This window comes from Pistacia vera, unplaced genomic scaffold (genome assembly GCF_008641045.1).
Source record: "Pistacia vera cultivar Batoury unplaced genomic scaffold, PisVer_v2 Contig474, whole genome shotgun sequence".
In the NCBI taxonomy this organism is placed as follows: Eukaryota; Viridiplantae; Streptophyta; class Magnoliopsida; order Sapindales; family Anacardiaceae; genus Pistacia; species Pistacia vera.
The window spans coordinates 76,349-148,437 of record NW_022196306.1 but is presented as its reverse complement, the minus strand read 5'-3'; the positions used below and the strand labels follow the sequence as shown (position 1 = coordinate 148,437).

Sequence of the window (72,089 nt, the reverse complement as noted above, 5' to 3'; positions counted from 1 at the left end):
TTGTCCAGATGGATTGCTTTAATTGGGTAATCTGGAAAGTGTGCCTGTAATATAATAATTTATGTGAGCAATCTAGCAAAGGCAACATTACAGGTAGATAGTAGACAAACATATGACCATCATGCTGATGTGTCAATCAGTACCATAAAGTAATGGAACTGTCCACTTGATGGATGAAAAAGTCCACATATGTTCCCTTGAATTCTTTGTAAAAATGATGAGGATTCTACACCAACTTTAGTGATGGATGGCTTAAGCACCAATTTGTCTTGTGAGTAAGCAATACAAGTACTCTCATTAGGTGACAGAATCTTCAGGTTCTTTAATGAGTGCCCATATGAGTCTTCTATAATTCTACACATCATAGTAGACCTTGGATGATCAAAACGGTCGCGCAAAATTTTAAAAAGTTCTAGATCAGTGAACTTCTGGTTCATAACTGCATTGACTTCAATATTCTTCAAGAATGTGTAATATAACCCTGATGAGAAAGCAGGGAGTTTCTCCAGTACATGCTTCTGACATGAAATATTAGCAGTGATGCATAGAAACTCTCAATCCTTTTCACTTAAAGTTTCAATGTGGTATCCATTGAGTCGTATATCTTTGAAACTAAGCAAATTTCTTCTGGATTTGCTAGAATATAAAGCATCATGTATACTTAATTTAATTCTACTTGGTAACACGAGTATTGCTCTTCCGAAGCCCTCAATTATGTTTGAAATTGGTAATATGATATTTATTTTAGCCTCAGTAAGGGTCAAACCTGAGAAATATTTTCTATCCCAAAAGATAATGTGCGTTGTTACACTATCTACCATACAAATGTCTCCACCATTACTGGATATCGATGTCTCAGTTTCGAAGTTCATCTTCCAATAGAGATGCACCGTTACACTTGTTAAGCTCTTCGTGTTGATAACATGTTGTGGAATAATTAACTCAGATAAGGAAATAAACTAACGAATAAAAAATAGAATTAGGGGTGAGCGGTTCCGGGTACCCTCCATTTTCCGGGGGAACCGGAACTGGAACCGCACAGTGCAGGTTCCCAAAAAAAGGAACCGAAACCGAAACCGCACAGTGCAGATTCTTCAATTCAAGGAACCGGAACCTAAAATGCAGGTTCCGGTTCCTTTTCAGGGTACCCTGTAAAAAATAATTACCCCCCTATTAGTTTAAAAAATGACAAAAATACCTTAAAAGTTTACAAATACACCCCTAACAAATATACTATTTGGGTTTAGGGTTTAATTATAATGTAATATTATAATTAATTAAATTGTTAATCATTTAATTAAGTATTGTAATATTGGTTGTGATTAAAATGTTATAATTAATAAGGAATCATACCATAAATTATAATGTAATGTTATAATTAATAAAATCTAATCATTTAATTAAGTATTGTGTAAATTAGTAAATTACTAATATTTATAATAATGTCATAATCATAAGTAATAATTTAATTAGTAATGTTATATTATATATGATCATACTATAATAGATAATGTAATGTTATAGAATTAAGTAATCATACTATAAATCTATAATTTAATATTACAATTAATTAAATTTCAAATCATTTAATTAATATACTAATGTTTATAATGGAATGTTATAATTGATTAAGTAATCATATTATAACTATATAAGGTAATGTATAATTAATTAAATTTTTAATCTTTTAATTAAATAATGTAATAATATAGTAAATTACTAATGTTTAATGTAATGTTATAAATTCATAACTAATTATGTAATCATTTAACTATGTAATGCTATAATTAAGTAGTGGATCATAAAGTAATGTAATATAATAATGTTAATTAATTATAATTAATTTAACTATAATGTAATACTAATTATGTTTATAATGAATGTTTATAAGGTATGTTATAATTAATTAAATTTCTAATCATTTAATTAAGTATTGTGTTAATGTTTATGTAGTAAATTAGTAATTACTAATGTTTAAAACATAATATCATAATTCATAATCCATTAAGTAATTATTAATTATGTAATGTTATAATTAATTAGTGATCATAATATATAATGTTATAGTGAATAAGTAATCAGATTATGTTTAATGTTATATTATAATTAATTAAAATTTTAATCATTTAATAAGTATGTAATAATAATAATGTAGTAATACTAATGTTATAATGTGGTGTTTAAATTTATAACTAATTAAATAATAATTTAACTATGTAATATTATAATAATTAAGTGATCATAATATAATGTAATGTAATAATGTTATAATTTAATTAAGTAATTATTTAACTATAATGTAATATTTTTAATTAATTTATAATCATTTATTAAGTATCATTGTTTATAATGTAATGTTATAATAATGTTATAATAAGTCATAATCAATTAAATAATTATTTAATTATGTATGTTATAATTAATTATGTAATCAATAATCATACTATAATGAAATAGTGAAATGTTACAATGAATTAAGTAATTATACTATAAGTCTTTAAATAATATTATAATTAATTGTTTATAATAGAATATATAATTAATTAAGTAATCATTTAATTATAATGTAATGTTACAATTAATTACATAATCGTACTAAAAATTTATAATGTAATGTTGTAATTAATTAATTTCTAATCATTTAATAATTATGCTAATGTTTATGTAGTAAATTAGTAATTACTAATATTTATAATATAATGTCATAATCAATTAAGAATCATTTAATTATGTAATGTTATAATTAATTATATAATCATACATAATGTAATGTTATAGTGAATTAACTATTAAGTAATCATACTATAAATTTTAATAATATATAATATATTAAAATTTTAATCATTTAATCAAGTTTGTATTAATGTTTATAATAAAATATTATAATTGACTAGTAATATAATATAAATCTATAATATATGCTATAATTAATTAAATTTATAATATTTTAATTAAGTAATATACTAATGTTTAACTTATAAGTCAATAATTAAGTAGTAATCAATTAATGTATGCTATAATTAATATACTATAATTAATTAAGTAATGTTATAAAATTATAATAATTAAGTAATCATTTAACTATAATGTAATGTTATAATTGATTAAGTATAATATTAACTAGTAATTAAATTATATGTCTATCAATTTATCATATATAATTAATATACTAATTTATTATAGATAACTTAGAACTTGATAATTGAAGTAAATCACTAATATATATTGCTAAAGAAAAATATACTATTTTATTCAAAAATAATTCTTTTAATAATATTAAAAATGTAAAACACTTTTAATTGGATCATAATTCCAATTATTCACTTAATTAATCAAAACTTTAATATTAATGTATTATAATATACTAAAGCTTTTAATATGGTATAATTTATATGTAATAAGTATAATTGTATTCGTATATTTATTTAATTAGATTATCCTAAAAATTTAACTTTTTCTATTTTAATTTTTTTTATATGTAAAATAATAGAAACCCTATATTATTCACATTTCACAAATATTTCATTGTAGTCCAGATTCCAAAATAGGTTCCAAACAGGTTCCAAAACAGGTTTCAAACAGGTTCCAAAACAGGTTTCAAACAGGTTCCAAAACAGGTTCTAAACAGGTTTCAAACAAGTTCCCAAACAGGTTCCAAAAATCGGTTCTAAACAGATTCCAAAAATCGATTATAAACCGGGTACCCCCTACAGGTTCCAAACAGGCTACCTTTTTTATAGGTTTCTATTTCGGTTCCGGTTCCTCCACACACAAGAACCGGAACCAGAACCGCACAGTATCGGTTCCAAAAAATTGGAACCGGAACCTACCCGCATAGTACCGATTCCGGGTAGGTTCCGGTTCTGGTTCTGGTTCTACCCCCCGGTTTCGATTCTACCCGCTACTCGTGCTCACCCCTAAATAGAATGAATAAATCAAGAGAATTGAGAGTTGTGGGACTTAATTAGTATTACTTAAAACCTCTCAAATGTTTTGCTTTGGTTTCAATTGAAAAGGATGGGGGGTATTAATAGATAATACACTCCCCCATTTTTCACTGCCGCATAAAAGCGGTGGTTGACCACCAAAGGTTTACAACAGACCCCCATTTTTCAAAATGGAACATTTACACTATTGTAATTGATGAGCATTTGTGAAAAATAACACCATAGAGGTGAAATAGACAACACAATATAAAATACAAGTTTTTTTTTTTTTTTTTTTCAAATACTTATCAAATGTCCAAATTTAATATTTCAATTACGTGAGAATAGTAGACAGAATAAAGGTATTAAGGTATATTAATCGATAAATTTATTTGCAAAGTATGGAAGATTAAAATGACATATTTTACTCCCCTGAAAATAATTTATAATAATAAAATTATATTTTGATATGTATTTAATAAATATTACAACATATATTAAAAATAGTTTATATTAATTAAAATATTATTCAATTAGATATTTTAAAAACATTCAAATTAAAATAGGGCTGCCTGCTGCTAACCACTGGCAACTAGCCACCAGAATCTTACCATTGCCAACAAGGCACATCGGCTTCACAATTGATCGTCCAATGTGAGCCAATCTTGTCGATAACCGATGCAATATTCCATTACATTCTGTTAAGTTATTTGGCCGTAGACGACGACAAAATGTTTCACTACATTATGTAGCCAAATGGTTCTAGTGAATTTTGATATACCGATTCACATTGGTCTTTAAAGGAGTGGTTGTGACACCGATGTGCCTTGTCAACAATCATCGGATTTTGACAGTTGATGACTATATCTATCGATTCCAATAGCTCTCATAGGGTACCAATCCAATTTTATTAGTTAAAAAAATATTATATTTTTATTTAAATTTATGTAAGTTTATTTTGTAATTAGATAAATTCTTTAAGGGCTTACTTATGGTTTCAATATTGCAAAATCAACTTAAAAGATTAATCTAATTTTCAAAAGATAAATTTTCAAATTATTTTATAAATTTAATTATTTTATAATTGATTTCTAAAGATGTTTACCAAATACTTTTTATGTTGTATCTTCATACTTAATTCTTAAAATATAACAACTCCAACAAAATAAAAAATAAAAAATTTAAATATTTAAATATCCACGACGGATCTGGCTGAAAAAGGCTATATCGGTGCACTATCAGCTATGTCTAGCTAGTAGTGCGTCATTACGGCAGATTCCAGCTACCTTCCAGCGGTGGTGGTCGAAACCTAGCAAATGTGAGAAGGTGAGGGAGTTTTTGTCAATGTATAAACTTTTATTGTTGGGAGTGTTTAGTTAAATTAACAAACCTAAGGGGTAGGGGTGCATTTGTTTTAATATTTTCTACCCTATTTCTTATCCCATTTTCAGAGTAAGTGTTTGTTTTTTTATTCAGAAAACACAATCTTCAAAATTCGATTCTGACAATTGTGACCGTTGTCTGTCTATTTTGCAGTGCTTTCTTCTTCTTCTTTCTTCACTTTTTTTTGTCTTTCTTTTGTTTTGTATTCACTCCTTCACCATCGTCACAAACGATCTTCCTCTCAATTCCCAAATCTATCTCCAAACGATCTTCCACCTGAATAAAAAAACAAACCCAAGATTTTGCAACTCCCCTTCCCCAAGATCTCTGTCCCAAAAGTGGCCACATAAATTAAATATGTTCCACCCACTGCACATTGTTTGTCTTCCGCCACCACTTATCATCGGGAATCTCTCTTCCTCCTCCACGACCGTTGAATCTCTTGCAACACCCACACACTTCAGCCTTGGACCACCACCATCGCACGATCTCCAAGATCCACCACCATCGTCGGCCATCTTCCTCCAACCCCAGGCCACCGGCTTCCATCACCACTCATCACCGTCATACTGTCTTCCAAACACACCAGCATTCAAGATCTACCCATTGCCCAGACGTTTCAGGCTTTGAGGTCCACCGTCGCACGATCTTGAACAACCACCACCATCGTTGGCCACCCTCCTCCAACTCTGTCTCCATAGGCAAGTTTCTTTGCTGGATCTAGGCACCTACCTCTTTCACTTTCTTTTTACACCGGTTGGCACCTATCTCTTTCATTTTCTTTTTACACAGGTTGGCACCTAAAAATACATGCAACAGGATGATTTTTTAGCTTAAAAATTAAACATAAATGTACCTATCTTAAAGTGGGCAAAAACTGGTTAATTAGGTCCAATTCCACCAATTTGTTCCCAGAATTCATTAAAAATACAAACAACAAATTGATGTAAATCTTGAAAGGGACTAACAATTTGTACATTTTATATTCATGTGTTATATTTTAATTCTAATTCTTTATAAACTCCATGTTATAAAGTGGTAACTAGATGTGGACATGCTAGGGCTAGACAAGAATTCCACTTTCCAGCTTAGATTTGTAAAGCAAGAGTTTTACTTTATTTATTACTGTCTTAAGGTAGCTTAGAACAACCAAATCTTGGGATTGAGATTGGTTTATAGGTTAGGACAGCCGATTATGATATCAATGAAGTAGGTAGTTAAACAAAACTTGCTTGTGCCACCGTTCAGGTTCCTATCGTTGAAGCTTTGTTATATGAATCGGCTATATTTTATTAATTATTACTAGAGGTGGGCAAGGGACCGGTCCGTTGCGGGCCCAGGCCTGGGCCCGTTTGGGACTAGTCCCTTGGGACTGGTCCCAAATGGGACCAGTCACTCATGGACCTGGGACCGGTCCCAGACCCATGAGAAAAACCAGGACCCAGACCAGGCCCTAGGCCTGGTCGGGACTGGTGCCATGGGCCCAGGACTAGTCCTAGGACCAGTCCCATGGGCCTTGGATAATTTCATTTTCCCCTTTAATTTTTTTGTATTTTGGGGGCAAAACGAAATTTTATAGGGGGTTTTTAGTATTTTTTAGGGGTAAAATTTATAAAATTTATAAATTTTTTAGACCTGGAAGATTTTTTTTTAATAAATTTTGTAAAATTTCATTTTAGCCCTCGTAATTTATATTTATTTTAAAATTAACAGGGGGTTTTATGTAATTTGGCAGGGGACTACATTGAAAAAATACAAAAATTTTGGGCCCAGGCCTGGGACCGGTCCCAGGCTCGGGCCTTAGAGGAGGGCCCAGTGGAGGGCCTGGTCCCGTTTTGGGACCAGGCCTCCTAGGTCCGGTCCTAGGACCGGGTTTTAGAGCTGGGCTTTTGGGCCCGGTCCCAAATGCCCAGCTCTAATTATTACTACTAGTTGGTGTGTGGATATGAAATGGTGGAGCAACATCTTCTCATGAAGACCCACTTGTCTGGAAGAGCCCACCCATACTCTTGTATAGGTAATGAAAAAAGAAAAAAGAAAAAGAACAGTGTGTGGTGAGTGTTTTGTGGCGAGTTCATGGAGAAATTTTAGGAGTAAATTTTTTTGTGATTATTCCAAATATTTTTTTGGGATTTGTCTAACTTATATATTTGTTTTGCAGATTCGGCATCGTTATTTGATCGTAAGAACAAATTACGATCATATGAACAAATGTCAGTATAATTTGGCCCGCTGTTGCAGGATCGATTACTACTTTTAGTAGAAGAGGAAGTTTTGACGTTTTTCCAGACTTGAAATTCATCATACACCCTGTTGGTCAACATTGCCCGTATCTTCCCCTGCATTGACGGCTTCAAGTAGTGTTGGATCGAACGAGGTAACGATTTATCTGTGTTTAGTTTATGAGGTTTAAATGTGCGTATGTGTGTTGGTAATGTGTTTGCTGATTAGTATGGTGTCCCAATCTTGGTTGTCGTTCTCATTGTACTGTTATTAGATGAGTGATAATGTGAACTGGTCTGCTGAGATGACCCATAAATTTCTGATCCTGTTGTCTGAGCGGGCGAAAACTTCCCATGGTACTTCAATAAAAACAGCATATTACTAAGAAATGTTAGATGACTTATCATCATTGGCTGGGAAGAGACTCAACATGATGCAACTAACCTCTAAGTACTTTCGCCTGAGAAAAGTATATCAAGCATGGCAGAAATTGCTTCAACACACGGGCTTTGGTTGGGATCATGAGTCGCAAACTCCAACATGTCCCTTACAGGTTTGGCAAGAATATATCAAGGTAAATTTTAAAATTTTTAATTCATATTAATCAACGACACCGTATTTTTACGAATTTTTTTTGGGGACTGACAGATATTAAGATATGTTTATTTTTCATTACCATCAAAACCCACTAGCGTAACAATTCTTCCACAAGAGACTTCCTCACAAGGAGCTTTATGAAGTCATATTTGAGAAGCAAACTGCCACAGGGAGATATGCGTACACATCTACGTCTCAATCGGTGGAGAACTTCACTTCTTCCAATCAGGGATCGGTTGACATTGATGATAGTGACTTCGAACTTGATCCGGATAGAACGACAGGGGAAAAACGGCCAAACACATTTGGTCATGCAAGATCGAGAAATATGAGGAAGAGAAGCAGCCCAGGACAGACAATTGTGGATGTCATTGGTAGATTGACGGACGTGCTTATGGAGAGGAGGAGTATGAGATAGAGGGCTAGCAATCGCAGTAGAGATAAGGGGGACGAAGAGAACACCAGTGCTCCATCTGATCCGTTTTCCATGAGCCATTGTATTGACATCTTGACGGCCATGCAAGTACCCATAGAGTTTTACATACCGGTTGTCAAGTACTTATATCAAAATCCAGAGTGGCGGGAGGTATTCATAAAACTCCCGCCCAAGGAAAATGCTAATTGGATTTATAACGACTTTCGCAATTTGTAGATGATCCTGTATGTCCTAAGTGTTTGCCCACAGTTTTGTATGCGCCAATGGGCACTTATCCTTTTATGGCTAAACCAAACTTTTTTTCAGCACCTTGATTTGAAAATGTCCCCAAATGTCTGCTACTGTATGAACTTATTCATTGTGCTATTGTTTTATGTGAGATAACATGTTTCATATGAGTTTGGAATTGTAATTAGAATTAAAAATTGACTGTTATATTTTGCTAAGTACTAAACAACTGTTAAATGTCGATCAATGTTTTGCAAATATGCAGGTTTAAATGGCATCGTCTAGGCATATATGAAGAAGACGATGTACTGCAGATAACGAAGAAGAAACACTGGCAGATATAACCATTGCACTGTGCGTTGTTGCCGCATTAGAAACAAATGGGCGTCAACTACGACATACATCCATATTAACTAGTCATGATTACATGTTGGAAGTACTTAATGGCCATGATGACAGAATCTTTGATAAGTGTTGGATGGACAAAGACTGTTCTACATACTTATTTTAGATTTTGGCACAGCAAGGGAAATTGCGACCAATCAGGAGGATGAGTATTGAAGAACAAGTTATGATATTTTTGACAATCGTTGGTAAAAACGAGACAATCAAAACGATGATGGAGGATTTCCAACACTCGGGTGAGACAATATCTAGATATATTAGCGAAGTTTGCGAGGTGATATGTGAGTTGAAGACAGAGTTTATCAGGCCACCTGACTTCAGTGATGTTCCACTGGAAATATCAACCAACCGAAAATATTACCCTTTCTTTAAAATACTTCTTCATTATGTTTTATATTAGTGGATAATTAAGTTCATTGTGTTATTAATACTGATAGTCGGTTAATATTACTAAAATTCAATTTTGATGATAGGATTGTATTGAAGCCATTGATGGCACACATGTATATGCTTCGGTTCCACAGGAATTTGGCAATAGGTATTGAAATTGCAAAGGAACATTGTCACAGAATGTAATGGCTGTATGCGACTTTAGGATGATGTTCACTTATGTCGTCACTGGGTGGGAAGCATATGCGCATGATTCAAGAGTTTTAAATTCAATTCTTGATGATCCTAATTCTGGATTCTCACATCCTCCACTAGATATAAATATTTTCTTGACGTATTATAGCGTATTGGCTCCACTTTTGAGGCCTTGTAATTCAAATAGCATGTGTGATTTTATTACAAGAAAATATTATTTGGTTGATACAGGTTATCCAAATAGAGAGAGGTTCCTCGCCCCTCATAGGTGAGTGACTTACCCTATTTCTGATCACCGTCATAACCAAAGGGGCCACAAGAGTTGTTTAACTACAGACATGCATTACTCTACAATGTTGTCGAGAGCACCTTTGGTGTTTTAAAAAGAAGGTTTCGTATTCTCAATGGAATGAACAATTACCCATTGGACAAACAAGGGAAGTTGTTATGGCATGTTGTGTACTTCATAATTTTATCATAATGTACAATATGGAGGACCTTATCTTCCAACGGTATACTGAAAATACGGGTAATGAGCAAGTATATTTTGATGGCCAAAATGGGGCAGAAGATGGCGGAAATGGAGAGCGCAACAAGGTATTATAGACAACATAACGACTGTATGGGATAACATAACAACTTAATTGTGGGCAGCACATATGACCATGTCATAGTTGTTAATAGAGTATATGTGTACAAACGATTCTAAGGGTTGATAATTAGTAGCTTTGTCATATATGTATTAATGTGGTGTTTTTAAACAATTGGATTAGTACTTGAAATTAATATGGGATTTTTTTTTTTTTAATATTTAGTGGTTACGAAATTACCAATCAAATATTTAATATTATTAGAATGTAAATTGATAAGTTTTTAGGTTATAATAATAAATTATTTTAATAAAATACACCAAAATATTATATTAATAAATTATTTATAAAAAATATATCAAACAAATATTCAACAATTTATTCAATACAAATAACAAGGTAAAAATACTCTTCCAAACACATTTTATTCAAATCATATTTTCGTAATAATAACTTAACTTAACTCTCCAATACTATTTTAAAAATCCAATCCAAAATAACAAAACAAACTCCCTAAATATTTTGAGTTGAATAGAATAGTATTGCATTTTAAAGAGACTTTTGAATATTGAAACAAATGTGTATTTGGATAGAATTGAATAGGATAGTAGAATAAGATAGGGTAAAAATAGTGAAACAAAGGGGCTTTAGTTTTCTTTCTAAATAATCTTACGGACACCGAATTTTTGTATCAAATGACATGGCATCTAGTGAGACGTGACCACGTTAGAGACAAAACACGTCGTCCGTAAATGAACGACTGTCCAACAATTATTGACGTTCATCCATATTTGATGGATGGTCGCAAAAAAATCAATGGACTCCTGTCCATATTATATGAATGGGTGTCCATTTACTGTGGACGGACACCCATATAAGATGGACGCCTGTCCAAAAAATTTTAAAAACAAAACAATGGACGCCCGTCCATCTTATATGGATGGCCGTTCATATACATTGGGTAATTGATAGACGGGCGTCCATCTTATATTGAAGGCCGTCCATATACAATAAATGAAATTTCTATTAAGCAATGTATGTGCAATACCGATTAATAATTCCATTTTATTTGTCCTCTTGCTCAATTCAATACAATTTCTATTTTTATATTACACCATTACCATGGCTCAATGTTGATCTTGAAATACTCTTTATTGACGAGAGACCTGATCTTGAAATACTCTATATTGACTAGAGACCATATGAGAGACCAATAAAAATCTGTTATTATTATTATTATTATTATTGAAAATGGACGCTCCTTGGCATCTGTACGAGGCAAATAAAAATTTTATTTGCCAATGGACGATCGTCCATATTCAATGGACAACCGCTCATTTTAAATGGACACATGTCTATATCATATAGACGAGCGTCCATTATTATACTTTTAAAAATTTATGATCGAGCGTCCATTTGAGGTGGACGCCTATCCATATAATATGGACGAGAGTCTATTGTTATTTTCATTTGAGATTGATGGACGGAAGTCCATTTGAAATGAACGGTCGTCCAATAATCATGGACACTCGTTCATATTTGATGGACGACCGTTCATTCATGAAAGACGTGTGTTATCTCTGACGTGACTATGTCTGACTAGATGCTGTGTATGTCGGTATAAAAATTCGATGCAAATTATCGGTGTTCGTAACATTATTCTTTATAAATAATAAAGTAATTAGAATTAAAAAACTAAAAGGACAAAAAGAATTTTTTTTTGGGCCTTTCGAGTTTTGATTTTACGGAAGTTTTAAAACAGCCCACCACTGATTTAACAAAACCAACCCAATGTAGCCTCCGATCAATCGATCATCACTTCTCAGAATCAATGGTCAAGATGACACCATATTTCAAAACCCTATTTCTTCTGATCCTCCTCACCGCCACCGCACCACATCCCATCCACTCCGTCTCCATCTCCCAATACCGTTCCCTCCTCTCCATCTCCCACTCGCTCCTCACGCGCGTCGCGAACCTACGGGCCGAACGTGGCGACATATCTGGCGCGAACCGGGCCAAACTCATGGCTCAAAAGCTGGAGCCAGGGCTCGGGTTAGGCTTCCTGGGGTTCGCCTGGTCAGTGGGATGGGACTACGCGAAAAATTACGCGTGGAGGGAGTTGGATTACCGGGAGCTATACGGTGCCGCTTCAGATTTGAACGATCTGAGGAGCTTTTTAACTGAGTTGATGAGATTTGACTCGGACCTTGACAAGGCCACTTGGATTCGCCGAAATTACGGGGATGTCCTGGAGGTTTCGAAACGGTTGTTTGTTAGACTGCTGGGCGTGTTTCGTCAATCGGTAAGTTCCCTTTCACTTTTCTTTTGTTTTAAATATGAATTTTTATTTATTTTTATTATAATTAGAATAGTGTAAAGAAAGGTGGGTTTGTTTGTTAAATGCAGGGGGCATTAAGAGAAGTGGTGGAAACAGTGCAGAAGGAAGTGGTGGAAGGAGGTTTATTGAGGGACTGTTTGGTGGTAAGCAGTAATGACTTGAAGGGCCTACTTGTAATTTTTGAAAGTTTGGTTTCCCAGTATTTTTCTACTCACCATGATCATGAGTATGACCTGTAAGGCTGTAACTATATAATTAACATACAACACAACTGATTTTGTTATTTATCTGTTGATTTTGTTACAGAATTAATTTCTATATATATATATATATATATATATTAGGTATCCATTTACATTTACCAATTTACCCACGTTGGAAAATAGTTCAAATTAAAAACCAAGAATAAAGTCCATCTAAGTATTTTCTTTAAATAAACTGTTGTTTATAATCATTTTATTATAAGGAATGTTACTTCAATGAGTAATGTTATATTCACAATCTCTTCTCACAAACTTTCTTTCACAACATTGACGTGATAGTTCGTAATGAGTTTCACCTAATAAATTGCGGTTGATCAATTGCGAACTTTCATATCGAAATTGTAAGAGAAAGTTTATAAGAAGAGGTTATGGATATAACATTACTATATACAATATACCTAACCAAACAAAGCATATTCCAAAATAACTTACTAAAGATTTGGTTGGGTACCTGGAGTTATATGGGCCATTCTACCCATGAGATTTGATGATACAATCCTCGTAATAAATAAACGTGGTGGGTGATGATATATGAACGTATTTGGGCCATTCTACCCATGAGATTTGATGATACAATCCTCATAATAAATAACACGTGGTGGGTGATGATATATAAACATATATGGGTGAACGGAAAAGATATAGCCATCAAAAGTTATACACTGAATTCATGCATCGAATGACGTGACAAAATCTTAACCGTCGATTAATATTAAGTTAAAATTAATCAACGGTTAAGATTTTGGCATGTCATTCGGTGCATGAATTTGGTGCACTACTTCGATGACTGTAGCATTACTCTATGGGCGAACAATCTGTTCCCACCCAAACTAAGCCCTGACAACAAATTTCCACCTGAAAAATTTCAAAACAATAATTACCCACCAACTGTTAAGATCGGTTAGATAGTTTCTCACCCACTGTTAAAATCTATTTGTGAAATTTGTTAATTAACATTGATAGTCACTGTAAAGACGAAAATACTATTTACGCTTTGAATCTAGATCCAAGATCTCATTTGGTCGAAATTGCATCTGGTCAGGTGTGATTTGGTCGAAATTGCATCCCAATTGGGTGCAATTTTGTCGGAATCACACTGGGCCTCCCAGTTCCAAACTCGCCACTAAAACTACCACATACTGCCATCACCAGAGTCACAAATTTCAAACACTTTCAATCCAAATCAATAATACATTAAACAATTTAATCACACAACACAAAATACAAATCATTAAAGAATAAAAAATTGAGAATGAAAAAAATTGAAGAAGATGGAGATGGGATGAGAAGGGGGAGATGAAGAAGAACAAGAAGATGGGAGGAGGAGGAGGAGGACTAGCCAAATTGCATTCAATCGGGTGCGATTCGGTTGGAATCGCATCGATCGGGTATGATTTGGTCGGATGAGGAGATGAATAAGAAGAGATGGGAGGAGGAAGAGGAGATGATGAAGAAGATTGAGGAGTATTTTACGGTTTTTTTTGTTTATATATGAGAGATGAAATGACATCATTACCTTTTGATTATTTTTGAATTTACTGTCTTAATCTTCTTCAGTTCAAGTTAACGAGCATATATTAATAGTTGGTGGGTAATTGTTGTTTTCAAACTTTTTAGATAATAAATTATCTTACTTCGGGTGGAAAGATGTCGTTCGGCCGACATGTATCCATGAGTTGATGTTGAGCTAAGGGCCAGCTACCTTAATTTAATTGCCTGTCACACACACACCTATCAAATCTTCATTCCGTATTTACTCAATAAACATGCTTCTACTTAATGCTTTGCATTTCATCTTAATCTTATCCTTCCCCCGGTTGTAACAAATTTCATTTAACAATTTCCTTTTTCAGATTATATTGGATTATTCACGAAAAATCAATCTTATTAAATGACATAAGTGAGTACATCATTTAAATAGCCCAAATTACATGGCTGCATTCTTTTATCACCTACGCAAGGGTCAACTACAAGTTGGCAAAATGACTTCCAAACACATGCAGAGAGCAAAAATGTAATTTTTCTCCCAATTTATGTTGGGAAGATGAGAGGATATAAACTTGAACCTTAATTAAATGCATAAAGGTCGTCAATATATGCACACTCCATGTTAGCCTGGACTGTTGACTTCGAAACCAAACATTAAATTTCGCTACCAGCTCCCATTTAATGCTTGATAGAGATCACTGTGTGCCTACAGTTCTTTGCACAAATGCATTCACCGTCTAATCAATGAAAATTTCAGTTCCTCGACAGCGGGTCCATTGGTCCATGCTACATATTTCAACAAGTCTCTCTCAGTAGCTTTCTCTTTCAGGAGAGACAATGCTTCTTCATGATTTGCTGTAATGCATGCAATGCAAATTGCAAAATTTAGTATAGGCTCGTGGCATAAAGTTTGATATTTGCTGTAATGCATCAAAATTAAGTAAACGAAAATTGAATAAGAACTGGTGTGTTAGGACCACGAGTGTTATTGATGTTTATTTACTTGAGCAAATATATTTCTTTATAGACAAGAAAGAATTGCTCATTTCGAGATATATGTCAGAATGTTTGTGAGATGAACACATTAATGTTCAGAGTTGTAAATGAAAAAGCTATGTACCGACAAGGGTCTGACATTGAACAATTCAATTTGCCTGTATTGGGATCCATTCCACAATAAACTCAGACTAGATGATTGAATGCAGCTTAGCTTGATCTACTTTCAATTTTCACATTATCTCCGCGTGTAATTAATGTAGCTAGCTAACCTCTCAACTGTAAAAGTTATTATAACAATTGGTATTCATACTAGTGTTGACATCTTCTTTTGTTTCTCCTCTATATAAACAATGTAGGCAGCATTTGTATTAGTCACGCAGCCCACCGTTCCTCTTAAGCTCACTTCCACAATATCCCTTCCTCTTTTGATAATCCTTTTTTAGGGTTTTTAATTTGATGGCGAGGGAAATAGGAAAATGTTGGGTGGTGGTACTGGTATTGGTTTTGAGTTTGCTTTATGGGGCTAAAGCAGCACCACAGGTTCCTTGTTACTTTATTTTTGGCGACTCATTGGTGGATAATGGGAACAATAATCAACTAACTTCATTGGCTAGAGCTAATTATTTGCCTTATGGGATTGACTTCGCTGGTGGACCGACTGGAAGATTTAGCAATGGAAGAACTACTGTTGATGTCATTGGTAATTAAGCTTCGATATTTTAAATGGATGTCACATCAAAATTAATTATCACTAATCCTTATTTGGTTTCCTAATATGCAGCTCAACTTTTGGGGTTTGATTCTTACATTCCTCCATTCTCAACTGCAACGGGTCAAGACATACTCAAAGGAGTGAACTATGCCTCAGCAGCTGCAGGAATAAGAGAAGAAACCGGTCGACAACTGGTGATGATAAATTATATACGAACTTTGCTTTTGTCAATTGATAACATTCGTGCAATAGTTTCTTAGATTTGGATATTGTATTTCTTCCAGGGCGATCGCATTAGTTTCAGTGGACAAGTAAGGAATTACAGAAACACAGTCCAGCAAGTAGTGAACTTACTCGGAGATGAAAATAAAGCGGCCGATTATCTAAGTCGTTGCATTTACTCAATTGGGTTGGGAAGCAATGACTATCTCAATAACTATTTTCAACCTCTGTATTATTCAACCGGTCAACAGTACACACCAGAACAATATGCGGATGTTCTTATTCAACAGTACACTCAGCAACTTAGTGTCAGTACTATATATTTAATTTCCATATGTTCTTATATGTACATTATTTCTTGGATTTTGTTTTCTAACATCAACATTTGAATGTTGCAGGCCTTATACGACTATGGGGCAAGGAAGTTTGTGTTGATTGGAGTCGGGGCAGTTGGCTGCAGCCCCAGTGAGTTGGCTCAAAACAGTCAAGATGGTAGAACTTGTGTGGAGAGAATCAACTCTGCAAACCAAATTTTCAATAACAAGCTCAGATCTCTTGTTGATCAATTCAACAATCAACGATCTGATGCCAAGTTTATCTACATCAATGCGTATGGGATCTTTCAGGATATGATAAATAGGCCTGCTGCCTTTGGTAAGTGTTTTTGAATAAGCTCCATTTCATTAATGGTGCAATTATAATAAACTAACATGTTTATGTAATTGAAATTTGTTGATTACAGGTTTCAGGGTTACAAATACGGGGTGTTGTGGCGTTGGGAGAAACAATGGACAAATTACATGTCTACCGGCACAAACTCCATGCCCGAACAGGAGAGAATATGTGTTTTGGGATGCATTCCATCCAACTGATGCTGCAAATGAGATCATTGCAAGGAGATCATACAGTGCTCAGTCTGCATCGGATGCTTACCCAATGGATATCCGCCGCTTAGCTCAGCTCTGAAGATGGAGATTCGGAGTTGAAGTGGGCTCATTAAGATAAATTTTTTATATACCCTTTGTATTATTTTTCAGTGTATCATTGTTGTTGTCATAATTATGGTTGCCTATAAGGAATTGTGCAATTAATTGTGTAATCACAAAAAAACAGTTAAAATTCATGTTTTGGGGTTGATTTTGCAATATTATGTGTATTTGTTTTAAGATAAGAAATGAGAATTGTAAGAGACTTTGGCTTTTACCGTATCTTCCATTTTAGTGGCTACTTTGGAATTTGGAAATTGTGAAACGTTTAAGAGTGACCATCATTAAATTATTTTAATTAAGTTAAAAAGCCATTTCTGAACAAGAATAATTCACAAACATGAGGAATATTAAAACCAAAAATCGGATGGTTGAGGATAAAGAAAGATCAACATAGTCTCTCAAATTAGACTTTTTTTATGTGAAAAAGTAAGAGGATGATTTAACACGGGCCCTTGAGTTCCACTATCCCTAATAAGGGTGATCATTAAAAATTTTATCCAATCGGTAGTTTTACGACCCTTAATATGGATGATTATTAAAACTTCTACTTGACTGATAGTAGGATATCTGAGGATTAGTTGAGGAACATAATACTCTCTTCTTTGTCTCCAAACTAAACATATTTGTTCGGTAGTTTTACGACCCTTAATAAGGATGATTATTAAAACTTCTACTTGACTGATAGTTTCAGGATATTGAGGATTAGTTGAGGAACATTAATACTTCTCTTTCTTTGTCTCCAAACTAAACATATTTGTTATATCTCGTGGGTCATAATCTAATATTTATTTCTTATAGCACAGTCTTTTACATATACATTATAATTTTCTCTGTGGAGTTTTTATTAATGTATTAAATGTTTTTTTTTTGGCGAAGTCTTTATACAAAGAGTAGAGATTTGGACAATCTTTATCACATGATAGACCAGCATTCCAACTTCTACCAACTCTTTCGTACCATCTTACTGAAACAGTTGAAATAAGTTTGCAAAATATCTTCTTCTAACTTGAGTTAGATAATCAATGAAAAGAATTACAAAATTTTACTCTAATTTGTGTGGCCAAAAAAGAGTGTGAAGATGAAGTCAGTTCCAATTTCCAACATTATATATATATATATACTATATATATATATATATATATATATATATATATATATATATATATATATATATATATATATAATGACAAAGAGAAAATGTTGGTACCAAAGTCTTACATTGGTTAAAAGACAAGGGTTTTGATCGCTTATATAGCAAAGGACACTCTCACTATCAGAGGTGCCTTTTCTGACAAAATCTGCTGGTCCAAGGTCCAAAGTGAACAATACTTTTGATAACTACATACCATGTGTTGGATCCGAGCTAGAAGGAGCTCTTAGGACCCTTGGAGGGCTGTGTTGGTGCCAAAGTCTACATAGGTTAGAAGATCACCTAGAGACACATTTTCAGGATAAACCCGCATGGTCGCCAAGACCCAAAGCGGACAATACTTTTAATCTCGATAGTATTTGGTGAAATATGTAAGTCTTTTATGGCCGATATATGAAGTTAATTAAAATATATCAAGCCTCCGCGATTTTGTTTGGCCAAAATATGACCAACTCAAAGTCTTTCATAGACGAACCATGCTTTCTTGAAATTCTATTATTATGAAACATTAATTTGCTTCTACCAATTTTATACTAATGGCGAAAAAGCAGGCATGAATGTCCCCCCCTCTCTGTCTCTCTCTCTCTCTCTCTCTCTGTGACAAATTATAAATGAATTTTTCTTGAGAATTATAAAGAAATCACGTGGACAATATACTATGTCATTTGCATGATTCTTTGTAAAATTTGTCTGATAGCAATTTTAAAATTTGTCCTTCTAGAAAATTATTTATTTATCTAATCTTTTAATATTCTATCTATTATTACAAATAAATATAGAATCTTCTATATTTATATTGAGTGACTATCAATAAAGAATTATATTATACATACAATATTTTCATGCAACATGATATGATAAAAAATGATTGGTGAAAGTTTATTTTTAATTTAAAATCAATTAATCATCTTTTGTCACATCATATTGTATAAAAATATTGTATGTGTAGTATTATATTGATAATTTTATCTTTCAATGAATTTATTTAAAAAGATAAATAAAGTTTATCAAAATGTATATATTAACTTTTTGATCGCATAATTTGGGGATGATGATCCTCCAAATCCATAATTTAAGGAATCCATTATGATAAAATAATAAATAAATAAATTGGATTAAATTGAATAATGAATAAATATAAATAATAAATTGAATAATAGATGAAATTGAAGAGTTTGACAATTGGAGTAGAGAGAATGAGAATTGAGAGTTGTGAGGAAAATATTTAGGTGAAATTAGGCTTATTTATAGGTTAGGCATGGGGGGAAGTGCAAAAAAACAAAGTTCTTTTGCACTTCCCCCCTAGCAACAGTCAATTTAACCATTGCCCAAGGTCTTTTTCTTTTTTTTTTTAATATTATTTTCAAAATTAAATTTTAACCTCTAAATTTTTATATTTCTATATAGGGGTTTTTAGATGTTTCTTAGGGGGGTTTTGGTAATTGAGCAAGGTGTTTTTGAAATTAATCGGGCTCTGGCCCTGGAGGAGGGACCACCTGGGCCCAATCCCTCCTCCCTTGGGCTTGGTCTAGTCTTGGGACCGGTTTCAAAGGGCTTGGGCTTTTTGCCCAACTCTAAAGATGATCGATGGGAAAGAGTTGGGTGCTTGTATCAAGAGAAAAATTTCTCGAAGTAATAAATTTTCTACATTCAGTGTCACAGTCTTTCAAGCACATTGATTATTTTCTTGCTACACATCACTTGTATCGCGAGAGACCAATTTTTTAGTGGAGCTTATTTCATAAAATGTAATACATATTACAACTCTCATCTATACTTTCCAACGTTACATATAATTAACAAACTAATCGTTCATTAACTTGGCTTGTAGAGAACAAGTTAATAGATTAATTAATATAGTTTTGACTATTGATCAATGTATTTATATTGTAGTAATAGCTAACTTTGAAGAGAAACAAAAGGGAATTAGATCTCGAGTAAACCACATGTTCCCACCCAAAGATCAGCATATTCAAGATTCTAATAATTAAAGTAATATCGTTAGTGACGATAGAGATTTAACACAAGAGCAGAAGGTGATATTACCAAATTGCCCTCCCACCTTCTTCTTCTCTATCTCTAACCACCCAGCCATTGCCACCCAGCCCTTGAACCACTATGTTCCAAACCGTTACCACAGTTGGCCCACCCTACAAAGCAGCACCCATAGGCCTCCACACACCTCTCCAAAACAACACCCACCATGAAGCAAATCAACCCAACAAAACACATGCAAATAAACCCAAATCCACACCATCAACACATGCAAACACACATGAACACACATGAACCTGTCACAAACACAAACCCACAAATGACAATGAGTAGCGATTCCATAGTGAGCGTCAGTTGGCGATTTGATGGTGTAGACAGGTGGAGATGATAGGGGTTTTGGTAAGGGAGGTGAGGTGATGTTGAATGAAAGATAAAACACAAATCACAGCAAAAACAACACAACCAATAATTAAATCCAAACAATCAAGTTCAAATTAAGCCTAATTTCATCAATTTAGCAAATCCCAATTCATTCAAACCAAAAACTCTAGAGAATGAAGGTCGGTGAATGGCAACAAATGGTAAGAGAATGTTGACGGGAAGTGTGAGGGGTTTTAGAGAGGGAACGCCGATGAATTGATTGGTGGAGGCAAAGAAGCTTTTTAGTGACCAGTTTAGTTGGAAAAGCTTGTGGCATGCAACTCGAACCAATGCGATTACTAGCGAACGGTGGGGTAAACGGGAGTGGAATGAGAGGATTTTTGGTGGGGGGATAGTGGGGAGAAAAATGGTGGTGATAAAGAGGGTTGTCGACGACAGATTCTAGCCAATTTGAGGGTCGTCGAGGAGGTCACAGGTGGCGGTGCAAATCTGGTGCAATTGGGCCAAATTTTGGTCAAAGTGGAGCTGGGTTAGTTCCAACGGTGCTGGGGAAGTGATTCCTATCAGGTTTAGTGAATTTTTCAGCAAGGAAGCAACCTAAATGGCCAGGGATGATGTGAAGGTTGAAAAAGAGGGTAAAGGTGGAGAGAAATTTGAGATTTGGGAGTTATTTTGATGTTTTAATTTCAAATCATGTCAATGACCATTTTAGCCTTTAATTTTTAAAAGAAATGAAATGGTGTTAATTTAAGGGCGAGAATCTAAAATATCTGAAACCAGGGGTGGAAACTTGTCATTTCGCTAATCTTTGAGTGGGAACATGTCGTTTGCTCTTAGATATTTTGATAGTCAAATTAATTAGGACTTAGAAAATTAAATTCACCAATATGGCATCAACTATCACTCATCAGCCTGATAGCCTCTCCATATAAATTGCAAATAGCCCATGTGATAAGTAAATAAGTATATGCTTGACTTTCTGTGAGGTTAATTAATAGAAATGACTAATATTAAATATGCAAAATTTTGTACAAATTTGTATTAGGTAGACAGTGAAAAAGTGAATATCAAAAGTCTACTTAATTAATAGTTATGCCATAGAGAAATATTAGACTTACAAAGAGTCTTTGTACAAAGTGACGTGACAGCTGATGCGGCAATGCCACACTACCTACCATGTCACCACTTTTTCACATCAACATTAATAATTATTAATCATAATAATTAAAATTATTTATTTAATCCAAATAAAAAAAAAAGCCAAAATACATTACAAACGCCGTCCACTTTCTCCTCCACCCTCTTCTTCTAAAACCCATTTTCTCAAATCTATGTGCAGAACAACATTCAACAGTAGCTATGCACAATCACTGTGTGTGGTGACAATAAATAGGAATACATGGGTGTACATAAGAATACATAGTTATGTATAAGTATACTTAACTATGTATACATAAATATACATACATATGTTTACATAGGTATGTGTAAATACCATAAGTATACATAGATGAAAAATGTATAGGTATGTGTAGATATACATAAGTATAAATAAATAGGTATACATAGGTACACATAATGTTTAGATATACATATTTCATCTATGTATACCTAAGTAAATCTCTACATACCTATGTATATCTGTATACAGAGGTACACATTATATTTACTTTTATAATTAATATGTTTGTTTAGTTAACCCACAATAAAATCCTCAAATCTCTTTCATACAACTATTTGAACATATAACATTTTCAAGTACAATCTTTTTTTTTTTTTGTGTGTGTGTGTGTGTGTGTTTAAATTCACATCATAATAATTACAACAAAAGCTAAAATTATTCACTAACTTGAATTTTTTTAGTACAATTTTGTTGCAGAAACAAACATTAATTTTAAAAGTAGTAAATAGTTGCTTTATACAAAATCATATAATGAATTAAAACATGATTTATATAAGAGATTTAAAAACTCTTGATTGCATGTGTTCATACATTAAATTTACATGAGGAAGATCATGGAAAACTTTATAACAAAAACTAAACCACAATTCAGAAGAAAACAAAATATTCATGAAGTGTTATATGTAAAAGTAGTGTCAGACTTTATTAAGAATCTATCACCTCATTTTATCTATGTATAAAATACTTATACATACATATTTATAAGTATGTACATGTATACATATGTATACACTGAGGCGGATGCAGTACTAGTTGGCTCACCCTCAATTTTTTTTAAAAAACATTAATATGTACAATTTCTGGATTTTGGTCCACCCTAACAGAAATATTAATGGACAAAAATATTAATGTGCAATTAATTTTTATTTTGGTCCACCCTAACAGAAATTTCTGGATCCGCCCTTGGGTATACATACATATGTATACATAGGTATGTATAATATACCATAGGAATATCTAGGTATATATTGATGAAATATGTATAGCTATATATAGATATACATAGGTATGTATAATTATATACGGATATACATAGGTATAAATAGATATACATAGTTATGTACAGGGTACACTTAACTATGTATACTTGTGTATACATAGATAAAATATGTATAAGTATGTATAGGTATACATACATAGGTATGTATAACATACAATAAATATACCTAGATATACATAGATGAAATATGTATATGTATGTACAGATATACATAGGTATGTATAATTGTACATAGATATACATACATATGTTTACATAGGTATGTATAACATACCATATTTATCTCTAGGTATACATAGATGAACTGTGTACCTACAATTTTCCATCTATTTCAAAATTTATAGAGGGTTTTATGTAATTGTCCAAGGGGCTAAAAAAAAACCAAAAGGGTTTGGACCCGGGCCTTGGAGGAGGGACCGAGCCCTCCTCCTTAGGTCTGGTCCGGTTTTGGTACCAGGCCTGCTAGGACCGGTCCTAAGACCAAGTTTTTGGGCCGGGTTTTTGGACCCGGTCCCAAATGCCTAGCTCTATATATAGGTATACACATGTACCTATGTATATGTATGTATACATACATATATGTGTATCCCTGTATGCCTAATATGACAATATCTAGCCTCTCCACAAGCTGCTTATCTTCTCACAAATCTTCTTGTAGAGTCAAGTCTCCTTAATCTCTCAGAGGAGCCAATTATAGGTCTCCTTGATCGAAGTGGCGTGATGATAAATTAGAAAAGAAGACACCAAAGCCCATTAAATGAAAATGGTATACGCAACACAACGAGGGACGATAATGGGCACCAAAGAAACTGAAGAAAGAAACCCTGTTATAAAAGCAATACGCTTGAGAGTTATTGATAACATAAACTAAAATTATACATATATACATATATGCACAAATTGTACATATACACGCATATATANTTTATTTTGGCCCATCCTAACAGAAATTTCTGGATCTGCCCTTGGGTATACATACATATGTATACATAGGTATGTATAATATACCATAGGAATATCTAGGTATATATTGATGAAATATGTATAGCTATATATAGATATACATAGGTATGTATAATTATATATGGATATACATAGGTATAAATAGATATACATAGTTATGTATAGGGTACACTTAACTATGTATACTTGTGTATACATAGATAAAATATGTATAAGTATGTATAGGTATACATACATATGTATACATAGGTATGTATAACATACCATAAATATACCTAGATATACATAGATGAAATATGTATATGTATGTACAGATATACATAGGTATGTATAATTATACATAGATATACATAGGTATACATACATATGTTTACATAGGTATGTATAACATACCATATTTATCTCTAGGTATACATAGATGAACTGTGTATTTACAATTTTTCATCTATTTCAAAATTTATAGGGGGTTTTAGGTAATTGTCCAAGGGGCTAAAAAAAAACCAAAAGGGTTTGGACCCGGGCTTTGGAGGAGGGACCGAGCCCTCCTCCTTAGGCCTGGTCCGGTTTTGGTATCAGACCTGCTAGGACCGGTCCTAAGACCAAGTTTTTGGGTCGGGTTTTTAGACCCGGTCCCAAATGCCCAGCTCTATATATAGACATACAGGGATACACATATATGTATGTTATATATGTATATCCCTGTATGCCTAATATGACAATATCTAGCCTCTCCACAAGTTGCTTATCTTCTCACAAATCCTCTTGTAGAGCCAAGTCTCCTTAATCTCTCAGAGGAGCCAATTATAGGTCTCCTTGATCGAAGTGGTGTGATGATAAATTAGAAAAGAAGACACCAAAGCCCATTAAATGAAAATGGTATACGCAACACAACGAGGGACAATAATGGGCACCAAAGAAACTGAAGAAAGAAACCCTGTTATAAAAGCAATACGCTTGAGAGTTATTGATAACATAAACTAAAATTATACATATATACATATATGCACAAATTGTACATATACACGCATATATATATATATATATATATGACATAAATATAGGTATACACAGGTATACATAGATGAAACATGTATAGGTATGTATAGATATATATATATAGACACACACGCAACCAGATACATAAAGGAGGATAAGTAGCTTGTCACGAATCTTCTTGCAGAGCCAAGTCTCTTTAATCTCTCAGAAGAGCCAATTATAGGTCTCCTTAATCAAAGTGGCATGATTAGGGGTTTATACGAGCTGGGCTGAGTATCTAGACACTCAAGCTCGGTTTGTGATGAACAGTGTCGAGTTCAAGCTGAGCTCGTTCGAGCTTGAATACTTGGGCTCGAGCTCGAGCTCGCGAGTATGGATGGGTACGTGCTCGAGCTCGAGCTTCGAGTTTATTGTGAGAATGTGGCTGTTTTTCATTTTAAAAACTTGAAAATAAAAAAAGTTACAAAACTTGCAATTTGACCATTCGAGCGTGATGAGGCTTGCGAGCCTATCGAGCCGAGCTTCACCCTGATCGAACTCGGCTCGACCTCTTAAACAAGCCACTCGAGCTCGACTCAATTGACTTCAAGTCGAGTTCGAGCTTTTCACGAGCTGAGCTTGAGTAGCTCGCGAATTGCTCGACTCGCTTCTCATCTCTAGGCATGATGATAAACTAGAAAAGAAGACACCAAAGCCCTTAAAATGAAGACGGTATATGCAACATAACGAGGGACGATAATGGACACCAAAGAAACCAAAGAAAAAGACCTTGTTATGAAAACAATAACGCTCGAGAGTTGTTGATAACATGAACTAAAATTATACGTATATACATATTTTATGTATACATAAATTATACATATACACGCATATATACATATGTGATATAAATATATATTAATTTTTTGTATCATTGAAATAGTACCTCTTGTTCTATTTTTTTTTTTTTTTCACCATAATATATTTCAAGGGTTACACATATTAACAAAACATTGAGATGATATTGATATAGATGTATATTGACTTATCATATCGTTGATATGATATTGTTGGATTATACATTAATTTTAGACTATGCTGAATGACATTTTTCCACCCAAAGTTTAGCGAATATACATTTTCCCAACATCATTAAAATTTAGATGTTAGTTTTAATGGCAAATAGGCATTCTTGTCAGTTCGCATGATATATAATAGGTTTAATATTACTTTACACCCTTAAATTACAAACACATAATAATTACCTTCACCGACTTTCATTTAAACCCCATATCTTTAATTTCTATAATCACAATAGAGGTTTGACTTTTAAAGTATGTGTGTTTCTAAAAAAAATTAATATTTTATGTATTATTTTTGAAAATTGTAATAATATTTATCAATTAAATATTTATAGAACTACAAAAAGTATTTAATTAAAATTGTATATATTTTATGAAATTATATAAAAATATAATTTTTGAAAAAAAACTGAAAAAATTGTAAAAAAGAAGTAAAAAATCTGAAAATAAAAAAATTATGAAAATTTGAAAAAAAAATTAAAAAACTGAAAAAAAAAAAAATCAGTTGGCTAGAATAACGCCCAACGATTCCAACTAAATAGCACCTAGCGATTCCAGTTGAATTGCACCTAATTGGGTGCAATTCCCACATATTGACACTCGACCATGTGCGATTCGGTCGGAATCACACCCAACCTGGTTTGATTCGGCCTAAGTTGTACTTGGCCTAAATCGCATCCGTCTAGGTGTCATTCGACTAGTGCAATTCCACCCAATGGCTTTTTTTTTTCTTTTTTTTTTTTTTAGTTTTTGAAATTTTTTATTTATTTTAATAATTGACTTTATTTTTAAATTTATTAACCCTAAAATTAACATAAGCCAAACTGTGGTGAAAAATACATTAATAAAGTTTGGCTGAGAAAATGTTATTCAACCTCATTAAAATTATAAAGTCAAATAATAAATGGTATTATAGTCTTTTCTTAGCTTTACCCCTCGGATCACGTAATAGATTCCATTGACCAAGATTGATGATGGGTGGGAAAATGCTTTTTTTCAAATTTTTTTTTTTGGTAAATTTTTTTTTTTTCTTTTTCTTTTGGTTTTTGTTTTTTTTTTTTTTTATTTTTTTTTGTTTTCTTTATTTTTTAAAAAAAAAAAATTGTACATTCTTCAAACTTTGAGTGGGAAAATTTCATTTAGCCTTTAGACTTTTTCTTTTGGACTAACCTTTTTCAAAGCAAAACATCTAATTTCTCTTGTTTTTTCTTTAGATTAATCAAAGACGATTGGTAATTAATTAATACATGCTGGTCCTTGCTTATTAATAATATCTTCTTAACCCACACGTTAACCAAATCTCTTATATTATATATATGCCTCTCCAGACATCCCTTCACCTCACTTGCACGAAAATCCCTTTCTTTAGTATAAGTTAATTTCAGTTCTTTGCTTCACAACTTTAACTTCTTTTGCCCACTTTATTAAGTTTTCCTTTGAGAACATCAATAATCTCCATTTTTGCCAATGGCGAGTGCCATAAAACTAGGGTGTGCAGCCATTGTTCTGATGTTTATATCAAACTTGCAACAGTGTGTTATAGGGGCTCCACAGGTGCCTTGCTATTTCATTTTTGGGGATTCTTTGGCCGATGATGGCAATAACAACGCCCTTCCAGCATTGGCAAAAGCAAATTACCCACCATATGGGATTGACTTTCCCAAGGGACCGACAGGAAGATTCACCAATGGTGAAACCGTATTTGACATAATCAGTATTGTCTTCAACTTAAACTTATAATTATCATACACTTTTAATTAATGTATGACATTAAGTCTATAGTTATGAAAAGTATGGCAATATTTTTTTAGTTTAAGGCCTTAATATTTATATGTTTCTCAAATTGAATTTATTTAGTCTTTATATATACAAGTGTTTTTTGCTTTTGTTTTTGCTATAAATATACCCTTTATTAATGGATCTTACGTTATTACTGAAACTTTTCTCAATATTGCAGCCAAACTTCTGGGTTTTGATAATTATATTCCACCCTTTGCCATTGCGGGGGCCTCTGACTTCCTGAAAGGTCTTAATTATGCATCTGGCGCAGCTGGAATTCTCAGTGAAACTGGGAGAACTCAGGTATACTCATAAACGCAAATACATATATAATGATTGGTCCAGAATTTGAGAATTTGCTTACAATTCTCTTTGCAGGGTGCGCGTATCAGTTTATATGAACAGATAGTAAATCATGAATTAACTGTCAAACGTATCAGTGCCAAACTTGGAAGTGTAGATTCAGCTACTCGATACCTAAACAAATGCCTATATACTGTTGGAATTGGTAACAACGATTACTTAAACAACTATTTCTTGCCCCAATATTACGGCACCAGCCGCCTGTATAACCCGAGCCAATATGCACGAGTTCTTGTTCGTGAATACGCTAAACAATTAAGGGTTAGTAAGTAACACACCATTTATTTTTCTCAACTTTCTTTTTCATGTCTAACTCTGTCTCTTTTCTAGATTTTACTCGACAACGGAGCAACAAAGATTGCGTTGTTTGGACTGGGAAGCATTGGTTGTATCCCGTATGCAACTACTTCGTTTCCAGTAAATAGCAATACTGGATGTGTAGAGAACTTTAACCATGCGGCGCAGCTGTTCAACGACAATCTCAAGTCACTGGTTGATGAACTCAATACCAATTCCACTGATGCAAAATTTATTTATGTAAACGTTTCCGGGATCACACCGAATGTGTCAGGTTTTACAGTCTTCAACAGTGGTTGCTGCCAAGTGATAAATACTACTGGTTTATGCATTCCCTTTAGAACTCCATGCAAAAATAGAAGTGAGTATGTGTTCTGGGACTCATTCCATCCTACTCAGGCTTGGAATCAAAAGATTGCACCTCGAACATACAATGCTTCTGAACCGTCTGATGCTTATCCATACGATATAAGTCATCTGGTTCAGTCATGAATCAGGGAACTAGTTGTATGAGTTAAATAAATCAGTTTCTACAATTATGTCAGAATTGTTGGAAGCTTTGCATCATTTCCTGATGGATTAGTTACATTACAATAAGTTTATTAATAATAAATACCAACATTACATGACAATCTAATTTGTAAGTTTAGAGCATTGTTAAGTTTTTGAGATAATTTCTGCGCTTTCCAATTAATTTGCATAGACATTATTGACATTAATAGCAGAGAGAATACTCTCTAGGGATGTCGTATTTGCAGAATTTAGGGTTTGAATGGCTATAAATAATAAATTAAGATTATATATTATGGAGACAAGTGCATAGAAAAAGAGAGATGGTTCAAGACACAATTTTCGGCTTAAAATTAGGCATTTTATATTTTTTGAAAAATAATTAATTTTTTCTGAATTTGTATTTACTTGAAAAAAAAAAAAAAAAAAAAAAAAAAAAAAAAAAAAAAAAAAAAAAGAAATGTGTTGATGCCAAACTCCCATCGGCTAAAAGACAAGGGCATTGGTTGTTTATATAGTATAAGAACACCTAAGACTTTTTCTGGATAAACCCATGAAGGTTTGTCTGTAGCCTAGCCTGTGGGCCTAAAGTGGAGAATACCTCTGTAAACTCATCTATCATATAACTGGAGACGGTATTTCAATAGTGGACAATAGAAGGAGAGCCTGGGTTTACCTAAACTAAGCGTGCCAGTTTGTATCCACGCCAAAACTCCGAAGTCCCTCGTTTGGGGGGTTATGTTGATGCCAAACTCCCAAAACTTGAGAAAAAAGATTACCAAACAAAGTTTATTTTATTTATACAAAAGTTTTGAACATGTTACGTGTAAATGTGGACTTTCCGTTTTTAAGTAAAAAATTTGGAAAGCATACGTACTCAATTAAATGATATTAAGTAAAATTTTAACTTAAATGGAAATAATAAAGGAGACCTTAGTTGAGGGGGAACTGGGGAAACCTAACGTAATGACCTAACTTGCCTACCCTTTAGCTGGAACAGTGAAACATCATAAGACCTAAATTGAATATGGACAATTCCCTCGTTCTCATTCATCAACACATTCTTTCCCTTCGATAATATACGTGAAACACTTATTCATATATTTTTTTTTTATTTTTTTTTTCTTTTTCATACATCACAATCATCAACGTACATGATTCATAGAATAAATATTTTTATGTACTAATATACATTTGATGTAACTAATAAATCCGTTGATTTTGAGATGGAAACGACGATATTAAGACATCAAAGTGGCATGCCATATAATATATATCTTTCATGATTGAAAGAGAAGGTGATGCATAATTTCTTTTTCTTTTTTTATTTTTATGACCGGGGTGTGCAAATCTCGACTATTTTGCCGAAACCTTGGAATAATTAGTCAAATACAAGCTCTAGTAATCACCCCTAGTAACAGTCGTAGGGATTCAAACTCGAAAAACTATGTAAATTTATATCTTTCTTTACTCTTTTATCATCGAATAATGTTATATTTACAACTGAGTTATATAAACTGACAAAAAACAAAGGATAAAATAGTTATTTTACACAAATATTGTATAATTTTTGTCTGTTTGTTTGACTCAGTAGTAAGCAAAATATTATTGTTTATCATTAGATAACCTAGTGGTATTTAGTGATAGATAATCTCACTTGTCCATCAATGCAATAAAAAGAAATTAAATGATAGACATTAAATGCAAAATCAAATTAATATCTAGAACAGAGACAAAACTAGAGAAATATAATAGAATAAAATGCGCGTATTCAAATTCAAGGTTAATTAACGATACAAAACAATCAATGAAGAATTCATGAGTTTATGTATATACAAGCTCTCTTTGGATAATAGTGGGTGAGAAATCCACCAATGGATATAAGAGTGAGACAAGCCCATATTAATTGAAGCTATCTTTGGATGCTCAGTAATATTTTGTTTATAACTGAGTCATACAACCAGCCAAAAATTATATAAAATTTATGTAAAATGATTACTTTATCCTCTGTTTTTTTGCAGGTTGTATGACTCGGTCGTAAGTATATGATTGCTCTTAGATGTTAAGTGGGAGGAAAGGCAACAAGATTTCTTGTAATAGTTGGGTATCCAAAGTGGGCTTGCAATTTGGATAACCCAAAAGTGAAATATGAGGAGCCTAAAGGAAAATCTACATCTCATCCATTTTAGTCTAATTGATAAGTGAAATCGGAGAAAAGCTACCCTATGTCTGTGGTACCAGTTCATATTTGTATGATTATATCTAGTTTATTTTAAAGAGAATATTACCCCCAACACCCTAAGTTATAGCTAAATTAATGTAAGCCCTGTAATTTCTAGGAAACCTAACCTAAACCCAAACTCAAACCCAAACCCTTTATCTTCTCATCCTCTCATCTCCAAAACCTAACCTATTCATCTTCTCCATCTCAATGTTTGATGTAAGCCTAATTTCAAATTAAATTTTAAATTTATGATTTACTTTCATTTATCTTTAATTGTTTCATTTGTTTTTAAAATAAATAAATTAATAGTTTATGATACCTATTCATCTTCTCCGTCTCAATTTTTGATGTAAGCCATGTCTTAGAGGAATTTCTTCAAACACTTGGTGGGTCAACTTCTTTCCTCTACCAGATTTCTTTCCTTTCTTTTAATATAATCCAACCATGGCAGACGTCTACCCTGCTTAAATTGAACCAATCTCCTATGTCCCATTCAACACAAACACTCTTGTTGATAAAACCAACCCACCACCATCATCTCCACCACAACCCGCCTCTAAAACGTATCCCCCTGTTTGTTTAACTTTTCAAACTCTAGGTTTGTTTGGTATATTATTTGAAATAATATTCTATTATGAATAGGATATGATAAGATTTAAGCAAATAGGATATGATTCCGAAAATGTGTTTAATATATTTTTGAAAAATATTTTAAAAAAATATTTTAACTATTTTAACCTCTTACATTTGTTAATTTAACTAAACACCCACTACAATAAAAGTTTATAGATTAACAAAAACACTTTCATCATCTATCCAACCGACTGTCGACAGCTGACCACCACTGCCTTATGAGGATAACGGTGAAACTAATTCAGATCCTAATGCCAACAAATCTCCTCCTTATGATGTGCCTTAATCTGATTTCAGTCTAGGCATAAATCAATGTGAATCTAGTCCTCTAAAAAGAACCATTGAGAACAAAGTTTTAATGCGGAAATCGATAACGTTAATGAGTGTAGAGCCCTGTCTATTGTTCACAATGAAGCTAAAGACTCTCAGGTTATTGTTGATTTATCCAGGTTCCAAAATGAGATTGGTAATGATGGCAATGAAAATTGTAATATTGAAGACCTTGACAGAGATCCTTTAGAACACAAATCTTTTATGCAATAAGTTGCATTGGCTGTGGAATGTAGACACAGATCTTTTAGAATCCATGGGATGTTTGCAATTCACATATCTTTAGAGAAGGGAATAGTGCTGCTGACGAACTTGCAAATATGGGTTTCCAATGTCAGGACTTTACTTGGTGGAACTCTACCCCTACTGATATCATGGGCGTCCTGCATCATCAAACTTGGGTCTTCCTCATTATCGGTTCATTTATCTTTTAGCTTAAGAATTTTTTTGTTCATACATCTTGCCAATTTCCCTGATGCGAAATTTGTTTATGTTAACATCTATGGGATCATGGCGTCCGGCATTGTTCCTTCGGCCGGTATGTATCTCACTTCAACTCTTAGTTTTGTAAATTTTTGGTGGCATTAATCGACATGAATGTTACGTAATCTTGTGTTTGCATTACATACAGGTTTTACCGTCTTAAACAAACACTGCTGCGAAGTGGTAAATGCCGCCAGGACAGGCCAGTAAAAACAAACACTGGGCAAAGGCAACTACTCCAGTAAAAAGACGCCAGGCTAGGGAGAAACCACTACCACCGGCAATACAAATAGGGCAGCCCACACCCTTTGTAGCCTACCAGATATAACTCCAGCTGCAGGGAGCTAAGACCCTCATTAACACTGTCCAAATCTCCAGGGGCAGCATCTCCACAACAGCTCCAGATTGGGAAGACATAAGAATACAGTTTTAAATTCTCAGGAATGACATTTTTATTTCTAACTTGGTCAGGAAACCCCAATTTTACTAAAGAAAGATCAAGCCCGGTAAGAGAGGATTAACGTGTGTCCTAACATTAATATATATATATATATATATATATATATATATATAACTTTCAATACATTGACATACTATATATTTTATCTTTTAATATGCATGCGTTAAAACAACCCATTTATATTTATGCAATACAAGATATTTAAAATCAAGCCATAGCATGTAGATATATGAAGCAGGCTACTAATTAAAAATATTAATTTAAAGCTACAACCAGCTGGGGTTCTTCTGGTAGGTTTGTGTGGCACAATAAGCAATAAGGGGCAATGACAGAGTTTGGCGTGTCCATTATCTTATACATAAATTTAACTCATTTGGAGGAAATTTAATTCAAGCTAAAATATAGAAATAATTACATATTCTAAGTATATTGCATACAATGTTTAAGCCATGCAAATTGTTCAATATTTGATTAAACTAGTTATCTTTAGAAACAGTAATAGATCCAAAAATTTCTATTAGGGTGGACCAAAATAAAAATTAATTACACATTACTATCCATTCACATATAAAAAGTTTTTGGAGATCCCCACCCTTCAATACGGGACCAAAAAGATTTTGGTGACCTACACGTATATACAACTAACTAACTTTATTACTCATTACTGGCCCTTCTCCTAACTTCTATACTATTGACTAGCTTAGTCAATTTATTGGTATAACATAATGACATTGTTATTTCTTTTATATATTTCTTCAACGAAAATTTCTACGAGACCGAACCTATCATGGATTGTTCCCGATTTGGTTCATTTTATTTGGATCAAACAAGTAGTTTGTGCACTTCAATATTGTACTCTTATGTGTATGTTTCATGTGCTCAAACGTCTCAATAATCTTAAAAGAAAAATGATATAACTTTTTTTTATTTAATAAATTTTATGTTTATTATTTCATTAGAACGACGGTTTTTTTTTTTTTTTTTCTGGGTATTATTGATTCATATAGTTCAATTATTTAATAAATTATCAGTATCACTTTATCGTTAAAAATAATATTTAAAGTTCATACACTTGAATAAATATTAGTGAAAGTGAAAACCTAACCCACCCATAGGCAATCCAACAATAAGGGCGTACCNGGTTATGTTGATGCCAAACTCCCAAAACTTGAGAAAAAAGATTACCAAACAAAGTTTATTTTATTTATATAAAAGTTTTGAACATGTTACGTGTAAATATGGACTTTCCATTTTTAAGTAAAAAATTTGGAAAGCATACGTGTTCAATTAAATGATATTAAGTAAAATTTTAACTTAAATGGAAATAATAAAGGAGACCTTAGTTGAGGGGGAACTGGGGAAGCCTAACGTAATGACCTAACTTGCCTACCCTTTAGCTGGAACAGCGAAACATCATAAGACCTAAATTGAATATGGACAATTCCCTCGTTCTCATTCATCAACACATTCTTTCCCTTCGATAATATACGTGAAACACTTATTCATATATTTATTTTTGATTTTTTTTTTCTTTTTCATACATCACAATCATCAACGTACATGATTCATAGAATAAATATTTTTATGTACTGATATACATTTGATAGAGCTAATAAATCCGTTGATTTTGAGATGGAAACGACGATATTAAGACATCAAATTGGCATGCCATATAATATATATCTTTCATAATTGAAAGAGAAGGTGATGCATAATTTCTTTTTGTTTTGTTTTGTTTTTTTTATGACCGGGGTGTGCAAATCTCGACTATTCTTTCGAAACTCTAGAACAACCGGCCAAATACGAGCTCTAGTGATTACCCCTAGTAGCAGTCGTGAGGATTCAAACTTGAAAGAATATGTAAACTTATATCCTTATTTACTCTTTTATCATCGAGTAATGGCTATATTTACAATTGAGTTATATAAATAGACAAAAAACAAAGGATATAATAGTCATTTTACACAAATGTTGTGTAATTTTTGTCTGTTTGTTTGACTCAATTGATTTTGTTTTTGGAGATCCCCACCCTTCAATATGGGACCAAAAAGATTTTGTTGACCTACACATATATACAACTAACTTTATTAGTCATTACTGGCCCTTCTCCTAGCTTCTATACTATTGACTAGCTTAGTCAATTTATTGGTATAACATAATGACATTGTTATTTCTTTTATATATTTCTTCAACGAAAATTTCTACGAGAACGAACCTATCAGGGATTGTTCTCGATTTGGTTCATTTTATTTGGATCAAACAAGTAGTTTGTACACTTCAATATTGTACTCTTATGTGTATGTTTCATGTGCTCAAACGTCTCAATAATCTTAAAAGAAAAATGATATAACTTTTTTTTATTTAATAAATTTTATGTTTATTATTTCATTAGAACGACGGTTTTTTTTTTTTTTTTTCTGGGTATTATTGATTCATATAGTTCAATTATTTAATAAATTATCAGTATCACTTTATCGTTAAAAATAATATTTAAAGTTCATACACTTGAATAAATATTAGTGAAAGTGAAAACCTAACCCACCCATAGGCAATCCAACAATAAGGGCGTACCAATGGAGTTGTATATAGCTTCAAATCACAATCTCAGATTTACTTGAAGAGTCGTGACGATAGATTGTTATAGGATAGCTCCTTTGAGGATGAGTTGAATTGTGCTTAAGGGACCGTATTTATTTTTTTAAATAGTCAAATCAAATACGAGTAGAAAAATAACTTTTATCCCATGGCATCAATCTCTTCCCTTCAATGGACATTAATTACCATGCACCCACCAAGGTAATTAAATTTTGACTTTTCAAATTAATTAGATAGAGAGAGGATGATGTAAAACGAACATGTCCCGAAACCTATACGAAAAATAAAAAATATGAGTCTATATATATATATATACCACATTAACTGCCATGTCAGTTGGGATGTGTCCATCGGTATCTCAGTCCAAAAGTGTAGTCTTATATATATATATATATATATATATAAGACTACACTTATATAAGACTACACTTTTGGACTGAGATACCGATGGACACATCCCAACTGACATGGCAGTTAATGTGGCATATGTCACCTCTTCTGCCACATCAGACTAACGCCACGTCAGTCCCCCAAAAACTTAAAAAAAAAAAAAAAGAATTAAATTCCCTCCTTCCCCTAAATAAAAAATTTCATACCTTTCCCAAAGTCAAATTTCATTCATTTCCCTAAATCAAACTCTCTTCCAAAATTGAAACCTTAAAATTGATATTGCTCTCCTACCAATCTATCCTCTTCCACCACCACCGCGGGCTATTGTCTTCCACCACCACTTGCAGTAGTGATTCGGTCTTCCTCTTCCACCAATGCTCTATCCTTTACAAGACCCACACATTTCGAGCCTCTACCACCACCGTTGTCTGTCCTCTATCACCATCGCCGCCGTCTATCGTGTTCCACCACCACTCGCAGTAGTCCATAACGAAAAAATTACTACTTTGGCGGGTCAGGTTGTGGCGTGTACCCTCTTCCAGTACGACTCGCTGTGTTGGTGATAACATAGCATTATTCTTTGGAGACAATCAAGGCAGCAATCAAATAGAAAATCAATCCAAGCATTAAGAAGCAATACACGACAATACAGACGTTGTACAAATATATAGGAGTTGATTAGTTGTAAATGTAGAATATGTAGATATCTTTCCTTGTATAGCTTGTACTTCTATTGTTAGCTTTTAATACTTGTAACAGTTTTCTATATAATGAAGAATCCTACGCCATAAGCAATTGCTGTGGTTTCACTATTGTCTCTAAAATCTTTTTGTGGTATCAGAGCACGATAGGATTAACCTCCACTCGATTCTATGGCCTCAGAAAATTCTTCTACACTCTCCTTTAATACCATGGTTCACATGGTAACAATCAAGCTATCATCAAACAATTTTCTTCTTTGGCGCAGCCAAGTAGTCCCCTTACTACAATGTCAAAACTGCTATGGATATATTGAAGGCTCCAAATCTATGTCTTCCGTTACCTCTGATCCCACAGCCCACTACCTTTGGAAGCAAAATGACCAACTAGTCATGAGTCTTCTTCTTTCCTCTCTCACAGAGGAAGCACTCTCTGTCGTTGTTGGACTTACAACATCAAGAGAAGTCTGGAACGCTTTTGAAACTGCCTTCAGTCACAAATCTAAGGTTCGGGAACTTCAAATAAAAGATGAATTTCATCTCATGAAGGGTGCCTCTCGTAGTGTTTCTAAATACTCTTGAGTATTCAAGGCCCATTGTGATCAATTATCGGCCATGGGATGTCCAGTTGACGACACTGACAAAGTGCACTGGTATATACGTGGTCTAGGCCACGAGTTCTCGAGTTTCTCTACCACTCAATTATCTTTAACTCTTATCCCAAGTTTCAAAGATATTGTTCCTAAAGCAGAAAGCTTTGATCTTTTTTCCAAGTCTATTGATAACAATGCAGGTGGCGTCTCTGTCTATGTGGCTCATTCCTCCTCTACATCTTCAAATCGAAATGCAAGGCCTAATAATAATCAAAACAAATATAAAAGAGGCCAATCAAAGGGAGGAAATCGTGGCAAGCAACAGTATAAGAGACCTCCTCGATGTCAAATCTGCCGTGAAGAAGGCCATTATACCACGAACTGTAAGATTAGATACACAAAATCTAATGCAAACCTTGCTGAAGCACTTGAAAATTGCACCATCAGCAATGACACAGCAGATTGGTACACTGATACAGGAGCATCTGCACACATGACTTCAGATGTGTCTCAACTTGATAAGGTCAAACCTTACACTGGTAATGACAAAGTTATTGTTGGTAATGGATCCTCCCTACCCATCACACACATGGGTTCCTACTCTCCCACTCCAACTCTTCAATTAAATGATGTTCTTGTGGTGCCAAACTTAACCAAAAATCTGCTTTCCGTTAGTAAATTAACCAATGATTTTCCTTTGTCTGTTTCCTTTACTGACAATGATTTTATCATACAGAATCTTCAAACTCAAAAGGTGGTGGCAAGCGATAATCGTGTCGATGGACTCTATGTACTGAAGCGAGTAAACCATGTTTTTTCTACTGTTATTACCAAGAACAATTTATGTAATTCCTTTGACACTTGGCATGCTCGTTTAGGACATGTATCATCTTAAATAATTTCCATGCTTAATAAGAAAGGTCTTCTATCTCTCACCTCTATATTACCAAATCCATCTTTGTGTGTTAGTTGTCAAAAGGCTAAAAGCCATAAACTCCCTTTTCCAACAAGTGATAGTCGATCCAAAAGAATTTTAAGACTCATACATTGCGACTTATGGGGTCTGACACCAATAAATTCTATCTCTGGATATCGATATTATGTTACCTTTATAGACGATAACTCTCGCTTCACTTGGTTCTATCCATTAAAGCATAAAGCTGATTTTTCATAAACCTTCATAAAATTTCAAACACTTGTTGAAAATCAGTTCTCGGCAAAGATAAAAAAATTCCAAAATGATGGGGGAGGTGAATTCACAAGTACCATTTTTCAGTCTCACTTAGCCAAATTTGGTATTCACCATCAACTCTCTTGCCCCTATACACCTTCTCAAAATGGTAGAGCCGAAAAAAAACACAAACACATCACTAAAACAGGTCTAACAATACTTTTTCATGCCAATATTCCTCTTCATCTTTGGGTTGAAGCCTTCAGTACAGCAGTTTTTACAATTAATCGCTTGCCCACACATGTTTTGAATGGGGTCTCTCCATTTGAAATTCTGTATGGTAAGTCTCTCACCTATGCAATATTTCGAATTTTTTGGATGCTTATGTTTCCCGTACTTGCGAGATTATACTAAACATAAGTTTGAACCCAGAAGTCTCCCATGCATTTTTCTTGGTTAAAACTCATCTTACAAAGGATTGCGATGCCTAGATCCTAAATCACATCGAGTATTTGTCACTCGACATGCTCAGTTTGATGAGACAGTTTTTCCATCATCTTCTTCTAATATGCAACCTTCTCATGAACTCTCAGATTATATTTCTTTTCAAGATCCCAGTCCATCAAATTATCCTTTGTCCAGCACTAATTCTTCTGTAGGTTCTCGGCCATTACCATCAGTCACTCCATCCAAGCCATGTAAATCATGTGCTTGAGAGTTGAACACATCTCAGAGTTCACCAATATCACTGCCTCGTGTGCCTACTCCAATAGTTGAGCAAGTTCTAGAACTGCCTCTTGTGCCTACTTCAATAATCGAGCCATTTGCAGCTTCAGATATGCCGATTGCACCAGCCCAAAATTCTACAACAAATCAGAATTCTCATCCCATGTTAACACGTGGAAAAGCTGGAATCTCAAATTCCAAACATTACAATTATGTTTTTCAAGCTCCTTCTTCTCCTTTATTATCATCACTATTAGTAATGAAGGAACCAAAAGGATTCAAGAGTGCCGCCAAATCACCGGAATGGCTAGCTATAATGGAGGACGAAATTCGAGCTCTCACTCACAATCAAACATGGGAACTAGTTCCTAGACCACCTGCTACTAATGTGGTTGGATCCAACTGGGTTTTTCAAATCAAATATCATTCGAATGGATCTATTGATAGGCTCAAAGCACGCCTTGTTGCCAAAGGCTATACTCAACTCTATGGAGTTGATTTTAATGACACATTTAGTCCAGTTGTTAGAGCCTCTATAGTTCGCATTGTACTCTTTATTGTAGTCTCTCGTGGCTAGAATATACGTCAACTTGACGTTAAAAATACCATCTTGCATGGTCTCTTACAAGAAGAGGTTTATATGGAACAACCACCGAGATATATTGATGCTTCTCATCCAAACCATGTTTGTCGCCTCAAAAAGGCAATCTATGGTTTGAAATAAGCACCGAGAGCATGGTTCCATCGCTTTAGCAATTTTTTAATCAAAATTGGTTTCAATTGTAGCAAAGCTGATTCTAGTTTATTTGTTCATTCATCGGACAATGGCATCATTTATTTACTCTTATACGTGGATGATATTATCATCACAGGCAGCAACGTGTCTCTCCTTGACACTTTCATTAACAAGCTACGGCAAGAGTTTTCTATAAAGGATCTTGGCAATCTCAATTATTTTTTGGGCCTAGAAGTTACTCATTCTCAAAAGGGAATGTTCCTCAGTCAAGTGAAGTATGTGAGAGATATCCTTATCCAAGCTGATCTCCATGATTCAAAGCCAATTGCAACACCAATGATTGTCTCAAATCATTTGACTACTGATGGTCCTCTCTTTCATTCACCAACAACTTATCGATCCCTTATTGGTGCACTGCAATATCTCACCATTACCAGGCCAGATATTACACATGCAGTAAATTCAGTAAGTCAATTCATGCATGCACCAAGAGAGCAACATTTTCAACCCGTAAAAAGAATTCTCTAATATGTTAAAGGAACCCTCCATTTTGGACTCACAATCAGTCCATCAAGCAATCTCAAAATCTCAGCTTTTTCAGATGCCGATTGGGCTAGTTGCCCAGACACAAGTCGATCAACATCAAGATATGCAATTTTTCTAGGTGACAATTTAATCTCATGGACTTCCAAAAAGCAGTCCACAGTATCTCGGTCTTTGGCAGAATCTGAATATAGAGCATTGGCACTCGCTGTAGCTGAAGTTAAATGGTTGTTAAACATTCTTCATGATTTAAAAATTCAACCAATAGAATCGCCAACGTTACTTTGTGACAACACAAGTGCCATTTTCATGACTTGAAATCCAGTAGCTCAACAAAGGTCCAGGCATATTGATATTGATATTCACTTTGTTAGGGAATTAGTCTGCAGTGGTATATTGAAGATTAAACATGTTCCATCAACCTTGCAAAATAGCAGACATATTCACCAAAGGTCCAACAAAACCTATGTTTCTGCTATTCCAATCCAAGCTTTGTGCGTTGCCAACCACGCTTGACTTGAGGGGGGGTGTTGGCGATAACAGAGCATTATTCTCTAGAGACAATCAAGGCAACAATCAAACAGAAAATCAATCCAAGCATTAAGGAGCAATACACGACAATACAGACGTTGTACAAATATATAGGAGTTGATTAGTTGTAAATATAGAATATGTAGATATCTTTCCTTGTATAGCTTGTACTGCTATTGTTAGCTTTTAATACTTGTAAAAGTTTTCTATATAATGAAGAATCCTATGCCATAAGCAATTGTTGTGGTTTCACTATTGTCTCTAAAATCTTTTCACGCTGGAGTCCACAACGGAACCAAGAAAGGGAGGAGAATCTCTGACCTAGCTAGTGGTAAATCATTTTATTTTTTTCAGATTGAAAATTGCATGGGAGACTCAAAGGTAGACACTAACAATTCTATTCTGAAAGAAGAGCAAATGCTCAGGTGATACTTTGTACTGTTATTAAATTTTAGTACATCTTGATATGTTTCTGTATGTTTAGGCACATAAAGTTACATTATACAATGCTTTTATTTTCCCTTTATGTTTCAAAATTGGTGTTCTTAGCTTAGTTATACATAGCCACATTGATAAGAGCACTTTCTGGAGGTTGGTAAAAGGATCAAAGGGTGATGTAACCATCACAATATCGATGTCTGTATGTGATGTTATGTTTTGTAGATAAAAATGTGAAGTTTTTCCCTTTACTGAAGTATGTGCTGCTTCTTGCAAGAAAGTTGGAGAAAGGTGCTGTCTTGAGGGCCATTTGTGCTGGTTTTGAGGAAGCAAGTTGCTTGTTTGAGTGGTGGTAAGTTTTAATTTTAGTCTGATACTAATTAGGGAAAATGTGTTACACTTGTTGGGTCATATATATTTTTTCTGGTGCAACAATTGAAGTCTCAAAGTTTCAATTCTTAAGTGCGCTAATTGAATCTTGAAATTGGAGAGGTTAGAACATATTCAGGACCCTTTGGTGGGAGTTGGAACCTTCACTGAGTATGGTGGAACTCTTTGGAGATGTGTTTGTTTTGAACATAAGTTCATGAGTGAATATTTTTCTATGGCAGATGTAGAGACAAATGAGTGCTTGGATAATAGTGGGGGTTGCTGGCAAGATAAATGACTCCAATCTGTAGGCAGAATCGCAAAATTGAATTGGTTCAATGTGAAAAAATTCAACCTTTCCAACAAGTGCAAAATCACAACTCATGATCCACAGTCCTCTCCAAAGTTGTTTGTAAAGATGATTATGCAAGCCTTTTCAATAGGGAAAATCAGTGAAGATTTGAAGAACAAAAATATCATGTAAAAGCAGTATAAGTGTATATTTCAATCGGGAAGTTTAGTCTTATTGTTTTTTTTCATCAGGAGTGTTCAGACTAGTTTGTAAGCACTTTAACTAATCCTTCGGAACTCTGGAACTGCTAGCCGCAGGGGTGGATCCAACCACTTTTTGGCCCACCCTCAATTTTTTTTTTTTAAATATTAATATGTATAATTTATATATTTTGGCCCACCCTAACAAAAATATTAATAGACAAAAATATTAATGTATAATTAATTTTCACTTTGACCCACCTTAGCAGAAATTTCTAGATCCGCCATTAGCTAGCCGAGTAAGAACCCTAATAGCTACTCCTATTAATACTTGAAAAACTCGAATTAAAGAGCCCATAAAACTCTTTTTGCTATTTTACTATCTGACCATGGTGATTAACTTGTCATTCTTGCCGTTAAACTATTAATGCACCTTGACCGGGTAAGCCAAACATAAATCAGTCATGTAAATATTTATAGGCCTATTTATACTTCCGTTGGTCACACACAGTACAGATGACAATAAGCCCTTTCTTTCAAGTTTCAACTAAGTTTTCTTGTCTCAATTCGTTACCTACTTTGTGCTCCTTCCTTCTCTCCCAATGGCGTGTGACATAAAAATAGGATGGGCATTCGTTAATATTTTGTTGTTGATTTCAACTTTGCAACAATGTGTTCTAGGGTTATCACAAGTACCTTGCATTTTCATTTTCGGGGATTCGTTGAGTGACAGTGGCAATAACAATCTTCTTGCAACATTAACAAAGGCCAATTACCTTCCTTATGGGATTGACTTTCCCATTGGACCAACAGGAAGGTTTTGCAATGGTGAAACCCGAGTCGACGTAATCGGTCTTGTTTTCAACTCAACTTAAACTTATCGTATATATATTTTTTAGTTAATGAGTTTTGTTTCCCTTCTTTTTTTCTTTTTTAATATTTGGTCATTGCTATGCTTGGCTGTTAATGGAAGTTAAGTTTTCTCAATGCAGCCAAATTTTTGGGTTTTGTTAATTATATTCCACCATTTGCAATGGCTACCTCCTACATACTTACAGGTTTGAATTATGCATCTAGTGGATCAGGAATTCTCGATCATACTGGTGGAAACCTGGTAATTTAATTTGAGATATCCTTTTAACTGTTTTTTGTTTGATTATTACAATCGGGTATTCTCTTATTATTTTAATCTTTTTTGTAGGGTGAGCATATTAGTTTAAATCAACAGCTTCAAAATCACAAAGTAACAATCAAAAGTATTGTTGCAAAACTAGGAACTATAGATTCAGCTACTCAATGTCTAAATCAGTGCCTTTACACTGTTGGAATGGGCACTAACGATTACGCCAACAACTATTTATCCACCCTGTTTTCCTTGAAAAGCCTCCTGTATGACCTGGAGAAACACACAAATTCTTATTCATCAGTATTCTAAGCAATTACCTCTTAATTTATATTTATTTTCAAATTAACAGAGGGTTTTATGTAATTTGGTAGGAGACTATATTGAGAAAATACAAATTTTTTTGGGCCCAGGCTGGGACCGGTCCCAGGCCCGAGCCTTGGAGGAGGGCTCAATGGAGGGCCCGGGCCCTCCTCCTTAGGCCTGGTCCTGTTTTGGGACCAAGCCTCCTAGGTCCAGTCCTCTCGAGGACCGGTCTTAGGACCGGGTTTTCGAGCTGGGCTTTTGGGCCCGGTCCCAAATGCCTAGCTCTAGGCCTAACTCTTTAACAAGACGCTGAAGTCACTTGTTGATCAACTCAATACTAATTTAAGTGATGCAAAATTCGTTTAATGAAAGCTGCTGCCCAGTGTTAAATGAAAGCTGCTGCCCAGTGTTAAATGCAACTGTTACATGTTTTCCCATCGGCACTCCATGCCAAAAATAGGAACGAGTACGTAGGGGCGGATCCAACCTAGTTTTGGGTGGACCATAGCCTACTCTCAATTTTTTATTATTAAATACTAATATATATAATTTCTAGATTTTAGCTCACTTTAACAAAAATATTAATATACAATTAGTTTTTATTTTAGCTCACTTTAACATAAATTTCTGGATCTGCTATTATGAGTACGCGTACTAGGACGCATTCCATCCTTTCCAAAGCAATGAATCAAATCATTGCACAACGATCTTATAAAGCCCTTCACCCATCTGATGCTCATCCTTTTGATATAAGTCAGTTGGTTAAGTTACGATGAATATAAGCCAAATGAGTATATCATATGATCAAACTTGTGTTAAACTTATTTTTTTGCCTGAATGTAATGTCCTATATGAAAATAAGTAGGAATAAATATGATTGATATATATTTTCAAGAATACAGTCAAGTTTTTCTCTAATATGTTTATATTAATAATAGATGCATCATATCATAATCGGCGGTGGTGGCCAGATCTACTATGGTCTTTGATAATTTGATTGAAGTACAAGAGTAATAATATCTTAAAAATCTTAGGTATAAGGATAAAATAATTCATGAATATTCTTATAAATTATTTTTAGAACAAATGCATTACTGTCTAAAAATTTTATTAGTTAAGGGTAGAATTATGACAAAATTAAAATTACCAAATAATCTTAAAATACTTAAATAAACGGTGGTATTCAGACTATAGTAATTATTATTAGTATTGGATGATATCTTCTAGTTACACACATAAGCCTAGTAACATTAAGCATAGAGCCTGAAAACTCTTTCACCAGGCCCAAACTCTTCCGCCCAAATGAGCCCCTCTTTTGAGGCAGCACGAAGTCTCTTTATTTGTTTTTTTTTTTTTAATTTCTACATTGCCGGTTAACACTTGAAAATCATTGAATTAAAAGGAACACGATATTATATTCTATTTAGTTTACAATTAATACATAGTTTATAGCATTAATTATTACAAACAAGCATATACTATAATAATGTTAATTAATTATTCTAAAACACATTTAACAAGTAAAGAATTAATGAAAAAGAACATAATTTATCATTTTATTCTTATTCAATTAAACTTAACAGACAAATATTAACGAAAAGTAAGTAATTGTATTTTTGAAACTTTTTGGGTAATAAATTATGTTAGAACAAACTTCGGGTGGAAATATATCGTTCAGCCAAAACAAAGAGAGAAGTACAGCCTTGACCCTCTCCGATATTTGAGCTTGAATCTCTTAAATACACACCAAATTTACTTAATTTTGGACTCGGTTAGAGATCACTTGTTGACCTCTTTTCATATTTAGGGTCTATAAATTCGGAACGATTTTGCTTAACCACACAAATGAATTGTTTTATTTTGACTCTCCNAATTACCCATATATATATATATATATATATATATATGATAAAACTATTTGTACAAACTGATGTAACACACCAAGTAAGTGTCACGTGACATAAGGATCACATAACATTAATGTGACATCAAGTTATATGGTTCTTAATACCATATGACATGTCATATGACGTGTCACATTAATTTATACGAGATAAAACTATTTGTACAAACTCTCATTGTACAAACTGATGTAACACACCAAGTAAGTGTCACGTGACATAAGGATCACATAACATTAATGTGACATCAAGTTATATGGTTCTCAATACCATATGATATGTCATATGTCGTGTCACATTAATTTATACGAGAGTTTGTATAAATAACATTACTCATTCTAAAATAGTCAACTTGTGGCTATTGCTTTTTTTTTCTTCAATAAGACTACACTTTTCGATTGAAATACCACTGACACATCTCGACTGACATGGCAGTTCGATGTGGCATATGCCACCTCTTCTGCCACGTCAGATTAACGCCACGTCAATCCCCCAAAAACTTTTAAAAACAAAAATTTAAATTCCCTCCTTCCCCTAAATAAAAAATCTCTCCTGAAAATTTCACACCTGCCCCAAATCAAATTTCATTCATTCCCCTAAATCAAATCTCTCTTCCAAAATTGAAACCCTAAAATTGATATTGCTCTCCCACCGATCTATCCTCTTCCACCACCACGGGCTATCGTCTTCCACCACCACTTGCAGTAGTCATTTGGTCTTCCTCTTCCACCAATGCTCTATCCTTTACAAGACCCACACGTTTTGAGCCTCTACCACCACCGCCGTCTGTCCTCTATCACCACCGCCGCCGTCTATCGTGTTCCACCACCACCGCCGTCTGTCCTCTATCACCACCGCCGCCGTCTATCGTGTTCCACCACCACTCGCAGTAGTCCATAACGGAAAAATTACGACTTTGGTTGGTCGGGTTGTGGCGTGTACCCTCTTCCAGTACGACTCGCTGGAGTCCACAACGGAACCAAGAAAGGGAGGAGAATCTGTGACCTAGCTAGTGGTAAATCATTTTATTTTTTTCAGATTGAAAAGTGCATGGGAGACTCAAAGGCAAGCGCTGACAATTCTATTCTGAAAGAAGAGCAGATGCCCAGGTAATACTTTGTACTGTTATTAAATTTTAGTACATCTTGATATGTTTCCGTATGTTTAGGCACATAAAGTTACATTATGCAATGCTTTTCTTTTCCCTTTCTGTTTCAAAATTGGTGTTCTTAGCTCAGTTATACATAGCCACGTTGATAAGAACACTTTCTGTAGGTTGGTAAAAGGATCAAGGGGTGATGTAACCATCACAATATCGATGTCTGTATGTGATGTTATGTTTTGTAGATAAAAATGTGAAGTTTTCCCCTTTACTGAAGTATGTGCTGCTTCTTGCAGGAAAGTTGGAGAAAGGTGCTGTCTTGAGGGCCATTTGTGCTGGTTTTGAGGAAGCAACTGAGCCAGCTGCTTGTTTGAGTGGTGGTAAGTTTTAATTTTAGTCTGATACTAATTAGGGAAAATGTGTTACACTTGTTGGGTCATACATAGTTTTTCTGGAGCAACAATTGAAGTCTCAAAGTTTCAATTCTTAAGTGCGCTAATTGAATCTTGAAATTGGAGTGGTTAGAACATATTCAGGACCCTTTGGTGGGAGTTGGAACCTTCACTGAGTATGGTGGAACTCTTTGGAGATGTGTTTGTTTTGAACATAAGTTCATGAGTGAATATTTTTCTATGGCAGCTGTAGAGACAAATGAGTGCTTGGATAATAGTGGGGGTTGCTGGCAAGATAAATGACTCCAATCTGTAGGCAGAACCGCAAAATTGAATTGGTTCAATGTGAAAAAATTCAACCTTTCCAACAAGTGCAAAATCACAACCATTTAGTAACATATATTATCATGATCCATAGTCCTCTCCAAAGTTGTATGTAAAGATGATTATGCAAGCCTTTTCAATAGGGAAAATCAGTGAAGATTTGAAGAACAAAAATATCATGTAAAAGCATTATAAGTGTATATATTATTAATTGAGGATGAAATTTTTTATTTTTTATTTTTTTTTTAATCTATTTGGTGGATGATGATGATACATGTAATGGTTGATTTGAAATGTGAAACTCTTACACTAACTGAAGGGCCATCTGGTCCTGGCGTGCATAGTGATTGGTAGGTTGTAATGCATTCACTTGGAAGAAGTTACGAGAGTCAAATGGCTGAGATTGTATAATCTCATAGCTGCTCCCTCCAGGCATCAAGTTCATATTCTGCTGACCTCTTTCATTTTCGGCAATCTACACAAAAACAGAAACTTCAGATGGTCCTAAAAAACCCAAGTGGTACACTTAAACAAATCATATTGAGAAAAAGAAAGGAAGAGACCTTTGCTCGAAGGAGCTGGTTGTTGTTGTGCAAGTCAATTTCCTGCAATGTACAATTCTATTGTCACAAGAAACCCTCAAGCAAACAATGCATGCAGCTGAAAAAAACTAGGTGAATGATTTGTATGGTAAGTATTGACAAATTGATGCAGGATTTCAAGCCAAGTACTACTTTAGAAGTTGGACTGATATTGCATTTTGTATTAAAGTGAAAATAATATGAACTGGCAGTAATAATGAAGGTCAAAAATGGGATGATAGGATGAATTTAGTTCACATCATTTGACATAAGATTGCTAGCTCTTACTACATTTCTGACCCACTGGACCCTAAGAATTAGGATTCTGGTTAGCATAAACATTGCAATATTGCAACAAAGATTAAGATTTGGTAACATTATCTACCAATTCAACCATTGGATTCTGTAATTTGTAAAAAGTGTTTTTGCATTTTCAACTAGATACAGAAAATGGGGAGCACTTATCTGAAATCATTTTTAAAAGAATAAGAAGTAGTCCTTACAGATTTTCTTATATTTTCCAAGATGCTACTGATTTTTAGGTAACAAAGGCAATAATATCAACTTAGATACCAAATGCAGATGCTATAGAAATGTGGTGAGACTGAGACCAATAGTTGAAGCTGATGTTAGAACTACTCCTTTGAAGAAATTCTAAACTCGGTAGAGATCACTTATGACTCTTTCGTATTTAGGGTCTATAAATTCGGAACGATTTTGCTTAACCAACAAATGAATTGTTTTTATTTGACTCTCATTTGCGTTGAGTTGCATTGACGTCCATTTATCTCTTCTTGTTTCAACATCTTTTATGTCACCTTCTTTATTCATTCGATCTTTCAGTTAACTTAAACAATGGGGTGTGAGAGATCGATGTTGAAACTATACGGGTGGTTTTGTTTTGGTGGGTGGTGGTCGTGGCTTCAAATATGAACATATGTGTTGTGTGGTGGTGGTGGAGAACCATGGTGCCTTGTATTTCATCTCGGAGATTCATTGGTTGATGTGGCAATAATAATACCTTGCAAACATGCTAAAGCACATTACACCCCTTTTGGAATTGATTTCCCCACGGACCAACTGGAAGATTTACCAATGGTCGGACCACCGTCGATTTTATTGGTCCAATAATCCTCCATTTCTCTTCTTCTGTTGTTAAATAAAATTTATTTGCCTCTTTCAGATATTCTATATTGATTATTATAACAGTTAATGACTTTTTCCTTCCCAAATAACAATTAATGACACTTTTACACACAAACTTTTAAAATATCACTTTATTATTCAAATTATATTTTGTGACAAACATAGAACAGTTCAATCCAAACAGTTGACTTTGAATAGGAGAACCAATGAGACTTTTGGTGGTGGAAGGTGGATTTTGATGGTTGGGATTAATTAAAAATGATTGTATGGGAAGGACAGCCGTGCAAACCCAATTGCTTGATTGCTACGATTAACGGGGTCAACAGGAGTAGGTTTGAAGGGTTTTGGTAAGTGATATCAGGAAAGAGAATGATGGTGGTGTGGGATATGTCAAAATCGAAAACGGAATATAAATTTGATAATAAAATGATATTTTAATAGTTTTTGGATGGAAAAATATTTTAAACAAAAGCTATTGGGGGGAAAAAGTGTTTACTCCTTTCAGTATTTATTTATTGATTATTATAAACTATAATCTTGAGCATTTTTTATTGCAGCTGAAAAATTGGGTCCTCTTCTTCATCCACTTTGCAACTGCTAATGGATCAGAGATCCGAGGGGTGTAAATTATGCATCCGGCTCAGCAGGAACGGGATGAAACTGGAAAGCAAAGGAAATTATTCATCAGATTCCATTTTGTGTTTAATTCAATATCGATGTTATTATTCTAAGTGTATACACAACATTACTCAATTTCGTTTGCAGGGCGATCGCATCAACTTAAAAAAGCAGTTTAAACATCACAAAATCACAGTCTCACGTATTGCTAGGTATCTAGGCAGCAATAAGTCGGCTAATCAGCACCTCCAGAGTGCTTATATTCTGTTGAGATGGGCAGTAACGATTACATCAACAATTATTCTGGCCCAGTTATAAACAAGTAAACTCTACAACCCGGATCATCCACTGTCCTTGATCAATTTTCCAGAAAACTCACGGTAGTAACTGCTTCAGTTAATTTCTTTTACTTAATTTCATCAGTTGAGAACTCATATTGAAAGGAAACACTAAATTAATAAAAATTTTTCATTAATTTTTCTCATAAACGCGATGTGACAGTTTTGCAATCCTAATAATGGATCTCAATGTACCAATTACGAGTTGTTATTGCTTTTGCTAAAAAAGTTAGTGAGAATAGTTTTTAACTATCTTTATTGATATTGAAATGTTTTATTCAGTCTTTGTATAAGCGTGGAGCAAGGAAAGTGACGGTGGCTGGACTGGGATTAATCGGCTGTACTCCAAATGCAAAATCTTTATATGAGACAAAAGGGTTATGTGTGGAGAAGATGAATTCAGCCGAAAGTCTTTTCAACGAAAAGCTAAAATTACTTGTCCTTAAACTCAATAGTCAACTAAAAAATGCCACCTTCATTTCATCAACAATAGAAAAATTGCAGCAGTATCTGCACTTTTCCCTGGTATACACATCTACAACGTAATCATTGTTATTTTCTGAGTATTGAATATGTTTGGGAAATTAATAGTGTGGAAATTTAGCTATGAAAAATATTGATTCAAGTGGGGAATGCTGTGAAGTGGGGAGATGGTTTATGCAAGCCTTCTTCAACTCCATGCAAGGAAAGAAATGCTGTCATATTCTGGGATTCATTTCATCCACTGAGATTGTAAACAAGCACCAAGCAGAGATTAAATTTAGTAATTCGGACACAAATGTGACATTTCCTATGGACATTCAAAGATGGTTCGCTTGTAATTCAAGAGCTCTAGCAGTTTAGGAACTTTTATCAATTTGTAACTAATAGAAAATTATTTTTTATTTAAAGAACATACTCTTAACACATGAAAACACAGGACATAAACATAGCAAAAACATCTTTAAATAAAGCAAATTGCTAGACCCTATGCATAATATTATTTCTAAAACAGCCAAAACATTATATTTTTAAAAGCAAGCATCACCAACGAATCTGTCATCTTTATGTTCTTGCTAAAACAATTCGGTATACTGGGCTAATAAATTCTTCCCCAGGAAGCTAGCCTGTAGCAAAATTAACCACAGCAATTGTTGGCTTAAAAACATATAGGACTCGTGAATGAAACACAACAAAACAAAGTGTGCATAGCACTGAGTTTTAAGTATTCAATTATACAGGAAGGAGTATCACAGAGTAATAAGTGTAGTATATCAATCTGTGGACGGACACTTAATGGGTTTGCCTAAGCATGCAGAAACCAACTTATTATTGATAACATAGTTTTAATCTTAACATAAGAGTCTACAACCTACTACTTCAGGGCCCCACTTAATAAATAAACTTCTCAGCATTCTTCAGCATACCTTCAGCTTTCACCTAGGATGAAATAGTTTTCTTCAACCACGCATATTAACTGCAAAAAAGGTAGGAAAAGCTTATTAGACAGTATTGTCCTGCAGATGCTTCAGAGAAAAACTGATAAAAAAAATTTAGAGTATAGAAAATAAGAAAATCATTTTCAGGTACAGTAGAATCAACATAAATCTATCACAAAGATTGAAGTTGCTAATTAAAGAATTAGAGAAGGAACTGTTGGTCATTGCTATGCTTGGCTTTGTTAGTTATATTCCACCATTTGCAAGGCTACCTCCTACATACTTACAGGTTTGAATTATGCATCTAGTGGATCAGGAATTCTCGATGATACTGGTGGAAACCTGGTATTTTAAATTGAGATATCCTTTAACTGTTTTTTGTTTGATTATTACAATCGGGTATTCTCTTATTATTTTAATCTTTTTTGTAGGGTGAGCATATCAGTTTAAATCAACAGCTTCAAAATCGCAAAGTAACAATCAAAAGTGTCGTTGCAAAACTAGGAACTACAGATTCGGCTACTCAATATCTAAATCAGTGCCTTTATAATGTTGGAATGGGCACTAACGATTACGCCAACAACTATTTCTCCACCCTGTTTTCCTTGAAAAGCCTCCTGTATGACCTGGAGAAACACACAAATTCTTATTCGTCAGTATTCTAAGCAATTACCTGTAATTAATACGTAACACAAGGTTTCTTAATTTCTCTCAATTCTGTAATTCATTATGTCTATTTCTCTGGCTTTGCTGTAATGAATTAGACTTTGCACGATCTTGGAGCGAGGAAGATTGTCGTGTTTGGACTGGGACGCTTAGGTTGCACCCCGTATACAATCAATGTGTTTCCAGTAAACATCACTGGATGTGTAGAGAATTCGAACCATGCGGCCAAACTCTTCAACAAAAAGCCGAAGTCACTTGTTGATCAACTCAATACTAATTTAAGTGATGCAAAATTCATTTATGTTAACAAAATGCATTATGTACAGGTTTTTAAGTGTTAAATGGAAGCTGCTGCCCAGTGTTAAATGCAACTGTTACATGTTTTCCCATCGGCACTCCATGCCAAAAGAGGAACGAGTACGCAGGGGGGATCCAGCTAGTTTTGGGTGGGTCATGGCCCACTCTCATTTTTTTTTTTTTTTTTTTGTTAAATACTAATATGTGTAATTTCTAGATTTTAACTCATTTTAACAAAAATATTAATGTATAATTAGTTTTTATTTTAGTCTATTCTAACAGAAATTTTTGAATCCGTTATTACGAGTACGTGTACTGGGACATATTCTATCCTTTCCAAAGCAATGAATCAAATCATTGCACAACGATCTTAGAAAGCCCTTCCCCCATCTAATGCTCATCCTTTTGATATAAGTCATTTGGTTAAGTTATGATGAATATAAGCCAAATGAGTATATCCTATGATCAAACTTGTGTTAAACTTATTTTTTTGCCTCAATGTAATGTCCTATATGAAAATAAGTAGTAATAAATATGTTTGATATATATTTTCAAGAATACAGTCAAGTTTTTCTCTAATATGTTTATATTAATAATAGATGTATCCTATCATAATCGACGGTGGTGGCTAGATTCGACTATGGTCTTTGATAATTTGATTGAAGTACAAGGGTAATAATGTCTTAAAAATCTTGGATATAAGGATAAAATAGTTCATGAATATTTTTGGAAATTATTTTCAGAACAAAGGCATTACTGTTAGAGGTGGATCCAACCTAGTTTTGGGTGAGCCATGGTCCATCCTCAAATTTTTTTTAAAAATACTAGTATGTACTATTTCTAGATTTTAGCCCACTCTAACAAAAACATTAATGGATAAAAATATTAATGTACCATTAGTTTTTATTTTGACTCACCCTAACAGAGATTTTTGGATTCGCTACTGATTATTGTCTAAAATTTTTATTAGTTAAGAATAAAATTATGACAAAATTAAGATTACCAAATAATCTTAAAATACATAAATAAATGGTGGTATTCAGATTATAGTAATTATTATTAGTATTGAAAAATTATCAAAATATTTTATTACTTGATAATAAAAAATAATAATATCAATAATATAAGATGACATTACTAGAGTATTAGCATTTTATAGTAAATGTAAATGGATGACTTACAGTTACAGTAGAGGTCGTGTATTTAGACTTTCAGTAACACACATAAGCCCAGTAACCTTAAACATAGAGCCTCAAAACTCTTTCACCGGCCCAAACTCTTCCGCCCAAATGAGCCCCTCTTTTGTGGAAGCACGAAGTCTCTTTATTTGTTTTTTTAATTTCTACATTGGCGGTTAACACTTGAAAATTATTGAATTAAAAGGAACACGATATTATATTCTATTTAGTTTACAATTAATACATAGTTTATAGCATTAATTATTACAAACAAGCATATACTATAATAATGTTAATTAATTATTTTAAAACACATTTAACAAGTAAAGAATTAATAAAAAATAACATAATTTATCATTTTATCCTCATTCAGTTAAATTTAACGGACAAATATTAACGAAAAGTAAGTAATTGTATTTTTGAAACTTTTTGGGTAATAAATTATGTCAGAACAAACTTCGGGTGGAAATATATCGTTCAGCCAAAACAAAGAGAGAAGTACAGCCTTGACCCTCTCCGATATTTGAGCTTGAATCTCTTAAATACACACCAAATTTACTTAATTTTGGACTCGGTTAGAGATCACTTATTGACCTCTTTTCGTATTTAGGGTCTATAAATTCGGAACGATTTTGCTTAACCACACAAATGAATTGTTTTATTTTGACTCTCCATTTGCGTTGAGTAGCTTGACGTTCCATTTTATCTCTTCTTGTTTCAACATCTTTTATGTCACCTTCTTTATTCATTCGATCTTTCCAGTTAACTTAAACAATGGGGTGTGAGAGATCGATGTTGAAACTATACTGGGTGGTTTTTGTTTTGGTGGTGGTGGTCGTGGCTTCAAATATGAACATATTTGGTGTTGGTGGTGGTGGTGGAGAACCACTGGTGCCTTGTTATTTCATCTTCGGAGATTCATTGGTTGATAGTGGCAATAATAATAACCTTGCAACACATGCTAAAGCCAATTACACCCCTTTTGGAATTGATTTTCCCCACGGACCAACTGGAAGATTTACCAATGGTCGGACCACCGTCGATTTTATTGGTCCAATAATCCTCCATTTCTCTTCTTCTGTTTGTTAAATAAAATTTATATTGCCTCTTTCAGATATTCTATTTATTGATTATTATAACAGTTAATGACTTTTTCCTTCCCAAATAACAATTTAATGACACTTTTTACACACAAACTTTTAAAATATCACTTTATTATTCAAATTTATATTTTGATGACAAACATAGAACAGTTCAATCCAAACAGTTTGACTTTTGAATAGGAGAAACCAATGAGACTTTTGGTGGTGGAAGGTTGGATTTTGATGGTTGGGATTAATTAAAAATTGATTTGGGAAGGACAGCCGTGCAAACCCTAATTGCTTGATTGCTAACGATTAACGGGGTCAACAGGAGTAAGGTTTGAAGGGTTTTGGTAAGTGATAATCAGGAAAGAGAATGATGGTGGTGTGGGATATGTCAAAATCGAAAACGGAATATAAATTTGAATAATAAAATGATATTTTAAATGTTTTTGGATGGAAAAATATTTAAAAGCTATTATTTGGGTGGGAAAAAGTAGTTTACTCCTTTCAGATATTCTATTTATTGATTATTATAAACTATAATCTTGAGCATTTTTTATTGCAGCTGAAAAATTGGGTTTCTCTCATTTCATTCCATCTTTTGCAACTGCTAATGGATCAGAGATCCTGAGGGGTGTAAATTATGCATCCGGCTCAGCAGGAATCCGGGATGAAACTGGAAAGCAACAGGTAATTATTCATCAGATTCACATTTTGTGTTTTAATTCAATATCCTGATGTTATTATTCTAACTTTGTATACACAACATTACTCGATTTTTGTTTGCAGGGCGATCGCATCAACTTAAAAAAGCAGTTGAAACATCACAAAATCACAGCCTCACGTATTGCTAGGATTCTAGGCAGCAATGAGTCGGCTAATCAGCACCTCCAGAAGTGCTTATATTCTGTTGAGATGGGCAGTAACGATTACATCAACAATTATTTCTTGCCCCAGTTTTATAATACAAGTAAACTCTACAACCCGGATCAATATGCCACTGTCCTTGCTGATCAATTTTCCAGAAAACTCACGGTCAGTAACTGCTTCAGTTTAATTTCTTTTTACTTAATTTCTATCAGTCTGAGAACTCAATATTGAAAGGATAACACTAAATTAATAAACATTTTTCATTAATTTTTTCTCATAAACGCGATGTGACAGTTTGCAATGCCTAATAATGGATCTCACATGTACCAATTACGAGTTGTTATATTGCTTTTGCTAAAAAAAGTTAGTGAGAATAGTTTGTCAACCTATCTTTATTGATATTGAAATGTTTTATTCAGTCTTTGTATAAGCATGGAGCTAGGAAAGTAACGGTGGCTGGACTGGGATTAATCGGCTGTACTCCAAATGCAAAATCTTTATATGAGACAAAAGGGTTATGTGTGGAGAAGATGAATTCAGCCGCAAGTCTTTTCAACGAAAAGCTAAAATTACTTGTCCTTAAACTCAATAGTCAACTAAAAAATGCCACCTTCATCTTCATCAACAATAGAAAAATTGCAGCAGTATCTGCACTTTTCCCTGGTATACACATCTACAACGTAATTCATTGATTATTTTCTGAGTATTGAATATGTTTTGGGAAATTAATATGTGTGGAAATTTCAGCTATGAAAAATATTGATTCAAGTGGGGAATGCTGTGAAGTGGGGAGCCATGGTTTATGCAAGCCTTCTTCAACTCCATGCAAGGAAAGAAATGCTGTCATATTCTGGGATTCATTTCATCCTACTGAGATTGTAAACAAGCACCAAGCAGAGATTACATTTAGTAATTCGGACACAAATGTGACATTTCCTATGGACATTCAAAGACTGGTTCGCTTGTAATTCAAGAGCTCTAGCAGTTTAGGAACTTTTATCAAATTTGTAACTAATATGAAAATTTATTTATTTATTTAAAGAACAGTAACTCTTAACACATGAAAACACAGGACTTATAAACATAGCAAAAACATCTTTAAATAAAGCAAATTGCTAGACCCTATGCTATAATATTATTTCTCAAAACAGCCAAAACATTTATATTTATAAAAGCAAGCACTCAACGAATCTGTCATCTTTATAGTTCTTGCCTAAAATCAATTCGGGTACTACTGGTCTAATATAATTCCTTCCCCAGGAAGCTAGCCTGTAGCAAAATTTAACCACAGCAATTGTTGGCTTAATAAACATATAAGGACTCGTGAATGAAACACAACATCAACAAAGTGTGCATAGCACTGAGTTTTAAGTATTCAATTATACAGGAAGAGAGTATCACAGAGTAATAAGTTAGTAGTATATCAATCTGTGACGGACACTTAATTTGGGTTTGCCTTAAGCATGCAGAAACCAAGTCCTTAATTATCTGATAACATAGTTATAAATCTTAACATAAGAGTCTACAAACCTACTACTTCAGGTCCCCACTTAATAAATAAACTTCTCAGCATTCTTCAGCATACCTTCAGCTTTCACCTAGGATGAAATAGTTTTTCTTCAACCACGCATATTAACTGCAAAAAAGGTAGGAAAAGCTTATTAGACAAGTATTGTCCTGCAGATGCTTCAGAGAAAAACTGATAAAAAAAAAAATTTAAAGTATAGAAAATAAGAAAATCATTTTCAGGTTACAGTAGAATCAACATAAATCTATCACAAAGATTGAAGTTGCTAAATTAAAGAAATTTAGAGAAGGAAATGACTCCAATCTGCAGGCAGAACCGCAAAATTGAATTGGTTCAATGTGAAAAAATTCAACCTTTCCAACAAGTGCAAAATCACAACCATTTAGTAACATTTATCATCATGATCCATAGTCCTCTCCAAAGTTGTTTGTAAAGATGATTATGCTAGCCTTTTCAATAGGGAAAATCAGTGAAGATTTGAAGAACAAAAATATCATGTAAAAGCATTATAAGTGTATATATTATTAATTGAGGATGAAATTTTTTATTTTTTATTTTTTTTTTAATCTATTTGGTGGATGATGATGATACATGTAATGGTTGATTTGAAATGTGAAACTCTTACACTAACTGAAGGGCCATCTGGTCCTGGCGTGCATAGTGATTGGTAGGTTGTAATGCATTCACTTGGAAGAAGTTACGAGAGTCAAATGGCTGAGATTGTATAATCTCATAGCTGCTCCCTCCAGGCATCAAGTTCATATTCTGCTGACCTCTTTCATTTTCGGCAATCTACACAAAAACAGAAACTTCAGATGGTCCTAAAAAACCCAAGTGGTACACTTAAACAAATCATATTGAGAAAAAGAAAGGAAGAGACCTTTGCTCGAAGGAGCTGGTTGTTGTTGTGCAAGTCAATTTCCTGCAATGTACAATTCTATTGTCACAAGAAACCCTCAAGCAAACAATGCATGCAGCTGAAAAAAACTAGGTGAATGATTTGTATGGTAAGTATTGACAAATTGATGTATGATTTCAAGCCAAGTACTACTTTAGAAGTTGGACTGATCTTGCATTTTGTATTAAAGTGAAAATAATATGAACTGGCAGTAATAATGAAGGTCAAAAATAGGATGATAGGATGAATTTAGTTCACATCATTTGACATAAGATTGCTAGCTCTTACTACATTTCTGACCCACTGGACCCTAAGAATTAGGACTCTGGTTAGCATAAACATTGCAATATTGCAACAAAGATTAGGATTTGGTAACATTATCTACCAATTCAACCATTGGATTCTGTAATTTGCAAAAAGTGTTTTTGCATTTTCAACTAGATACAGAAAATGGGGAGCACTTATCTGAAATCATTTTTAAAAGAATAAGAAGTAGTCCTTACAGATTTTCATATATTTTCCAAGATGCTACTGATTTTTAGGTAACGAAGGCAATAATATCAACATAGATACCAAATGCAGACGCTATAGAAATGTGGTGAGACAGAGAGCAATGGTTGAAGCTGATGTTAGAACTACTCCTTTGAAGAAATTCTAAGGATAAAGATAAGTAATTGAAAATAAAAGAAAATCAAGTCTTGGTGAAGATATTGATATTAATTATCCATCCAACAAGGGTCACATGATGAGAATCACAGTTTCCAGTTTGTCTGTAATTGTGGACACATATCTTCTTGACTTTGATGGGAACAATGACAAAACTATTTTATAGAGAAATATTTATATCAAACAATTTTGCCACAATATTTTATTGACGTGTTGCCCTCATTTAATTATATGATTTCATGTGTTATTAGATATGCACGAATTTTTTACTTTCTTTAAACTATTAGTATAGTTTATCAAAAACAATTCTTTATAATTTATCAATACCATCGTCATGATTGATGATTTTTTTTGGATAAACCTAGTAATTACCTCTCCGAGCACTCAAACATAAGATCCCTAAATATAACTAACTCCAATTATTAAAAGACTTGTCATCCGACCACAACGAGAGAGCATGATTGATGATTTTAGAATCTAATAATACAAGCCAATATTTTATTGAACTAATTTACCACATTAATAAAGAGATGTAGTGAGCTTGTCCTATATGATTTCAAACCATTGGACGCTGAAAAAAAAGCTTGAAGATTAGAATGTATAAGAAAATAGTCTTAGAAAAATGAAACTTAATCTCCGGTGCTTGTAAACATGTCTTAATTTATTAACCAAAATTAAAAAAATTCCAGTGCAAGGGTCGCATATTCAAAAACAATTTTCTAACATATTTATCATAGTATAGGGACCACCCATTATTCACTAATTGAAATCAGTGAGATTGCAGTCCTATACTTTTCATATTTGATTGAACATGTTAATTATAGAAAAAACTTATATATATATAAACTACAAAAAACAGGTTCAAAAAGATTTTGAGTAATCTGACCATGAAAAGCAGAAATTGAAGAGTGTCAGAGCTAACAAGTACATACCCTCTTCTGCATGTATTCGACTTCTGCAAACAGCAGTTCATTCTGGTACACCAAAAAGCAAAAAACAAAACAAAGAAACACCTTTTAGGGTCAGAGAAAGCAGCAACATATGCAATCAATATCAACTTCTTAAAGTCCTTACAATATAATGATCAGAGAAACATAATTACAGATCTCTCTATCTAGATGTCATTTTCATTTTGTTAATAAAATTTTCTTCCTTCTGTCGAATTTTATCTAAAAAATAAATAAATAATATTTGATGATGGTGGTGATTATATGCACACACACACACACACACATATACCTTTTTGGATCGGATTCGGCTGATTCCTTTCTCCAAACGAGTCTCCAAGTTTTTGAGGTCCTTGACATTTAAGTTACTTAGTGCTTCACCCATCATGTGCCTGTAAATTATATGAAACAATGTTTTGAAAAAAAAAGGAAAAAAAAAAAAAATGGGGCTTCCAACCAATATATCCAACACTTTTTTATTAAGACCATTTGATGATATATACCTGTTTGAGTTCTGAAGATTCCCAATTTGCTGCCTCAGTTTGTTCGCTTCTTGCTGGTAGAACTGAGATTTTTTCCACAAACTAGGTTAGAATCTCAGAAGAGTAATAGTCATTAAAAATTCAATTATGATTCGGAACAGAGTTTTTGATTGAGTGTTTTATGAAGGATTTAGTGAAGTTGAATAAGAGTTACCTGAAGTTGGTTTCCTAGTGTCCATAAAAGAAATTTAAATTTAAATTCATGTAACTTAATCAAAATTAGAAGAAAAAAATTGCAAATTTGAAATACAAAAATATTTATAAATTTAAAAAATCAACGATTAATTAAAAAGACATAACAAATCATATCCATTATTGTAACTAACAAAGAACAAGACATAAGTTCGTAAAATAAAGAAAAATTTATGTGCAATATAATGAAGTTAAGCAAATGGCATATGGTTCTATAGATTACTACAATTATTCATACAATTTTCCTGTGACTCAAGCAAAAGACCTCTAAGTATAGCTAATTCCAATGGTTAAAGAGCTTGTCATCCGATCACAAGGGGGGAGGTAACTGTAAGTAGGTATTTCCAAATTATTATGAAGAAAATTTGGATAATCCTGATTTTTTAGATAAGTAATGGGTGAATTATAAAGCTTTAAAATGTAAAAGTTGAACAATTTAAGTTGTTCTCTAATTGCCTTCAAGAAGTCTTCTAACTCTAATTAAGCTTTTGATGATGAAGAACTTTGTAGCTAGTTTAATAATTGTAATCAAATCCCACCAATGAATATGAAGCTAGAACAAGAAAACTTAGAAGTATACAACATTGATATCCTGAAATCAAAATCATTTGAGGCAACTGACACAAGGCAGTGTTGCCAGATTCTGACTATCACAAGAAGTTATTGTTAGTTTTTAATAGTTACATATTACTAAACTACAAGAGATCAACTTATTTCTGACAATAAAACTAAATAAATTAGTACCTGAGCATTAGCTTCAGAGACTGACCCAGCATTAGAGGAATCAGCACTTGCCTTCTTATACCTCTCAATTGTTGTTTTCACACTGCAATCATAGTGCTAATTATTAGTAAGAAAGTGATTTCATGAGATATCTTAGTCAAAATAGCATTTAAGAAAATGCATTTACATCCACAATCTTTTTGCAATTATCTATAGATAGAATAACTTCAATTGCATTTCAACTAGAGAAAAATTAAACTAGCTAGAATGGTGTTTGTTCAGGATGAATGCAGTTATATGAATAAGCAAACACATAATGCTGCTTCTCCTTTTCACTATTGTATTGTCCCAGTAGCAGCCTATGAGCCATGAATAGAGAGAAATGAAGATTAATGATCAAAGTAATTAATGTGCCACACAAAGTTAGTGATGCTTGATCAAGGGAAGTTTGATGAAAGAATTTCTTGCAAGCTCATCAATGGAAGTCAGTAACCTGATATCAATGAAGTATCATTGACCCTTCATTAGTAAATCTCAATTTTAAAGCTCCAAAGTGTATCTGTCCCAAGTTATAATAAAAATATAATCATAACTACCAGTCCTTAAACTCTTTTAACTATGCTATTTTAGCTCTGCTTAATCTCGTTTAGGTTTTATCAACTCTAATATTTTTTCTTATGCAGTACCAACTTCTGCTTAAATAACACATAAAATATTCACCCCATGTCTTTTATTAGTGAGAGTACCTCAACTCTCGGTGGATTGGCAGTTAAAAGTTCAAAATGAGAGATTTTTTTTCTTTTATTATAAATAATTAACAACTATTTTCCTGGAAATCAACTTTGTTTTGCTTATAATTAGAACAAATAAATTGATATTTCGGGGTGCGGCCTATATGCTTATCAGCCTATTGATAATTTACTCTGTACAAATCATTTTGCATAGGTAGCATATATATAAATTAACAACTTAAGGTAAGATATCAGTCAAATTCTCATTCTTTTGTATAAGTGTTAATATGTAGAACTAAGAAATAATTGATGGGTAAGGCAAAGATCAAAATGAAACCATTATCTTGGCTAATTTATTTATTTATTTTGAATCAAAACTAAATGAACAAATATATCACAAATGATCAAAGTGTGTCCACTTATTAACAAATTTCTGGAAAAGCTTAGGTCTTTTTCTACAATACACAGTTTTACCATTCTCAATGACTTAAACTTGCATCATATGAACAAATGTAATAGGTATCACCATATTACTCCCAGGATTAAAAAAAAAAAAATTAAAAAAAAAAAAAAACTATTTGCATATGGCTTGTGATGATGAGGTTTATGTCATTTATGAGCTTATTTGCATAAAAGGAACCAAACTAAATTGGTATTTCTACCTTAATCTAAATCATAAATGAAAACCAGCACCTTTAAGATGTTTTCTATGATATATTTTGAAAGATACACAACTATATATTATATTTGTGAGATATTAATTACAAGAGAAATAATATTTCAATACACTTCCCATAACCAGCTTGGTCAATCAATATCCATCAGTTGATTGAGAAAACAACTATAATTTTTTATTGAAATAAAAACAAAGAAATTGATGAACAACTTCATGTCACATCATGTTTATCTTTCAGTATACGAAAAAGATTTCTCGTAAAACTTTGTTGAAAAAAGTATTCTTAATCTTGTTGTATTCATCTAAGAAAAAGATTTATCATTACGCTTCACTGAAGAAAAAAGAAAAACGAAAAAAAAAAAGGTATAAGTATACAACATAAACACATGAGATAATTAAGATACTTATTTTAATTAAACCCTCCAGATTGAATAGACAGAAAGTGACACTGAAAATTGAACTTCATATTAAAGTAGTACTATTTCTTAAGATTACTACAGTTTATAATAAAACATAAATGAAGAAAAACTCATAAAATTTGAAGCATGAAAAGACTTGAGCAGAAAATGGGTACTGCAAATCCAGAAATTTAACTATAATAATTAAATCTATTAGTTATGATGATGAACCCTAAAGGTAGATGATTAAGCTGTGTTTAAGTTTAACCACCAAAATGGGATTGTAAATTAACAGTCAAATCAACCAACTCTTTGAGTTAACTGAACCTATTACGAAACCTTAATGAATGATGAAATATCAGTCTCTTTTCGAGTCAGAGTCACCATTTATGCAGAGTCTTAATGTTGATATGATATGAAATAATATTACATTTAATTTGGTATTAATGTTTTAAAAAATATATACTTTTTTTCTCCCTGTGCAGATAATGATACCTTAATTTCGTCGAGCCAGTCACCGGTTGTCTCTACCACGCTGGCATAAGACCCAGCAATATGATTGGCTTGATGGTAGTTACGGTCAAAGATTTGCCACGTTTCAATTACTTATTACTCCATGGATAAAACTCTACCCCTTGTATTATTATCCACCTCGTTCATTTCAAAACCCGGTTCAAATATTTAAGTTTGATGATATTTTATTGGAAGTTGAAATAAAGTAATGTAAAAAGAACAGTCTGAGACTGAAGGTCTGAGAGGGTCAGAGCCGTCCGACTATGCAGCCAAAGATTTTTTTCATAGCACGAAAGAAACCAAAATGGTCAGACTTTGTTTCATTGAATCGCTGTTATCCATACGTAAGAGGGTTTCAAATTTTCTCTCTCTCAAACTTGCATAAATATATCTATGCAAGATCTAAGACAAATGCAAACCTCACTGTATAATACCAACAGTGACATACGGTGGTGGTAATGATTTCTCAGTTAAAGTCATCTCATTGGCCCTTGACTTTCTCTTTCACAGAAGGTTTGTAGAACAATTTAACTGAGAGAGATCAAATATGAAGACGAAATGGGCAGATGGGGTGTTTTTATTTTTTGAATCATTGAAAATGAAAAAAGAGATTTAGGGTTGAGATGATGAGAAAAAAGAGAAGCTTGTTTTACGAATCATGACATAAACCCTTTTGTCAGAAATGTAAGAAACTGAACAATCGTTTGTGACGTGACCAAAGATTCTATAACCAAGACGAACCACGATCCAACCTGATGTTTGTCTGGTCCAGTGTTGAATGCCCTAACTAGGGTAAAAAAGGATCCAAACCCAAGTAAAAAAATTTGGTGAGTTGTGATTGGTTGGAGGTGAAATCTAGAACCTTTGCCATTGATTTGTTTTAAGTTTTGACTGTGATAAGAGGGTTTTTCTTTTTCATTCTTTCAATTTAAGGCAACTAAAAATTTGGGGAAATTTCTTGTGGATTGGGGAAAAACCCTAACTTGGGTTGTGATTGGTGGTGACCTAATTTGGCAGTGAGTGGTTGAAAAAGTTGATTTTAAACATGTTTTAAACAGAAAACCCATTTGGAATTTGTGAACCCTAACGTGGGTTTTGACTGTAAAATTGGTTTTGACATTGGTTTAGCTTTTGCGATCTGTACTTTTTGTTTCTTAATGTGTATAACAGACGTGCCATTACGAAGTGTCAAGAGATTGGAGGGTTTGGGGCTAATGAGAGAGTGACAGCTTTTGTTGTAGGTCTTCTCTTAGCTTCCACAGAGGGATAGAGAAAGAGAGAACGAACACAAAGAGAGGAATAAAGGAAGAGAAAAGATAAAAGAAATAGGAAACTTAACAACAATGGAGGAGAGAACAAGGTGATCTCACATGTCTGCATAAATTACCAAACCTATACTTGTGGCTACTACTGTAACCATAATGCTTCTATTTCTATCTATTACACCAGATCTATGTTTCCACCAAACTAAGAACTCAATATATGATCATAAACAGAAAAGAAAAAAATATTTTAAAAATTAGGAAAAAAAACAGAAAGCTCATCCAAGGAAAAAAACAAAACAGAAGAATGAAAGGCAAGTGAATCTTAGTTTCTCAATCTAAACTGCACTCCTTAAGAACACATGATTATGTTCTTTTACTTTAAATCCACCCTAAGATCTATTCGCAGAAGCAAATATCTTGACCATCATGAATTGACCCAACAATATTTTCAACTAAAATATTCCAAAACCTTTTAAGAAAGATAAAATAAAACCAAGAAAAATATCTCATTTGTAAGAAGAAAACCATGTACGTACACATTGTGATATAGAAAAAGCTATGAACTTGAGAAAGTAATAAAGGTCATCAAGAAATTTATTTAAAAACACCACATCGTGTCAAAAAAAAAAAAAAAAAAAAAAAATTTTTAAAAAAAGTGAAAGCAAAAAACAAAATGATAAGCTAAGAGCCTTGAGAAAATAAGATCAAGCTAGCTAGGGAAATATACCTGTTGTTAGAATATTCATAGAGGCGACCACGGCTGGAGAAGACTATTAGAGCAACCTCAGCATCACATAGAACAGATAATTCATAGGCTTTTTTGAGCAACCCATTGCGCCTCTTGCAGAAAGTGACTTGGCGATTAGTGGTGTTTTCGATCCGCTTGATCTCGATCTTTCCTCTACCCGTTCTTTTCTCTTTGCAGGGAGAATCTTCTCTTGATTCGTTTGGAAAGGCCATCGCTTCAGCTACTTAATTCATACATAAACAACACAAAAACCATCAATAAAAACAGTGATAAGTGAACAAAATTGAAACATCATTTTAGTTTTTTTTTTTTATCATTTATAAAGCTGTAGGAAGAGAAATGATTGCATTTAAACGTATAACAGTTGATTTAGCCATATTTTAATTAGATTTTGTGAACTGGGTTGATGATCAAGTAGAATAAACAGTAGAAGTTTAATCTTAAGAAGGTGAAAGAGGAGATTTTGTTGACACAAAAGAGGTGGAGCAATTAAAAAGATGGATTAGGTTATGTTTTGTTTTTCTCACTAACCTTCGTGTGGAAACAAAGGGTTGAAGAATGATAATTAAGGACAGGAACAAAGGTTTCTGCCTTTGGGGTTTCTCTCTTCTTTTGAACAAATCTGAATAGGAGAGATGCAGAAAATGGAAGCGAGGTTGTTCTATGAGGTGGGTATTTATAAAGTAAAAAACGACCCTTCATCCATTACTACCTTTATAAATACTTAAACTACTCTGCTCTTCATCTTCAGTCTCAGTTTGTAATCTTTTTTTTAATAATTTATTTAATTAATTTCTGTAATTTTATTAATTCTTTATTTCTTTTATTAACTTTTGTTTGTTTCTTTATTGTCTTTTTTAAGTGGCAGGCGTTGAAGATTAAGCAAAAGAGAAGGCTAAAGTTGGGAATCACTCATCAGATTTAGACTCCATTAAACCATTCATTTTTTTTTTTTTTTTTTTCCCCTTCATGTGAATGATGGAGGGCATCAGAGAAGAGAGAGATAGAGAAAGGGAAAGAGAGATAAAAGAAAGGGACTTGTGAAAACGATTGCTAATGGATTCATGAATGAGACGTTAATGGGCTTATATCATGACTTGATGACCAATTGCTCTCATCTTTATTCTCCATTGAAACAACTATATCAGCTACCCTACAATTTTTCATTACAATTATTTTGGAGTTTTTTGAGTGCTTTATATGGAGTAATTAAACTCATACAAAGTTTTTTTTTTTATTTTTTTTAATAACCAAGAGTGTTTGACCAGCTTACGTGTACTTTAACTAATCTTTCAGAACTCTAGAATTATTGACCTAATAAGAGCTCCAATAACTACTCTTATTAACAAATAAGGAGAAACTCTAACTCAGAATTTCTTGAGCAATACATCTAAGAATCCCTATCGAACTGCTCAACCACTGAAAGGTTTTTATGATATATATATATATATTTTTATATGAAAGTTTCTTATTACAGAGTGTATATAAAAATGTTATATATATACGGATATATAATAAATAAAATCTTCTCCTTTATGATCAGAACTAGACCCCACCAACCAATTGAATGGGGGTCATCTATCTTTTTTATCTTAAAAATTTTTGTGGAGGTACTTCTTACCTTATTCAAAGAAGAATAACTGTTTTACTAGGACTAATATTATGACAAAAGTGAAGGCGACTCCATGTGACATCTTCCCATTTATCTCCATACTTTTAACTCGTTTTTAGCATTTGTGGAAAAAGCATTCGGACCATCCATTTGTTTCCATATTTTTCATTATGTGAACAACCGATAGCTTATATTGCTTTTGGATGGTTTATGAATGGTTGTATTTAAACTATGACTAAAAGCCAATCCCTCACTTGTCTCCTGACCTTCATCTTTTTCTTCTGCTATCTTTTTATACTTTGCATTATTGCTCCTTTCAGAATTACTGACTTTGCCAACTAACAAATATAAACATATCATTTCACAGCTCTCCTTCTACTTAATTTGAATATACAATTTAATATATGACTCATCCGTGGTCCTCCATCACTTTTGCCGTCTTGACATTACATGTTAAATATTGGATCGGTGATAACTCTTAACTCCTTTCTTATCAATCGATACCATTTATAAATTCTCTCTATGGACATGGAACAACACCTCTCATGCCCACGTTTTTGTCCATATAACATATTTCTAGATGTCTAGTAAATAAGTGGAACTCCAGTTTCAAGACGAATTTTCAGAGAAGGATATATAGATGGGCATGGATGATCAATAGGATCGATCAAATAGTATGATGATGTTCAAGTTATATCCAAAACAACAATGTACTGAGCATATATATATATGCAAAAATTCGGATATATTGATTTGGCAGTTGAAATTAAATAGTTGAGACGCAGGCATATGCAAATATTAACAAATTTGTTCGTGCATACAATGATGACAGCATTTATGATCTGTCTTCCTGGAAATGTCGATCTAAATGATGTTGTGATTGAGATGAGGACAGATGGGATTAATGAGTTTCGTATTTTCTTTCTGTGTTTGTGATTACACGTTTCAACTTTCTCAAAACTCTTCACTGCATCTTCTATTCATAGCTTCATGTCTAAATGCTCTTATTTCCAAAATAGAAAAAAGCTTTGGTACGTAATTATCTTTGTTTTCTTAGGTCAAATCTCTTTATGATTCACAACAACAAAATCTCCTCAAATCAACTAAGAGGACCACATTCAAGACTATTAGAACAACGTCAAATTGTATAGAATGTTAAAAAAGCCTTAGCATTGGACAACTTATTGAGTAAGATTGGGAGTTGGGTTTAATATACTATTACATCTCAAGCTTTTATATCATTTCTGCATAAAATCTTTGCATACTAAGATCGAGGAATAATTTATAACTTTCTTTGTTTAAAGCCTTTTTATTGGATTAATATAATATTGAACTCTCACCTACTTTTTCTATGTTTATGTTTTAAAGATGGAGGAATAATTTATAAATTTCTTTGTTTAAAGCCTTTTTATTGAACTAATATAATTTTGAGTCCTCACGTATTTTTTTCTCGTTTAAGTTTTTAAATAGGATGACAACTTAACACTTTTAAACAACTGAAACTTTTACCAGATCGATAATTTGAAGTTCTAAAAGATTAGTTGAGGTATGTATAAATTGGTTGGACACTCCCATCGTTAAAAGAAAAAAAAAACTTTAAAATTAATTATATATATTCGAGCTTTTATTTAATGTAGAAAATTTCACATTGCCTCTCTCTCTATGTATCTTGATTGACATTGAAATTGAACAAACAAAATGAATTAATTGAGTTGACAAGACCTATACAGGGTTGGAATAAGCATATAGTTAGCGAGGTTATTTACTTGTGTTTCACGGAAATTGGGAAGACCAATTGAAAATTGAAAATGGTAGGTTTGATATGTTTAGGAAAAAAGGGAAAGGGAATTAAAGGAAGACATTAAATTTTGGAGGTGGTAATCACCATCAATTATAAGCATAAATTACGAAGAGGTGGGATGTTGTATTAAGAAAGTAAAAAGGAAGTATTGTTACTTGGAATGTAACTTTGTACACATTAAAATGGAAGAGAAAATTAAAAAAAACAAAGTGAAGAAGAAGTACAAAGCAATAAGTCCCATCAGAAACTAATATTATTCTCTTTCTCTCTGAGAAAAAGGGGTCCACATGCTAACATGATTTTTTTCAAAATATGATGCTCATACTTCAATGCATGACCTAATCTATTTAATGCTTTTTCAACCTTTCGTCTCTCACCTTTGTCACCAACTCAACTACTATTTTTTTTTTTTTTTTAATTATCAGAACTCACTTCCAACACAATTATCACTTCCCTTCCCTTCTCATCTCATCTTTAACTTCAAATCACATTATTATAATTTCAATTTTTTTGTTTTCATCATCTTGTAATTTATTTAATTCATTACACCAACAATAGCCCTAATAATAAGGTAATTGATAGCTATTTAGCATTCTAATACCAATAATAATAATTTAGACATAAAAAAGATAAGGTGTATTTGTTTTAGTATTTTGGATAATATTTTTGAAAAAGTAAGAGTTAGGTGGTAATAATGAGGTAGGATTTGAAAATTAACAAAAACACCTATTAGGTTTGTTAATTTATTAAACACCCTTGTAATAAAAACATTAAAAATCACAAAAATACCTCTACCCACCCATTAAATATCGATAGCAAGCCACCACCGCTGGAGGGTGGTCAGAGTCGCCGTATCAATATATGATCAGCTGGATTTGGCCAGTCATGCGCTGAGATGACATTTTTCAACTAAATACACTGTGGATCTGATCGAAAAAGGTCAGATCTACTGCTAGATCAGGCCATTGACGGCCAAATTTGACCGTGTTAATGGCCAAAAATATGGTTGTCGTTGACGACTAGCTACGGCTAGAGCAACCATGGATCTAACCGAAAAATGTTATATCGGTGCACTACCAGTCAGATCCAACCGCTATTGCACCATTATTCTAAATTCCAGCCACCTTCCAATTGTTTGTTTAAAAAGAGTAAATATTGTTTCTTTTAAGATCACCAATTGTAGTAATTCAAATCTAATTAAGTAGATATTGAATTAGCATAAACTCCCATTTGTCCAAAGCATGCCTACTTAATTAGAGAGATCCAAGTTTTCTAAATTAACATAGACTCTTATTTGTTGTCGATTTGGGACATGACATATATTTAAAACATTTTAATTTCCACCTCAAGTGTTGTTTAAAATTTTTGAATTCCTTATATCATCTTCCTATATATAAGAAGTACGGTAATATAAGGTGCACGCAAGCTGATTAGACATCCTGTTTCCAAAAAAAAAAAAAAAAAGAAATTATGGTAAAACGTTCAAATTGGTATATAGTATTATATGATTGATGGCACAATTTAATATGTGGGTTTATGCGCATAGAAATGTATGTTAAAAGAGTAATATATTACACATCATCCTTTTAAGTCTTAAGCCAGATTACATTCTAATCCAGATTGATGTATCTTTCAACATAAAAGGGTGGAGCCAATTTTTTTTTTTTTTTTTTCTTTTTAAAGGAGGATTGGTACCATATTTAACTTTCTTTCTATTCTCTTAGTAATCTTCAATATCCAGCTTCAAAGGGAGTGCACTCTCCATAAATGCTCACAATGACAAAATAAAATTTATCTCTTGTTTTCGGCTATTGAAGAAATGCGCTCTTGTTGGGCACTATGCCTGTTTCTCTTTTGTTTTGTTTGAGCTTCGAGCTTGTTAGGGCATCCGTGGCCATCTCTCTCCTTGTTTGAGCCTGTGTGCTCCCTTTTGAGCGATTGTTCCCATCATTTGTCTAAAAGATAGACACATTTGTTCTGGTTTTCTTTAGATCTCTTTTGAGTACCTCTAGTTTTCTGTATAGTATTTTTTTTAATAAAATTTACTTTTTCCCAAAAAAAAAAAAAAAAAAAGGCGCTCTACCAGAAGCCTCTTCACTGATTTCATTGAATAAGTGAAAAATATGATTTACGGACTGATGCCAGATTAATGTTCCATATGTTTATGTATCAAAACTTACAATAAACAGTATGTATTTATAGAAATTAGAAGCCATTAATTAGTTGTGGTTATAATTTAAAAGGAACTGGACGGAAAGTAAGATTTAAAAGCTTTTTGTTTGGAAATTAATTAATGGATTAAGGTTTATTTTATATGTGTAGTTGGTAAGAAAAGGAAGGGCAATAGCTCACTCAAAGGGGGTTAAAGCAGCGGTTTTGACTGTTCCATCAAATACGTGGTGATTGGTAGAGATGATGACTCGAAAGAAAAGAAGACAAGAGAGTTGAATTCCATTAAGCGAAAGTTTGTTCATTTAAGGAAATGTGGCCAACAACTCAACACTAGAATTGCACGAGTGGGTTATTTTGATACGTTTCTGATTGTCAATTTTATGCAAAGATCGATAAATTATTAATTCTAAGCCTATAGAATTAGAATATGATTCCACAATATGTGAAGATCATATTCATTTCGATCTTGGAAAAAGCGTGGAACAAAATGAAGAAATTAGATTTTTTTCTTATTTCTTTCTCTTAAACCCAATTGAAAAAAAAAAAATCTCTCTTAAGGTGATTTAAGGAGGTTGA

The 72,089-nt window shown here is 33.3% G+C and overlaps 5 protein-coding genes across 5 annotated transcripts; 4 read left to right on the top strand and 1 right to left on the bottom strand.

Annotated features, from left to right (window-relative positions):
• Nucleotides 1-12,172: 12,172 nt before the first annotated feature.
• LOC116146172 lies at nucleotides 12,173-13,034 on the top strand. Its single transcript, XM_031431583.1, has 2 exons — nucleotides 12,173-12,678; nucleotides 12,783-13,034. The coding sequence occupies exons 1-2, from the start codon at nucleotides 12,205-12,207 to the stop codon at nucleotides 12,951-12,953; spliced, it is 645 nt and encodes a 214-aa protein (XP_031287443.1). The 5' UTR covers nucleotides 12,173-12,204; the 3' UTR covers nucleotides 12,954-13,034.
• Nucleotides 13,035-15,825: 2,791 nt separating this feature from the next.
• LOC116146171 (GDSL esterase/lipase At1g29670-like) lies at nucleotides 15,826-17,591 on the top strand. The gene is made up of 5 exons (XM_031431582.1): nucleotides 15,826-16,164; nucleotides 16,246-16,370; nucleotides 16,461-16,706; nucleotides 16,797-17,052; nucleotides 17,141-17,591. The coding sequence occupies exons 1-5, from the start codon at nucleotides 15,921-15,923 to the stop codon at nucleotides 17,362-17,364; spliced, it is 1,095 nt and encodes a 364-aa protein (XP_031287442.1). The 5' UTR covers nucleotides 15,826-15,920; the 3' UTR covers nucleotides 17,365-17,591.
• A 10,271-nt stretch (nucleotides 17,592-27,862) lies between these two features.
• On the top strand, nucleotides 27,863-29,326 carry LOC116146200 (GDSL esterase/lipase At4g18970-like). Its single transcript, XM_031431609.1, has 4 exons — nucleotides 27,863-28,109; nucleotides 28,353-28,477; nucleotides 28,553-28,798; nucleotides 28,868-29,326. Exons 1-4 carry the CDS (start codon nucleotides 27,863-27,865, stop codon nucleotides 29,324-29,326), a joined length of 1,077 nt encoding a protein of 358 aa, XP_031287469.1.
• Nucleotides 29,327-43,358: 14,032 nt separating this feature from the next.
• Nucleotides 43,359-57,069, top strand: LOC116146199. The gene is given in 17 exon segments (XM_031431608.1): nucleotides 43,359-43,608; nucleotides 43,749-43,870; nucleotides 43,958-44,182; nucleotides 47,125-47,195; nucleotides 47,255-47,361; nucleotides 47,485-47,568; nucleotides 47,714-47,781; nucleotides 50,870-51,112; nucleotides 51,179-51,404; nucleotides 52,295-52,350; nucleotides 52,437-52,661; nucleotides 52,770-52,997; nucleotides 54,933-55,197; nucleotides 55,797-55,921; nucleotides 56,021-56,266; nucleotides 56,521-56,745; nucleotides 56,806-57,069. Coding segments are annotated over 17 exon segments (3,030 nt in total).
• A 1,181-nt stretch (nucleotides 57,070-58,250) lies between these two features.
• LOC116146189 (agamous-like MADS-box protein MADS1) lies at nucleotides 58,251-66,140 on the bottom strand. Its single transcript, XM_031431600.1, has 7 exons — nucleotides 65,908-66,140; nucleotides 61,619-61,700; nucleotides 60,644-60,705; nucleotides 60,433-60,532; nucleotides 60,126-60,167; nucleotides 58,510-58,551; nucleotides 58,251-58,421 (listed from the first exon to the last, which is right to left on the bottom strand). The coding sequence occupies exons 1-7, from the start codon at nucleotides 66,138-66,140 to the stop codon at nucleotides 58,251-58,253; spliced, it is 732 nt and encodes a 243-aa protein (XP_031287460.1).
• Between the last annotated feature and the right edge of the window lie 5,949 nt (nucleotides 66,141-72,089).

What these genes read in the sequence shown, in the direction of transcription:
- LOC116146172 (XM_031431583.1), top strand. Translation starts at nt 12,205, where the DNA reads ATGGTCAAGATGACACCATATTTCAAAACCCTATTTCTTCTGATCCTC. An exon ending in TGGGCGTGTTTCGTCAATCG is followed by an intron (nt 12,679 to 12,782) that starts GTAAGTTCCCTT and finishes TGTTAAATGCAG; the next exon opens with GGGGCATTAAGAGAAGTGGT.
- LOC116146171 (XM_031431582.1), top strand. Translation starts at nt 15,921, where the DNA reads ATGGCGAGGGAAATAGGAAAATGTTGGGTGGTGGTACTGGTATTGGTT. An exon ending in AGTACACTCAGCAACTTAGT is followed by an intron (nt 16,707 to 16,796) that starts GTCAGTACTATA and finishes TGAATGTTGCAG; the next exon opens with GCCTTATACGACTATGGGGC. An exon ending in AAATAGGCCTGCTGCCTTTG is followed by an intron (nt 17,053 to 17,140) that starts GTAAGTGTTTTT and finishes TGTTGATTACAG; the next exon opens with GTTTCAGGGTTACAAATACG.
- LOC116146200 (XM_031431609.1), top strand. Translation starts at nt 27,863, where the DNA reads ATGGCGAGTGCCATAAAACTAGGGTGTGCAGCCATTGTTCTGATGTTT. An exon ending in AACCGTATTTGACATAATCA is followed by an intron (nt 28,110 to 28,352) that starts GTATTGTCTTCA and finishes TCAATATTGCAG; the next exon opens with CCAAACTTCTGGGTTTTGAT. An exon ending in AATACGCTAAACAATTAAGG is followed by an intron (nt 28,799 to 28,867) that starts GTTAGTAAGTAA and finishes TCTCTTTTCTAG; the next exon opens with ATTTTACTCGACAACGGAGC.
- LOC116146189 (XM_031431600.1), bottom strand. Translation starts at nt 66,140, where the DNA reads ATGGCCTTTCCAAACGAATCAAGAGAAGATTCTCCCTGCAAAGAGAAA. An exon ending in TCTCTGAAGCTAATGCTCAG is followed by an intron (nt 60,706 to 61,618) that starts GTACTAATTTAT and finishes AAAAAATCTCAG; the next exon opens with TTCTACCAGCAAGAAGCGAA. An exon ending in AATCTTCAGAACTCAAACAG is followed by an intron (nt 60,533 to 60,643) that starts GTATATATCATC and finishes TATAATTTACAG; the next exon opens with GCACATGATGGGTGAAGCAC.